The sequence below is a fragment of the Rosa chinensis genome, chromosome 4 (genome assembly GCF_002994745.2).
Source record: "Rosa chinensis cultivar Old Blush chromosome 4, RchiOBHm-V2, whole genome shotgun sequence".
NCBI lineage: Eukaryota > Viridiplantae > Streptophyta > Magnoliopsida > Rosales > Rosaceae > Rosa > Rosa chinensis.
This window is the reverse complement of record NC_037091.1, coordinates 39816635-39888335: the sequence shown is the minus strand read 5'-3', so window position 1 is coordinate 39888335 and position 71701 is coordinate 39816635. Positions and strand designations below refer to the sequence as shown.

At 37.9% G+C, this 71701-nt stretch overlaps 5 protein-coding genes and 1 long non-coding RNA gene across 15 annotated transcripts in view; 2 read left to right on the top strand and 4 right to left on the bottom strand.

Annotated features, from left to right (window-relative positions):
* Positions 1 to 6505: 6505 nt before the first annotated feature.
* LOC112196073 (high mobility group B protein 15) lies at positions 6506 to 11987 on the bottom strand. Of its 3 annotated transcripts, none has more exons than XM_024336361.2 (7): positions 11856 to 11987; positions 10581 to 10815; positions 9042 to 9120; positions 8331 to 8493; positions 8128 to 8247; positions 7082 to 7494; positions 6506 to 6984 (listed from the first exon to the last, which is right to left on the bottom strand). In XM_024336361.2, exons 2-7 carry the CDS (start codon positions 10751 to 10753, stop codon positions 6745 to 6747), a joined length of 1188 nt encoding a protein of 395 aa, XP_024192129.1. In that variant the 5' UTR covers positions 10754 to 10815; positions 11856 to 11987; the 3' UTR covers positions 6506 to 6744. The 3 variants fall into 3 exon arrangements, with proteins under 3 accessions (XP_024192129.1, XP_024192130.1, XP_024192131.1); XM_024336362.2 differs by lacking the exon at positions 11856 to 11987 and adding an exon at positions 11070 to 11723; XM_024336363.2 differs by lacking the exon at positions 11856 to 11987 and adding an exon at positions 11114 to 11723.
* A 22915-nt stretch (positions 11988 to 34902) lies between these two features.
* Positions 34903 to 42766, top strand: LOC112199984 (putative B3 domain-containing protein At2g27410). Of its 6 annotated transcripts, none has more exons than XR_005808980.1 (5): positions 34903 to 35325; positions 35664 to 35852; positions 38114 to 38282; positions 38513 to 38569; positions 38991 to 39397. XR_005808980.1 is itself a non-coding variant. In XM_040517325.1 (5 exons), the coding sequence occupies exon 5, from the start codon at positions 41615 to 41617 to the stop codon at positions 42650 to 42652; it is 1038 nt and encodes a 345-aa protein (XP_040373259.1). In that variant the 5' UTR covers positions 34903 to 35325; positions 35664 to 35852; positions 38114 to 38282; positions 38462 to 38569; positions 41284 to 41614; the 3' UTR covers positions 42653 to 42766. The 6 variants fall into 6 exon arrangements, 2 of the variants coding, with proteins under 2 accessions (XP_040373259.1, XP_040373260.1); XR_005808979.1 differs by having other exon boundaries at positions 38462 to 38569; XM_040517325.1 differs by lacking the exon at positions 38991 to 39397 and adding an exon at positions 41284 to 42766 and having other exon boundaries at positions 38462 to 38569.
* LOC112199983 (ubiquitin-conjugating enzyme E2-17 kDa-like) lies at positions 38721 to 40475 on the bottom strand. The gene is made up of 3 exons (XM_024340982.2): positions 40335 to 40475; positions 39914 to 40136; positions 38721 to 39151 (listed from the first exon to the last, which is right to left on the bottom strand). The coding sequence occupies exons 1-3, from the start codon at positions 40343 to 40345 to the stop codon at positions 38921 to 38923; spliced, it is 465 nt and encodes a 154-aa protein (XP_024196750.1). The 5' UTR covers positions 40346 to 40475; the 3' UTR covers positions 38721 to 38920.
* Positions 42767 to 42859: 93 nt separating the features above from the next.
* On the bottom strand, positions 42860 to 44372 carry LOC112199981 (ethylene-responsive transcription factor ERF062). The gene has a single exon (XM_024340980.2). It carries the CDS (start codon positions 44344 to 44346, stop codon positions 43138 to 43140), a length of 1209 nt encoding a protein of 402 aa, XP_024196748.1. The 5' UTR covers positions 44347 to 44372; the 3' UTR covers positions 42860 to 43137.
* Positions 44373 to 56945: 12573 nt separating this feature from the next.
* LOC112196219 lies at positions 56946 to 57965 on the top strand. 2 transcript variants are annotated; one of them, XR_002935045.2, is made up of 4 exons: positions 56946 to 57028; positions 57211 to 57286; positions 57437 to 57503; positions 57877 to 57965. It is a non-coding gene; the product is annotated as an uncharacterized LOC112196219 (long non-coding RNA). The 2 variants fall into 2 exon arrangements; XR_005809495.1 differs by having other exon boundaries at positions 56949 to 57060.
* Positions 57966 to 71259: 13294 nt separating this feature from the next.
* The window catches only part of LOC112196120 (small EDRK-rich factor 2-like), a 10108-nt gene continuing 9666 nt past the window's right edge, over positions 71260 to 71701 (bottom strand). For both annotated transcript variants that reach the window (XM_024336428.2, XM_024336427.2), the window contains exon 3: positions 71260 to 71605. In XM_024336428.2, the coding sequence (XP_024192196.1) occupies positions 71509 to 71605 (97 nt within the window). In that variant the 3' untranslated portion in view covers positions 71260 to 71508. The remainder of the gene's footprint in view (positions 71606 to 71701) is intronic.

Genomic DNA, 71701 nt, shown 5'->3' with positions numbered 1-71701 from the left:
TTGTAAGGGCTACACTGAGGACTCACTGACAAAATGGAAACTTCTTTTTTATGGCCAATTGAGAAAAGAGGAGCTTCCATTTGGTCGATGGAGTCCTTAGTTTAGCCCTCATCATTGCGGTAAAAGTAAAGAAGAGATATTCGAAGGGATGCTAAAGGTCACCCTTTCGATTGCATCGTCGTAGTTCAAGCACTTCATCATAACCACCAAAGTCTCTACTTCATCATCACAAACTCACCATAATCCAGCTAATAGATAGCTGAAGATTAATATATGCGCTAATGAACACAATAAGGAAAGAACCACGTCTGCATATATTCCTGAATGTTCTTAATAATTATACTTGCTCTCCACGTTCTGTATCTTTCTGTATCTATTGCTTAAGTATCAAGCATGTTAAGATTTAGTTTGTATAGGACTCAAACTCTCTGTATAAATACTGTAATATATGATCAAAGCAAGTGTGCTATTGATTCTATTCACTCTGTTTCTTATATGGTATCACAGCTATAAGCGTCAAACGACCTTATAATATTTTTCCCCCTCCTCTCTCTCTCTCCCTCATGGCTACCTCCAGTTCCACAGATTCATCTTCCTCCAATTCTGTTCCCACCGTGACTAATCTCTTATCCATCAAGCTTGACCGTACTAACTACCCTCTCTGGCTTGCTCAGATTGTTCCCATCCTGAAGAGTCGTGGTCTGATGGGCATTGCTGACGGCACTCTTCCATGTCCTCCTGCTCATCTCAAGGATGATAAAGGGAAAGCAATTGATGCTGTGAACCCCGAGTATGAAGCATGGATTCTCAAAGATCAAATGATTCTCAGTTGGATCAATGGCTCCCTCACTCCTTCTGTCCTCGCAACTGTCGCCCGCTCTACTTCTTCTCGTTCTACTTGGCTGGCCTTGGAAAAACGCTATGCCTCGCAATCTCAAAACCGTATCCTCCAGTTACGTAGTGAATTGCTTCGCACTACTCGAGGTGACTTGTCTATTTCTGATTTTCTCGACAAAATCAATGCCATTGCTGATAACTTGGCCCTTGCTGGTAATCCTATTCCTGACAATGATCTTGTCTCTATTATCATGCATAATGTTGGTCCTTTGTATGAAACAACTGTTAGCTCCGCCCAAGCCCGTGATACTCCTATTACTTATGATGCTCTTGAAGCACTTTTACTCAATGCTGAGCGCAGGTTGGCAAATCACACAATTCCTGCTATTGATAATGGTCACACTGCTCTTGTTGCATCTCGATCTAGTGGTAGTATCCGCGGTCGGGGTCGTGGTTTCTTTTCTGGTGGTATTCCTCATTCTGCTAATGGTCGTGGTTATGGTAGTGCTCGCTCCAATAATCTTGGCAGCCATTCTTTCTCTGGTGCCAACAACCGTATTGCTGGCTCTCTTCTTGGTCCTGGACCTTCTCATCAGAATATTGTACCTGGCTCCTCTCCGTCTTTTTCTAGTGCGGGTCGTGTTCCATGTCAGATTTGTGGACGATCTGGCCATAATGCTTTGGATTGCTTTCAGCGTATGAACTTGTCTTATGAGGGTCGCATTCCAACCCAACGTCTTACTGCCATGGCTGCTCAAGCATCTTCTCGCCCAAGTTCTTCTGCTTGGTTGCTTGATACTGGAGCGAATGCTCACATCACCAATAACTTGGGTCGCTTGGCTCATCCTCGAGAATATCATGGCGATGATACTATTGACGGTATTGCTGGTGGTTCAGGTTTGAACATTTCACACATTGGCAATTCTTCCCTTTCTCTTAATTCCAATTCCTTTCTGTTGAAAGACGTTCTTCATTGCCCTAATGCTACTTCTAATCTTCTTTCTGCCAATAAGTTTATGCATGATAATTCTTGTTATTTTGTCCTTTATCCCAATTGTTTTCTTGTGAAGGATCGCGCGACACAGAGGACGCTTTTCCGCGGGTCGACTGATGATGGTCTCTTTCCTTTCTCCTCCGATTCAAATCGTTCCTCTTCGTCACACACATTGTTTGGTCTAGTTGGTGTTCGAGTCAATGCTCAAGTTTGGCACTCCCGGCTTGGTCATCCGTCCTTTCCTATCATGAAGCGTCTATTCTCCCATAAATTATTACCTCTTTCAGGCTCTCCTTCTTTAGAATTTTGTCAGTTTTGTCCATTGGGCAAGAGTCATAAATTGCCTTTTACTTTGTCGAAGTCTGTTTCTCAATTTCCATTAGAACTTATACACTCCGATGTTTGGAGCTCATCTTGTTTCTCAATTTCTGGATTTAAATATTATGTTCTATTTGTGGATGATTTCTCTCGTTATTCTTGGATTTATCCCATGAAATTTAAGCATGAAGTGTTTTCTCATTTTGTTCACTTTCGTACTCATGTTGAAAAATTGTTTTCATGTCCCATTAAGGCTTTCCAAACTGACGGGGGTGGTGAATATACTAGCACTTTGTTCAAAAATTATTTGGCCACCAATGGAATCACTCATCGTTTATCTTGCCCTCATCACCCTGAACAAAATGGTTTAGCCGAACGCAAACATCGTCATCTTGTTGAAACTGCTCTCACTATGCTTTCTAATGCCTCAATGGGATCTAGTTATTGGGTCGAATCTCTCAATGCTGCTTTATATGTGATTAATCGTTTGCCCTCTCGTGTTCTTCATTATGTCTCTCCTTATGAAAAATTGTTTCGTCGAGCTCCTCACTATGATTTTTTACGGGTTTTCGGCTGTGCATGTTATCCGTACTTACGTCCTTATAATGCTCATAAACTTGAACTGAGGTCTAAGCGATGTGTTTTCTTAGGGTATTCTCTTCATCATTTGGGTTATCGATGTCTTGATAGGTCAAGTGGTCGTATTTATTTTTCCCGTCATGTTTTATTTGATGAACATTCTTTTCCTTTTCAAGAGACCATCGATGTTGTGCCTCCGGGGGTGTCTTCGTCGCAGCAACCCCTTGAATTTTTCTCTTGTGATTTGTTGTCACGTCCATCCCACACTCTATCCCCTCAACAACCTCCATCTACCTTGTCCTTCTCTAGCCCTTCTCATATTCCCACCCCATCACCTCCCATGCATACGTCTTTGCCTTCAAAAGAATCTGCTCCTCCATCTTCTCCTTCTCCAACCGTTACTGCCTTGCCAACCACGTCTCCTTCTCCTTTACCTTTGCGTGTTTACTCACGTCGTCCCGTAATTCTTCCCCAGGCGCCTCCTGACGCTATTCCCATTCAACCTGATTCTTCTGCACCATCCTCTACCGTCTCTTCGTCCAGTACTCATGGTCCGGCTTCTTCTAATGCTCACTCCATGTTAACTCGTGGGAAAGATAATATTCGGAAACCGAATCCGAAATATGCCTTAACTGCTGTTGTTGATGCTAATCTTATTGAGCCCACTTCTTATAGTCAAGCAGCTAAACATGCTCGCTGGAGAGAGGCCATGGCTGAGGAGTTCAATGCTCTTCAACGTGCTGGGACTTGGACTTTGGTTCCTCCTCAACCCTCTATGAACATCTTGCCAAATAAATGGGTCTTCCGTATCAAGCGCAAGTCTGATGGTTCCATTGAGCGTTACAAGGCTCGTTTGGTTGCTAATGGGTTTCACCAACAGGAAGGTTTGGATTATTCTGAAACCTTTAGTCCTGTTGTGAAACATACTACTATTCGTATTATATTGGCCATTGCTGTTAGTGCTAACTGGCCTATTCAACAATTGGATGTTCAAAATGCTTTTCTTCATGGCAATTTATTTGAAGATGTGTATATGCGGCAGCCTATTGGGTTTATTGATGCTCAGTTTCCTCATCATGTGTGCAAGCTCCGTCGGTCTCTTTATGGTTTAAAACAGGCCCCTCGTGCCTGGTTCCATTGCTTTTCTGCTTATTTGGAGGATTTGGGTTTTGTGGCTTCTATGGCTGATCACTCTCTTTTCATCTTTCATCAAGGCCCTACTCTTATCTATTTACTCATTTATGTGGATGACATTCTTATTACTGGGAACAATTCTCGTCATATAGCTGATTTGATTGTTGATTTGGGCAAGCTATTTTCTATGAAGAATTTGGGTTCTCTTAGTTATTTTTTGGGGGTTGAGGCTGTTCGTACTTCTACAGGACTTTCTTTGTCTCAGTCTAAATATGCTCTTGATCTTTTGAAGCGTACCAACATGCTTGATGTCAAACCAGTTTCTACACCTGCGTCTCGTCAACGTCTTAGTGCGCATGATGGTAACGTTCTTCCTGATCCTACTGAATACCGTAGTGTTGTGGGTGCCCTTCAGTATCTCACTCTCACCCGTCCTGATCTCTCTTTCGCCGTCAACCAGGTCTGCCAATTTATGCATCGTCCCACTTCTACACATTGGGTTGCAGTCAAGCGCATTTTGCGATATGTTAAGCATACTCCATATCATGGTATCTTCTACAAGCCTTCTTCTCTTCATCTTCTTGCTTATTCCGATGCGGATTATGCGGGTGATCCTGATGATCGTCGCTCTACCGGTGGGTATTGTATGTATCTTGGTTCCAACTTAGTTTGTTGGAGCTCCAAGAAGCAAGGGAATGTTTCACGGTCCAGTACAGAGGCCGAATATCGACAACTTGCTTATACTGCTGCTGCTATCTCTTGGGTTCGTGCCTTATTTCGTGATTTGCATTTGTCTCTTGCTTGTCCTAAGCTCTGGTGTGATAACATCAGTGCCATTTCTCTTGCTTCTAACCCGGTGTTTCATGCTCGCACTCGTCATGTTGAAGTTGATTTTCATTATGTTCGCGAGAAGGTGGTTCGACATGAGCTTCAAGTGGGTTATGTCTGTACTGCTGATCAAACAGCTGATATCTTTACCAAAGGGCTTCTTCCCTCTCGCTTCACATTCTTAGTTTCCAAGCTTCCTGTCCTTCCTAGGCCACTTCGCTTGCGGGGGTGTAATGAACACAATAAGGAAAGAACCACGTCTGCATATATTCCTGAATGTTCTTAATAATTATACTTGCTCTCCACGTTCTGTATCTTTCTGTATCTATTGCTTAAGTATCAAGCATGTTAAGATTTAGTTTGTATAGGACTCAAACTCTCTATATAAATACTGTAATATATGATCAAAGAAAGTGTGCTATTGATTCTATTCACTCTGTTTCTTATATGCGCATGATCAAGATGTAGATGTGTTTGGTATCATCAATAGTTTGTGTTTGTTTTGGTTATGAGCAATGATTTATTGTTGCAACTATGTTCCTTGTTTCATCAGTACATGATCGGTATGTCACAAGCAATACTAACTTCACACCTATTGGGATACCTTATACAGTTATACCTACTGCTACTATGCTTCAACCAACTCCTCACACAGTTGATATCTAACTTTACTAAGAAGTATCAGTAAATACGGATAAAATTGTTCTGGACTCATCTCCGGTGACGACCTCCCTTTCTAATAGCACATCTACTGATCTACTATTTATCAAAGGAATCCCAGTTATTCCTTATATGCTTGATGCTTCTTTGCAATCTCATATGCACTGTCAAGTTTCCACTATATGTTTCACTGACAAGTCAGTGTAAGTCTCTGACTACAAAAGTTACTTCCTTTATGCTCGACCTTAAAGACCTCCAACTATTCTTGCAAATAATTGTTTCTTAGGAACAAGAGCAGGATCTTCACCTGGTATGAACCATGTAAATCGATAGCTTGGCCTCGGGGAATAAGAGACCAAGAGACCTTCTGAACCGGATCTTCATCTGGAGTCCATATCCTGACTTTGGCAGTGGCACAACAAAACTCATTGATGCATAGATCATTGGTGATGAATATGGTCATCTTGTGGAAAACGAGTGCTCCAAAAATATGGGATGGATGAGTGGTATATGCCAAATTGCTCATAATAATACCACAACGCTAACAATTGTCTCCTAGAGGCTACATGATTATCACAGCCATGCTTATAATCCCCTGTTTCAACTCTAACCAAAACTGGCAGAATAATCAAAAGTTTTCACTAAAACACATTGAGGACACTACTACCATAATTACTTTGTTGCACCAGTCGTGAACCGAACAAAAACAAAACTTTCTACAGATTCCGCGTTGAATCCATCTTAATTAAGATAATATGCTGCATATGTGTATGCAAAAAACAGTTCCAATAGCTTGATGTCTCAAAATGCTGGATGCAGATACATTGCTCTAAAACAGAACAAAGCACACCCAGAAGGAAGAAGAAAACAAACACAAATTGACAAAATAAACCTGCACATACGAAACAAGTAGGGTGAGGTCGGACAGAGAGAGTTGTCTAACTCAACACAATGGAAAGAAATGGCTGTTAATCACCAACTAAACTATTGTTCCATAAAAAGAAAAAAGAATCATCAACTAAACTGACAAGGAATAGTTGAAGTATGCAATTCTCTTCAGAGAGCGTGCTAGTTTTACAACTAAAAAGGAAGCTAATTTGAAGAAGAAGAAGAAAACAACTAGATGTAGAGGCTAGAACAATACTCAAGAAACACTAAAAGCAACGAAAAGTCGGTCCTACTTTGTCATAAAAGAAAACATTTAGCCTTCTTCATTAGCTAATGGTCTTATCCGTATCTGTAAGATTACTACCTCAGGCTTCTTTTCACCACCGGATATCCTCTCCAATGTGGTGAGATGAAACCCTCATCAGCATACAACTTCAGAACAATACTTGGCTCCTATAGATGCCTCTACATTCACATCATTCTTTGCTGTAATATCACCTTGGCGATCACTTCTCTGATTTGCTAGAACTACTCTCGCTACTTTCATCTGCAGTTTCGGGAGAGTCGCCAGGCTCGGTTTCTTCAATCTTGGTTTCTGATTCTGCCAGACTTGCGTCTGCTTCAGGAGACCGCTGCTGTAGTGGGACTGCATCACTGATGACTTGAGCAGCCTTCAACCTCTCCCGGTATTCCTCCATTTCTACTCGGTATCTCTCTTTATCTTTCACAGCTTTCTCCTGATACACCTACAAATTACAAAAGCAATTGCCCACTCAAGTTATTTGGGCATAAGAAAAATTTGTGAAGAATTCAAATATATGTGATACTGTGCATGGTCCTTACTCCTTTATCAGACTCCTTCAATTTATTCCACAATTCACCAATCATTCTACTTATCTCTCTATCCTTCCCCGGATGAAGTGGCTTCAGCCTTGCATGCTGTTCAGCAAAGAAAAAGTTATACCCACTTCTGTTCGGTTTTGGGTGAGCAGGGTCCCTCCTTTTTATCTCAGATTTCTTCCTTCGTCGACGACGATGGGGAACAGGTACAGCTGAGGTACTGTCGTTTCTGTTGACCACCATGCTATAATTCTGTGGGCCTTGTGGAACCTCCTGTACTGGATTCTGTGGAACTTGGTACAGTACACCACTTAACTTCTCCGTGCCTTTGGTGACGGTAACAAGATATCCGCTTTCGAATTTCCCATCTATAAACCCTAACACAGTGTCATCTTCTGACGGTGCTGGTGTCCCGGCTGCAACAAGAGATGTTACACATAAGAACTATATGATACATATGCTTTACTCAAGACTTATGTTGATAAACATTTCCTAGACATCCATGACCAAGAGCGTGCAAGTTAACTAATATTGGTCTCTTATTAAAATTAAAAGTGTCAGAAGAATCACATTTTGTTTTGCTTTCAGTGAATCTCAGCAATCAAAAAAGTTTAATGACTATTATAAATCTAACAGATATTTCAGAAACATGTTCCTCAGCCAACAAAGAAACAGTTTTTGAAGCATTAATAAGCACATACAATTTCCTAACAAGTTCTTAAGTATGTCGAGAACATCATAAGTAAATTATATCACAAGTTCATTTCTACTATTTAAATCAGTGCAATTTAATCAGATACCGACTCTTGATATCAATTATATCCAATTATGCATAATGATTTACTGACGGCTAAGTGAGGAGCCCATTTTTATCTATGAAAGACTAAACAATTGGACGGGCAGGGTAGAATGAAGGAAAAATATAGAAGCGCCAAATCAACCATTTTTGAATTGCCCCACTGCAACACCACTTTTCTGAAACCAAAAGGGAAAAAAAAAGAAAAAAAGACTGATATATTCCTCCAAGCTGAAAGAAGAAATGAAGATACCTCCAGGAATCTCTGGAATTTTCTGTGGTTGCTGAAGCAGAAGTGTCTGAGCGTCAGTTGATTTTCGTTTAGTTCCTCCCCGAGCTGGACCGGGTGTCATGTTAGGGTTCTGTGAAATATCTGCGGAAAAAATGGTTGTATTATAAAAATGAATAGTCACGCAGGAAATATGTAAATGAGGCACAAATGTTCTCTGGGCACACCAGAAGAGAGAGGATTCCATGCTTGAGCTTTGAAATAGTATATTTGTTCATAGTGGAGAAGCAACGAATTATAATATTTCCGCAGCACAAAAGAAGCATTTGTAGCTGTGGAGGGGAAGTTGAATACAGCGGTAACTTCCTTCCATCTTCTATCTCTAACAATCTGCACACTCCATTCGATTAGAAAATTATTAGCCAGAGAGTACTCATTGTTGGTAAATGGCAAAAGAAATACTTGATCCATTCCTACTCCTACCCAACTTATTATGAAACATACACAGCCACTAACACAGAACAGCCAGTTACCAGAAAACAAGAATATGAGGTACAAAAATAACATGAAACTTTAGATGGTCAACAGGGAAGTTAAGAACTTGGCAACGACTAAGCACACAATTTTAGATTGTTTGCGTGCATATGTAAATTCAGGCTTCCTCTGTATCCATTACAAGGAATAGACTATTCAACAGATAGATACATTAGGTACAAAGTCACAAACAGATGTCGAGGTAAATATATCTATGCATACATGTATCTGTGCAAACCATTTATAGGGAAAATATTAAAGAGCTCATGAATGAAATGGACACCATTTAACTATACTAAAAGTGTGTCGGTAAAGTAACATTTACAAATTCGACTACCACATAAGACAACCTCAAGCCTTCCATGTAATTTATGAAAGAATAATCAGATACAGGTTTTTCCTACCTTTGCCATACCACCACGGGAAGTTACCTCCACAAACAATCGATGCAAGTCTAACTCCCTTCCTCCTATTATAGGGATCCTACAGTTAAAACAGGAGTGTGTCAACAGAAAGACAGAAATACAAGAAATTATTGACATACAGGAGAACAGAGACAAGTACATAACCAAATAATCTACTTCTACCATTTAATATATGGTTGCACCTGTACATATACTAGCCACTTCCGGACTAAAAATGTTAGAACATGCAAGAGAGTGGTTGGATTCAATTTTTACTTGATAAGATACTACAAATCGGCATGACAGAGGCACAAGTAACAGTACGATTGACATGCCAACACCCTACCAGTCCAATTCAAGTCAGCCTTGCCTAAAACTACAAAATCTTGAAGACATCGACTATCATGGGGGAACACATTATTTGACATTACTGGTCTACTCCCTTATTCATAAGACCACAAGGAAGCATTCCGTTCAAAATTATTAATTCCAGAACTTTGAACATGCTAATAAGCGGTCACAAAGGCTTTGTGATGCCAAAACTGATTATTTGATGCTTGTGACAGATAAAAATCTGAGGCAACATGTTCTGACCATCGTATTGCAAATGTATTCTACAGTAATCCTATCCTTGCGCTCTGTGCTGATGCACATATCCTAAGGTGAGAGTGAGATCCATCAAGCATCAAGTAACATAAGGATTTATCGGATCCATAAATCCATAATTAATGCACCAGGAAGAGAAACCATCAATGAGAAACTCCAAGCTCTTCACACAGAGTCAAATGAAGATTTGGATCTCATCCCCTTTGATTAAATACTCTTAATAGTCCTATATTGTGGCCACATAAAGTTCACCTTTCTATTTTGACCCAAATCCTATCCTAGAATACCAACCTGGAAAGGAAGAAAATAGATTGTGCAGATGCGACACTACAGGTTAAATTGCAAATAACATAACGGTTGAGGAACTCGAGGAAATTATGAAAGGAAAATGATCACTTAATAACGGTCCAAAATAAATATGCACATAAATTTCCTCACATACAGGAGTACCGAGATCTACGATAAATTTCCATATTGGTGAGCAATTAGGAAAACTTCTCTTGAATTTCCAAGTTTGCAGAATACATGCATAATTCACTAGAAATAATTGCCTTATAGCAGTTCAATTCAGTAAAATTTTGGTCTTTTATGTTATGTCTTACAAGATTCAACAGATGAAAAGCTTCGTATCTTAAATGAAAACCCACTAAAACTAGAAGACTCAACAAAACCCAGTCATTTAAATCAACAGGGATTGGAAAAATGAGAACTGATCAAACACATCACGAAACTGGAAACTAATGGAGAACCAGCAACACATCATAAATGATATATACAGAGCCCAAAATAATGTAAATGGCATCAACCTTAAATAGAAAAAAGACATCGATAATCCCAGTTTCTTAATACCAAGATCAAAATTCTTTAACATTACAGATTAGGATATTATCTGTAACAAAAGAGGTAAGCAGAGGATCCAAAGATAAAGCTTACATAAACTTGGTTCCCATTGAAGTATGGAGCTTTTCCAAAGTAGACATGAACAGCTTAGGATTCACTGCAACCTCCTCATATTTAGCTAGAGGTGCTGGGTATGGAATTAAGTTAGAGGTTGTGTCTTTCATGGGAAATGGGCTCTTACTGGCACAAGAAGTTGATGCCGCCATTGAGTCTCCTCTGTCCTTCTCTATTCAACCATTAACCACACCACTGTTTCACTTGCTCTTCACTGCAAAATAACCATAAATACAATAAGGGTAGTCAGAAATCAATGGCAGTGAGCCAATGAAACTAACTGCATGCAAACTACAGAAAATAAATCTGGAAAACACACCATGAATATTGCCAAAAAAAAACACGAGTATCATGCACAGTGTCTCTCAAAAGATGAGAAACCCAAAAGCACAGAAGGCAAACTTTAAAGGATAAGTAAAAAGGACAAATCTTTATTGAAAAGAAAGGGAACCCAGAAAATAAAATCACCATGCAGATTGCTGCAGAGACACTGGAATGACAAAGAAGACCACCTTGACAGAAAAGCCTGAGCCTTTTATGAAATGACTCCCAGAGGAGAAATTCAAAGCCAAGGCTAACCAAAAGGTACAGCATAGCTGTAATAGCCTTAAATTCCTTCAGAGAATCGAGGATGTAACAGCAAGAACCCATCTCAGGCCTTTGAAACACACAGAGGCTAAAAGCAGAAGGCCTTTCCAGGCCTATAGCAATAAAGACTCGGATGAAAACTGACAACCCTATTGAGGTAGCCTACACTGCCTTGCCTGACATTCCAAAGATACCTAATAACTACTGCACAATTGTATCTATCAAATGAAAATGGGCATCTTCTTTCTCTATCAGCAAAGCCCGAGGCTTTTTTTCATCTTCCCCTTACTGTAATATCTGACACTCTTTTCAAGATTTTGGAAGATGCCCGATAGTCAGATACCAAAACCAATGTTGGGTTTTTGGAGGTGAGAGGTGTGCCCATCAATCAAAACCTCACATTGGCCAAAGAAAGCTCTCAAATTTTGAAATCAAAATCTGTCATCCTCCTTCCACTTTCATGAAAAATAGGGTATAAAACTAAAGAATTACCCTCAGCACTATTCATTATTTTTATTTGTCTTTTCTGAGGATTAATAAGAAAGAAATAGAATAGTATATATGTTTGAGGAATATAGAATGCAAACAACCCAGATGAAGAAATGGGGAGGTATAATATACCAGTCTTTCACATAAAATAACCAACAAAATTATATAAAAACTTACCAAACGGTTTGGGAGATAGAGACTTTGAGCATGCAAAATGAAATGATTATGGGAGAAAGCTAGCTTTAGATTAATCCTATTATAACCAAAGGGAGGTCACAAGTTTAATCTTTTTTCTAGGTGGGTATTTTCTTTTATTTGGGTGGTGACAATTTGACAAAGATGACTAAACCCTGATAAAAAACATAAGCAACCTCTCAAGTGGCAACTTTATCCTCTACCTGCTTGTGATACGTGCCAAGATTTTCAGGGATATTTTTGGGTATATGTTGCAGTATATTATTCGAAATATTATGAGTGCCCCAATCAAATATGGATGTTTTAAAATAATAATTATGAAATTGGCCAATTGGGTGAAAGGTGTCATGAGATTAGCAAAACGTGTGGTATTGACTTTCCTATTAAAACGGCACAATCTCAATGTAGACCGAAAAAAGATAAGAGAGACAAAAATAAGGGGTGGGGGTGAGACATGGGTGCCGTAACAACAGCTTCATTGTCATATGGTATTTATTGAGGCATTTCTCTTTCCTTATACTTCTTTTCATTTATCTTTTCTGTTAAATTATATACTCCTTATATAGGATTTTTTATTCCCATTTCATTTTTTTTATGCCCAATTTCATTATCAATTTAAGAAAAAAGAAAACAAAATTATCGACACCAAACCTTCTTATTGTCATATATTAAGGAGTATTTAGTATGTGGTTAATATAGGGTGATTTTTTAAGGTGACCAAAATGGTAGGGCAATTGAATATGATACTATTTCTAGTAAATAGTATTTGGACTTTTTCAATTTGTTTAAAATGGAAAATACTTATGGTTACTTTTGGTCTATAATAGTTCTCGTAACTTTTTGCGAGTCTTCTTTTAACATGGAAAGACTTATCCCGAAACCTTGGATTGAGATAGAAAGCCTCTTAGGTTTGATTCTAGGGTGAGCAACCTTTTGATGTAAAAAGAGAAAGTTTATTCATCAATTAATCTTTTGATGAACTACTCATATCTCTAACATAGAACCAACAGCTGCAAACAGCATGAATTGATAAAACCTAAACTCTAACCACAGTAATGTGAGTAATGTCCCTTTCCTCGGGCTATTCATAGACCACTAATCTTGAGAGTCACAATACATTCTCGTAGCCAAAATCAAGAAGAACTTCACTTGCTTCCACACAGTATTCAAAATAGCTAAACCATGTTCAAGGGCAACTCACAGCACATTGACGACAAGAAAACACTGAAAATAAAACAGATAATCTACTGTACAACATAATAATGGCACAATATCGAAACTCTAACTCGAAAGATCGAGTAGATACTAATTTGAACTAAACATAAGCCAACACTGAAACCCCAACAAAACTAAAATAAGTACCTAACCAGCCACGACTCGCCACCTCACCTCTAAGAATTCAACTTCGTCCTCTTGACAAGTCTATCGAATATAGTTGGCAGTGTTATAAAAGGATGGTCTTTGAACCAAAAACCAAGAATTCTTGAACCAAAATCTTAAAATAAATAAATACAATAAAATAAATCACCCTTTTATTTTAAGTAAAGATGTAATTTTATTAATGATTTATACAATTACAATCGTACTGAAGAGTATCCAAAACAGTCTCTAGAGCATGAAAAACCATTCCATAAGAATATCATAATCAAAGGCAACATGTTAGTGTATGACTTACATGTTTAGCAGTTATACAAGTACGATGAACTCCTATAGATTGCAACTCACCTAGCAAATCTTTAATTTCCTCCACAATGACTCCCATAGTAGAATAGTCTTGATCCTTAGCTGTTACAACCTTAATAGCCTCTAAACAATCATTTATTAAAACAACCTTTGACACACCAAGTGCCTAGATAAGTTCCAACCCTGATTTAATAGCAAGCAACTCAGTATGGTATCTAGAAGACACATTAAACACCCTATAATCAGCAATAATTTGCCGTTCTCATTATGTAGAACACCTCCAATTCCTCCATGCTGCAATGAAGAAACATAAGCACCATCAACATTCATATACAACATACCAAGCATGGGATTGCACTAGTTTTCGTGCTCTTATTGGTTTCCGGTATCATACTTTTATTAGCTTGAAGAAACTCTTCATACCAACCCATAGTAAAAGCAACAATTGTAGAAGCATTTTTAGCCTTATCATTTCACAATTTATCATTCCTATTCTTCCAAAGGCCCCATAACAACATCAATAACATAACAAAAATTTCAAAGAAGAATTTGGATGCTTGTTCAAGTAACCATTTGTTAAAAATAAGAGTAATGTGAACCTGAATATAAAAAGGAGGAGCTACAAGACACCAACATAACACATGTCCGACACTCAACCAATGAGGGCATAAAAGACCTCCCATATCACTGGTATAACCCTTCTTACTCAAACTCTCCCTTATTGGTAACACATTATGACATGCTCTCTAAATACAAATAAAAACCTTTCCAGAAATCTCAGCTTTCCAAAGTGCCTTCCAAAAAAAACTATAAGGATCATCAAGAGAGGAAGAAGCAAAAAGTTAAAACTTTTTGTAATAATTGGTTTCCGTCTTAACCAATAACCAGAGTCAACACAAACTCAGTAGGATGAGAGGGCCTCCGAAACTTGATGAGCCACCCGAGCAGGCGAAACTTAGGTTTCACGATGGCGGCAGGGAGCGTCGTGCTCTCCAGACTAGATAGAGGCAGGTGGACGGCGGCATGGGCTTGGAGAGGCTGTGGTCTTCTTTGCAACGACGCTGGAATCTCGGACAAGCTTTTTGAAGGCTCCGGTTGAGTCAAGGCTCAGCTGAGAGTGGTTTTATGAATGTGGATTGCCCGATTGGGTCGAAGCCATGATGTAGGTATCGACACCAGCAAGTTTCTGGGCGACTAGGATCTGTGTTGGTGTGGTGGTGTCAGCTAACCAAGATTGAACTCAAGTTGGGACTACTGATGAGTTCGGTGGCGTCGTGCTATGCGGCTATACCACGCTTCGTGGAGGCGGCAGGAGGGCAGGCGATGACTAGGCCGGTCATTGAGACTAGTAAGCTGGAGATCAGTGTACGTCGAGAGGAAGAAGACAGTTCGGAAAAAACGGATTGAAGCTTGACTGTTGGCTTGACTGGGCCGGCTTCTGGGTCGAAGACTGGGCCTAGGGCAGGAAATAGGCCAAATTGAAGGCAAGGAATGGGCCAATGTGGCTGAAATCTGAAGATTAGGGCTATATGCTGCAGATTCTCAAGACGAACTCAAGGAGCAACCTGATGCCGAGGTTGTTGGCTATTGAGGAGGCTACAGATGGTGCTGGTTCCAACCCTACGGGGAAGGTACTCGCACTTTCTTAAGTCTCCCAAGCTTCTAGACATTCTGGACTCAAGCCTTTTCAAGTAGGGGTATTTTCTATAAGCTTTTCTAAGACGTTTCTAGTTGATATTTGTACCACAATTACGTGACTGGCAGATTAAACTAGATGAATATTTATTCCTTAGAGAGCGAGACTATTCTTGCTTAGCTCAATTAGGCTTGCCATTCAGCGAGCGTCCCTTTAGATCTTAATGAGTTTAGAGTGGTTTAGATAGGTTATCCGGTTTGTCCCGATTTTTCTTATATAAGTTCTGTTAGACTATGGCCTGTTTCTTATGGCTTTGATATCTAATAACATCAAATCCTTTTCAAAAAAAAAAGAGAGGAAGAAGCAAAGGAATCCCCCATCCCATATCCCTAGCTACATAATAGGCAAATTTGGTAGAAAACATATACATTTCTTGTCAAGTTTCTAACTCAAACGATCCTTCCTATTTCTAATGCTGAGAGGAATACTCAAAATAACATCCACAACATCCTGAGAATATAAACGTTGCATGACATCAACCCTCCAACTCCTTGTATGCACATCAATCAAAGAGGTGACTTGCTCAATGTCACAAGCAACTGGTTTATAAAGCCGATAATGAGAAATGTTGGGAATCCTTTGATCACTTCAAACAATGATAGAGGAACCAGTGCCAACCTACCAAAACAACCCAACCTGAAGCACAGTTCTAGCTTTCAGAATGCTTTTCCATGCAAAGGAAAGGGAATCCCCTATATCTTCATACAAAAAAGAACAGTCTACAAAATATCAAGTCTTAAACAACTTAGGCAACAATGAATGAGGATTAGTGATAAGCCTCCACCCATGTTTTGCAAGCATAGAAAAATTATGAGCATACAAATTCTTGAAAACTAGACGTTCCTCACTTTTAGACAGGCACATCCTATCCTATGACCGCTAATGAATTTTGCGATTATAATTTGAACCTGCCTAAAAAATTAAGCACAAGGTTGATAAAGATCATTACATAGATCTTTAGGAAGCATATAGCAACTCATAACATAAGTTGGGATAACTTGAGCCACATCCTTAATTAGAATCACCTTACCAGCAGAGCTCAGGTTAATTTTGGTGTGCTAACTGATCAACTTCTTAGTTAACTTTTCCTTTAATTAAGAGAAGATTACCATTTTTTATTTTCCAACATGAAGGAAAAGCCCTAGATATCTGCCATGATCCTCAACAAACTACACCCCAAAAATTGAAGATAAATTAGCTTTGATATGAAGATTAATCCTCTGACTTGAAGCACACTCATAAACATTCAGAATAGTCGTGAAAGTAGTGCACTCTAACACATATGCTTCTCCAAATAGAAAACTGTCATAATTAAATAATAATTGATTAATAGTGGGAGCCCGAGGACACATACTCAACCCTTTCAGTGAATCCTGTGGAACTGCATGATAATAAGAGAAGAGAAATCTTCAACACACAGAATAAATAAGTATGGAGAGAGAGGGCCCCCTTGCCTAATGTCTCTAGATAGGTAATGTAACCTATACGTGAACCATGCAACAAAATATAATAACGCACTGTTCTAATAGAGTAAAGGACTATATCAATCCACTTTTGTGCAAAGCTCATCTTCGATAACATAGCAATCAAAAAAGTCCAATCTAATTTATTATAAGCCTTACTGATATCTAACTTGAAGGAGAAGAAACCCTCATTCTGGAGTCAAAGCTTATGCATGCAATGAGCAACTTCATAGGCAACGAGAGTGTTATTAGATACTAAATGTCCAGAAACAAAAGCACTTTACAAAGGGGAGATAATATAAGGTAATAAAACTTTCAACATGTTAGCAAGCACCTTTAGAAGCAAATATATACACCACATTACATAGGGTTATACGCTTGAATCAGCTGTAACTTTAGGCTCTTTAATCTTAGGAATAAGAGTCAAATGAGTAAAATTGCTCTCCGAATCCAAAAGTTCTGTGTTTAAAAAGGTTCTCACAGCTGACCACACGTCATATTGCATAATAGCCCAATGCATTTGGAAAAAAGCAAGAGACATGTCATCAAGTCCAGGTGATTTGATGGATGCATCTAAAATAAAGTCATCTTAATTTCATCATCTGAGTATGCAGCTAATAAAAAAGAATTCATATCATTATCATACAAAGATTAATTTGTTTAAGAACTACCTCCAGAGCTGCAAGATCAAAACCCTCTAAATGAAAAATATTTTCATAATAATCAACGAACACTGAGGCCACGTGTGTAGAATCAGTTTGCCACTGTCTTCTCAAATCAGTGATGCCTACCACCTTATTATGACTACTCTTGTAAGCTTTTCTATGAAAAAGGCTGAATTACGATCCCCTTCATCCAAATATAACAGTTCATTATATTGAGAGGAGAGCTTTCTATTGTTCAAAATGAACAGGGCCAAAGGTAATTTTCATCAACATATCCATCTTAGATTGCAATAGGTGCATCTTTTTCCTCTAGCGAAAAGTCCCTCCATCCCGTTCCATCAGAAACCTACCTATATTACCACTTTTCAGTCTAACCTGCTTCATAGGATCACTTACAGAGGGATAGACCATCCTTTCTTAATAATAGCAGCACAATCACCATGTTGCATCCACATGTTCTCAAACCTGAAGTGTTTGAGCCTTAGCACTCTAACAACTGGCGCAACAGCTACTTCCACAACAATTGGATTATGATCAAACCAATTTGGAAGGAACATGACATTCCTAGAATAAGGGTACAGGGCACACTAGTCTTACATGCAGCAACCACGGTCCAAACGTTCCTAAGTGAACCAAATTGACCAAGTGAACAGTTAACCAACAAAACCCATATTCTCCAAATTACAGTCGACCAAAGCCTTCGTGAACTGCTCCATCTATGCCGCACTTCGTTGTGGACCGTTGGACTTATCAAAGCGCATAAAACCTCATTGAAAACGTTGGAAATTAACCAAGGCAAAACCACATGTGCAGTAAAGGTCTGTCGCAAATCTCAAGTCTTTACCATGTCTCCTTGCGCAACAAAGCCGTAAATTATGGCGAACCGCCACACTCCGACGATACCAGGAAATCCTAACTTGTTGTCACAACCCACAAGTTCATAAATATGATGCTTGCATCAAAGGAATTACAATGCTGCCAATTTATAGGCAATTCTCATTTCAATGAAGAAAAAAAAATTATTTCATTTTTATTCAGTTATTCATATCATGGTAGCACCAAATTAGAGACCAAAGTTTATTTAAAAGCATTTTTAGCATACTCTTTATAATTTTTTCAGCTATTTTAATAATTTCACCAGCCTCTTGACTTTCAAATATAGAAAGTGAGATGAGAATATCTATTCTTTTTGTTAATTTATAACATTCTTTTTTGGTTGTTTTGTATAATTGTTTTTCTTATTACATTACAGGGGAATACCGTTGGTTTACCCCAATCCTAATCCAATTATTTCCAAACCACCCCACCCACCCACCAACACACACACACACCCCACCACCACCTAGGCTAACCCCAAGGGTTTTGTTTTAATTAATATTAATACACTTAAATTATTTATTTTCTTTTTATAATTTAAAAAATGATAAAAATTCAAAATTAGCTAAAATAAAGAGAATTACTGTAAACGTATTTAAATATGGCTAGATAAAAATTTATATTGACTAAGAAAATAGCTAGCTAATGATGCTTACGCCTTTAATTTCTAAAAGTATCATTTAATGTAATGTTGTTTACAACCTTCCACCCGAGTCAAAATTTACTGCACCATTATTGTACAAGAAAATTAGATATAAACCCAATTTACTGCACCATTATTATCAATTTACACCCAATCCACGTAGGCAATCTTCCTTGTAGAGTATTGATGTATAATTTTTTCTTGTTTTGCTATATGCCTGATTAACCCTTGGCAACCTTTCTTACAAGTGTTAATGTATAATTATAACATTTTGAAAGTATGTGATTTATGGCTTAATTCATGCATGATTTGATTTCAAATTTTCATTGAGGAAAACTTTTATATATAGCAACATGATTTCGAACTATACATGTATTTTTTTAGTTCCTGTAGGCCATAAGAAATAAGTTCAAATTTGTTGTCGTGAACTTGTGTATCACCTATGCATTGGTGACAATATTCTCTTCCAAAAGTATGCATGGTATCTACTAATAAGATATGCTATTCATGAGACTTAGTTTTTCAAATCCTTTCTTTTCTCAAATCTTTTGTTCTAGGTTTGAACTTTTCCTTTTGTATATTGTCATATTAATTTGATCATTGTTCATTCTCAATTGTTACCTAATCGATAGATATAGGCATATAGGGATAAGTTAGAGATTTTCAACCTAAGAGGCCAACTCGCAATGATAGAATACCTAAGAAAGAGGTTGATATGAAAATTCCTAGAAGTGAGGTTAGCTAAACATACGCGTCTAATCTTTAGGTTGTAATTAAAATAAAAATCTATTAGATAGATTAAAAACTTAAACCTCTATCTTTAAGTTAGGTTGCAAGTAAATTGATGAAAAACACAAAATCTACTTTTAAAATAGAAAGTTTAAATTACCAAAAAGTAAATTTCATATTCATTTAAATCTATAAAGCCTTTGAATTCAAAAAAAAATGCAAAGAAAGGCTCCATATTCTTTCCATTCCTTTTCCTACATATTGGTGGCAAATGGTTCCGGAGTGGCTCTTACCAATCCTAGTTGATGAAGTCTAGTACTTGAGATTTAGTTGGAGTGTGGTACTCTTCCCAACCGGTTTGTGGTGGGTTTAATGAGGCCACTATATACTCCTTGATGTAATCTGTTTTTTTATTAATGAATTCTTTTGATCAAAAAAAAATCCTAGCAATGATGATGAGTAGAAGGAAAACTACTATAATAATGGGACAAATAAAAAATATAAAATTAAGGTGTTTAAAGAGAACGTTAATTTTGCTAGTTGACTAATGTTTATTAGCTTTAACTAGTGGCAATATGTGTAATTTAGAAAAAAAGAAAGAGAATATTTTATCCTAGTTGGCAATAATTGGGTGTAGATTGACAAAAAATAGTAGGTGGGTTTTTTTCCATTAGATTTTATAGAAATTGGGTCTATAATGAATTTCCCCTTATTATACATATGCTATAAATAGGCGACCACCCTTGCTATCTTGAAATGAATTCATCTTCTAGAAAATATGAGTAGTACAACTGGAAATTAAAAATTAGTCATCACTAAGGGCACGTTTACGTACTTGGAAGGAAAGGGAATGATAACAGGGTAAAAACATTCCTGCGTTTACTAACACATAAAGCAATCGGAATGATTCCGGGTAAAATAATTCCTGCGTTTACTAACACATGAAAGAATCGGAATGGATGTAGGTCCCACCTCCTTATCAAGAATCGATTCCTGAATACTCAGGAATTCGATTACGAAGGGGGGAGATGGGTTCAGGAATCATTCCTCCGGAATCAATACTGATTCCTTTCTTCTCCCATTCCACTTGTCTCCGATTCATGATTATTTTCCATTCCAAGTAAGTAAACGTGTCATAAGAGAAGTGTTTATATTTCTAGAGATTGTAAGGACGTTACCATAATCTTCCGCTACTACATCATTTTGAAATCCAAAGTGACCCTGCGGGGCGCACTTTAGAAGAAATTTCACAAAAAATTTGGCTGATTTTCCCCTAGAAGTGGACTACCCAAAACATCAAACCTGAAAACAAAAGAAACACTTCTAATACTCCTCAATATTCCAAGTCATCCTCAACTTCTAGAGCATACATGCTTCCCACAATTCACAACCAACTCCATAATCAGATAAAATGAATATGTAACATTGGAACTTCTCAAATTTATAAATACACAAATGGTTGGTAATCAGAGAAATCTAGATGAAATACTGAAATAAGATACGAGTAGGTTAAACTGGTAACCTACAACAAAAAGGGAAGTGGTGGACACTATGTCTCAACGCCTATGCATGCTTGACCTTAACTAATCTGCGGACTAGGCACGAAAAATCGAAAAGCCCAGGGAAGAGCATTTGAAAACCGTTAGAGTGAGTGGATGAAAAATAAATAATTTCGATAAATTAAAGAAAAAAAAGGATTTAATGCCTTCCCAATTTTAATTTCAAGATAGAGATAACTAGAGGGAAATGCTGAGTAGTCATCTCATGCCACTTGGAGCGTACTACCGACCAAGTGACGCATCGAAGGGTTTGCCTACCGGAATATGAGGAGGTGATGGCTACAAAGTACTGTTGACTAACCATCTCATGTCATCTGGATGGTATTGCCAACCAGATGACGCATCGGAGGGTATTACCGACCGGAATACTATGAGGCGATAGTTAGAGGGTACTGCTGACTAACTATCTCATGCCATCTGGAGGGTACTTCCGACCAGATGACACATCGGAGGGTACTGCCAACAGAAATATATATTTTTGGGGTACTGTCAACCAGGTAATGCATGCATGTTTACCTCCTCAATTATATAACTCTAAACTCATAAATTCATAATATTTAAATCTCTATTTTCTAAAAGAAATTCTTGATAACTCAATAATTCTCATATTATTTTCTTAACACACACGCACACTACCACCTGGGCTAACCCCAAGGGTTTTGTTTTATTTATTATTAATACACTTAAATTATTTATTTTCTTTCTATAAATTAAAAAATAATATAAATTCAAAATTAGATAAAATAAAGAGAATTGCTACAAACGTGTTTAAATATGGCTAGATAAAAAGTTATATTGACTAAAAAAAATAGCTAGCTAATGATGTTTACGCCTTTAATTTCTAAAAGTATCATTTAATGTAATGATGTTTACAACCTTCTACCCGAATCAAAATTTATTGCACCATTATTATACATATGTTGTAAATAGGCGACCACCCTTGCTATCTTGGAATGAATTCATCTTCTAGAAACTATGAGTAGTACAACCGGAATCTTAAAAAGTAGTCATCACTACGAGAAGTGTTTATATTTTTGGAGATTGTAAGGACGTTACCATAATCTTCTACTACTACATCATCATGAAATCCAAAGTAACCCTGCGAGGCCCATTTTAGAAGAAATTTCACAAAAAAATTGGTGGAGCTTCTCCTAAAAGTGGACTACCCAAAACATCAAACTTGTAAACAAAAGAAACACTTCTAATAATCCTCAATATTCCAAGCCATTCTCAACTTTTGGAGCCTACATGCTCCCTACAATTCACAACCAACTCCATGATCAAATAAAATGAATATATAACATTGGACCTTCTCAAATTTACAAATACATAAATGGTTGGTAATCAGAAAAATCTTGATGAAATACTGAAATAAGATACGAGTATGTTAAACGGGTAACCTACAACGAAGAGGGAAGTGGTGGACACTATGTCTCAACGCCTACACACGCTTGCCCTAAACTAATATGTAGACTAGGCACGAAAAACTGAAATGCTTAGGGAAGTTGAAAACCGTTAGAGTGAGTGGACGAAATATAAATAATTTCAATGAATTAAAAAAAAAAAATTAATGCCTTCCCAATTTTAATTTCAAAATACGAGATGACCAGAGGGAACTGCTGACTAGGCATCTCATGCCACTTGGAATGTACTACCGACCAAGTAATGCATCAAAGGGTACTTCCTATCGAAATATGAGGAGTCGATGGCTACAGGGTATTGTCAACTAACCATCTCATGTCATCTGGATGGTATTGCAGACCAGATGATGCATCGGAGGGTACTACCGACTAGAATACTATGAGGTGATAGTTAGAGGGTACTGCCGACTAACTATCTCATGTCATCTGGAGAGTACTGCCGATCAGATGATGCATTGGAGTGATTTGCCGACCGAACTATATATTCTTGTGAGTATTGTCGACTAGAATATTGTCTGGATGGTACTACCGAGTACTGACCAGACTATTACCTGGAGGGTGCTGCCAACCAGGTAATGCATGCATGTTTACCTCCTCAATTATATAACAGTGAACTCATAAATTCATAATGTTTAATTAAATCTCTATTTTCTGAAAGAAATTCTCGATAACTCTTTTTTTTTACATTTAAATCAGAGGATCAAAGGATTTCTCTCTTACCCCCATGGTGACTCGAACCCAAGACCTGAATCCTAGGTAGTGGGTGCTCTAACCACTGAGCTAACTCCACATCGTCACCATGATAACGCAATAATTCTCATAATATTTTCTTAACTCGTCCACTTTCCGAAAGTAATTTCTCAACAAATCAATAATCTATAAAATGATTAAAACTTCCCTAATTTACTTATACACAACATGATTCATAATAACTCGATTTATGAATAAATCTTTCGGAAAGGAAAATCAATAACAATTTCCTAAGTCATCAATAAATCGTTAAAATCATAATTCATGAAACTTCAATAAATTAACTATACTCAATCAGTAGGCTATCGAAAGCATAATTCAAGAAATATCGTTAAGTTATATATAAATTGTAAAATCAATACGATAAATTAATATTCAGAAAATAATACTGCATGCATAATAATTTAAGAACAAATGTCCACTAACTCAATTGCGGCTATGCCGGCTGTTCAATGAATTCCTTCTCAAGCTCAATCTACACATTGTCTTGAACAAAATGATATTATGAATTACTATTTTTGAGAATCAAGAATAAATTGACAATAATAAAATCGAAACCCTAAAAATGATAATTCGTTGAAAGCTCGAAATCATATCGGAATGAGCTCAAATTTCATAGGTTATGTTGACTCAATAACTATAACAACTTATCGAAAAATGGAGTTTATCCAACGGTCGGATCTTCCTGAATCAAAACCTAAATTTATGAAACTTCAGAAATTTGTAGAGTCTAGAGTTCATTGTATGACTACCAAACTATATCCATATGGTCGTAATGATAAGCTCTCTGTAATAGGCCAAAACAGAATACATAAAATGGCAGTCACGCAGCCATAAGAGGCTACGCATGGGCCCCACGCACAGCCACCTCTGACCCCGAAATGGGTCATGATATTACATCACCATGATCCTCTCATCATCCCCAACAACTTTCTTAACTAACACAAAATCAGAAACATATTTAGCCTAGATTTACCTTTGAAATTTTAGAACCCGAAATCTTCAAGGAGTCGATTCTCCCACCTCTAAATGAATTGGGCAACAAGGTGGATACTGGGATGATCAATGCATCAAGGGCTTCAAAACCTAAGTGGTGGTGTCGCCAGAGATGATTGGAAAATGGTGATCGAACCGGGTTGCTGCAACACAGCACCGAGGTGAAATTTGCTTAAATTCTCTTTCCTCACAGTGGTGTAGCTCGAACCACGTCTATGGGTTTGTAGAGGAGGAAGAGGCAGTCTGAACAGCAACGGCAACATGGCCTGGGGTGGCCAGACAGCAAAGAAATTGCCGAATTTCTATTTCAGGTCTGGTCAATATTCGGGTTGTGCTAGGGAGATTTTGGAATTAGGATTCTATGACCAAAATGGAAACGTTCCGAAAATGAAAATTTTCCCCTTACATCTTGTTAGTGAAAAAGCCACCCTCAAGTATAAAGGGTACAAGTAATAGTATAGGGATTTAAGAAAGGTTCTCGAACCCACTAGGATTGGATTTATTTCACTAGCTAAGGTGTGAACCTAAGGAGAGCTAGAATATGCAAATGTACAATCACGAACCTAGAGTCACAAGGAAATCTAGAGTATGTGCAAGATGGAGTAGTGATTTGATTTTGGTTTTTTAATGTAGTTTTGAATTGAAAATAACTAGATGCACAAATGTAAACTAAATTACTCTAAACTAAACTAGTGATCAAATAGATGAAAGTTAGGACTTAGATTGTTTACCACTAACCTCCTTTGCAAGTATTGATGCATTTCAATATAAATGATGCTTTCGGGTATGACAAAAGACATGCTCCTTTTGTGATAACAAGCAACCCCTCTCTGGTGTAGTACTTAACTACTTAATTCATGCAGTTGAATCCAGTTAGGTAGCTAGTGCATTACCCTAAGTGCATAAAGTTTGGAGATGAAGAAATCATGCAAACCAACCAAGCTTATCTCTAAGTGATTGTAATTCACAACCCCTACATGCACACCTAGTGTGCTTTCATGCTTTAACACTCAAAGGTTACCAAGCTCTAAACATTATACCATGATATGGCAAACACACATACTCAAAGTGGTAAAGTTTAAGCATATGCATTCAACTCTTGAACTAACATGTAGGCATATTAAAGAAAATTGCATCACATCATATTATAACATCAATTCATACAAGATTGGCTAGGGCTTTCAACCCTAGCCACAACAAAGTAACTACTCCTCATAATCATACAAGTTAGCATCAAATCTATAATATACATCAAGGTAAATTAAAGAGTTAAAGAAAGGAATGAACTAGTTGAAGCTTGACAAATCAATGGCTAGCTCATCCCTTGTTTTCCTCCTTCAATGCTCCTTGAATCATCTTTGATGGTGGAATAAATGGATAATGAAATTCTTGTTGATGATGAATGAAATGGTGATGAAGATATGATGCTTCTTTAGCTAACTTTTATAAGTAGTGATAGAGTAGTGGTGGTGGTGGTGATAGAGTTTGTGGTGGTGGAAGATGATACTTGTGGTGGTAGTTCAGGAGGTTCAGGAGTATGGATATTATGAGTTTGGATTTTGGGAGGTAAAGATGAAGGTTTTGTTGTGGAGATAGAGAGAGAAAAAAAAAAGATATAATGGGGTGGAATGGGTGATGCTTAAGGCCGCGTTTGGTTCGCGAAAAGGAAAGGAAAGGAAATCAATTACTTGCTCTTTCCATAGGCATCGGAAATTGCAATTCCCAGCAATTTTTCTTTCTAGTGTTTAGAAAGACTAGGAATGTAGTCAGAATACACATTTTAGTTTCCATTGCAGAGATAGTGCAAAAATCATACAAACAACAAATACAGTTGGTTATATTAGTAAATAATGATTTTGAGTAAGGACAATTTAGTCATATAATTTTGCAAGTGGGTCGGGCCGTGGGGGGGGGGGGGGGGGAACTAGTTTCCTCCTATTTTTCCTTTCCTTTGGGAATCATTTTTCCTTCACAGGAAAACACAAGAAAGGAAACACTTTCCTTTCCCAATACCCAGATTCCATGAAACAAACACAGCCTAAGAGTGTAATGAAGGGATGCTTATATACAGAAGAGAGAGATGTGTAAAATGATGAATGAAAGCAAAAGAGAGCAGCACAAGCATTGTTAGAAGCATGGAGGTGAAGTATGAGAGTGATAATAAATCCTAAAAACAAGGGAAAAAGGGTATGGAAGAGATGGAGTAAAAAAAAAGGAAAGTAATGATAAGCTATGAGAGTGTAGAGTAGAAAATATGACTTAGGAGAAGAGAGGAGTAGCTGCTCTCTTTATTGTGCATGGGAAACATGAAAATGAAGAGTGTTAGGGTGGTTTTCGGTCACCAAAATCAATGTGGCAACAAAAGGAGAGAAGGTGCATAGGGATGCCTATTATCCAAAGGATAATATGATGGACTAATCTTGCCATAATCTTGTAGGATTCTTCTAGGGCTCTCCTTGATAATTTCAGCATCATTGACCTTCCAAAAATGCAGAAGAAATCCACCCAAAGAAGGTTCTCGGTCAAACTGCCATGTTTTGACTAGAATACATTTTCTTTCTCTGAAACTTCCTTCAATACATTGAATCTCTACCGAGAATTCGGAATTAGCCTTTGACTTCTTCATACCGAATGTTCCTTGATAAGTGTAGATCATCCTGATAAAATTTCACAGCTTAGTTCAACGTAGTTTGGCCAGAAATGCTGCTGGAATCAGTACAGGTCCAGTTTTGCAGTTTTCGTCTTTTAGTCAGAAAATTGGATCAATCTTTTGAAGGTCTTACACTCCGAATAGCTCATGGACTCCTCATAAGAAATGATGCTTAGGATGTCAAGAATGGATCTGGAAAGTTTAAACTCATTTGGAGTTTGTTTGATCAGGCTGCCGTCCCTCCTTCCTTGTCTAGCTCGCTTTCTCCTAGCTGGAGTAGGAAAATGTGCTAAGGTTGACTTTTTAGTGCATTTCCATGCTTCTCCATCATTTCCCAGCATGATAAGAAAAACATAATAAATATATATAAATAAACACAAAGGTTAAGCAAAAGTACAAGATTAAGGGAATAATGGAATTAGATTAGTTAACATTAAATTGAACTTTAGAACAAGTAATTTTTATGTTTTAGGGCACAAATATGTATATGAATTATGATCCAACACATCTCGCTATTTATAGTAAGTTCTCAGAATAGTAACTTTCTGTTTTTCAGATTGTAACTTCTTCATACGAACTCCGATTTTAGTGTGCTGCATGTCCATGAACTCAGTTTAACGCGCTCTACAACCTTTCAAAAGGAAATTTCCTCAAAAAATGACCCAAAAATTAACTATTGGTCCCCTAAATGATCGAAACGAAGGTAAAAAGTAAGATTCTTAATTATTTTTCGTCCAAATGACCAGTAAATAAGCAAGTTTAGGTATGAGGCATAACTATTACTTGGAATTTCATTATTGATGACTTCACCTAGGTTTCAACTATAGACCTACACCATAAAACCTTTCATTGGTAATTCAAATTGAGGTAACATTCTCTTAAAAGCTAAACCAATTATCAAGGTACAAACGATCGAGGCACATACATGCCAAATATGGATACTTGTGCAACAATTAGAGTATTAGACCACTCAAGTAAAACTTTTGAACTAGAGTGGCTTCACCTGGGTTTCAACTGGAGACCTACACCACGAGACCCACGAAACCTTTGATTGGTAATTCAAACGGAGGTAGTATTCTCTAAAAAACTTGACCAATTGTCAAAAATCGAATATCGAAGCACAACATACTTACTGTGAATAACTAAACCACTCACTTTTGAACTAAAGAAAACAATAGTAAAGCCCATGGGTCAATAAAGTTTGGGCTAATAAAGCCCGCCCACGGTCCACCTTTTATTTGGCCAGTGATATGTGAAATAAAATTAATTTTTATTAAAAATAATTTGATTGAGTTGAAAATCGAACCCAAATTTTTGAATTTTAATATTTTCAAATATACCAAATTAAATAAAAAAAATTAATAATATGTATTGCTTGATAAAGAAAATCAAATCTAAAGTTACTATTTGTTTGTTCAAATGAAATGATGTTAATACATTTAACATACTTATCTAATATGCTTCAAATAATTAATTTATTTCAAAAATGATATTTCTTTTATATTTTTTCTGGGCAGGGCTGAGCTGGCCCTATACTTTACTAGAATGGGCAAGGGCTGGGTTGACCCAGGGATTCAAAAGTGAAGCCCAAACCCTATCCTATGTAGGGTTGGGCTAAGCTCGCCCATTAGCTTGCGCAGGGCCATCCCATAGCCTAAAAAATAGGGCTGGGCTTGGGCATGCCCATCGGCCTACTATTGATTTTACAGGCCTAGTAACTGAGAATTTAATTGTCAGAAAGACAAACACAAGTTATGAAATATAGAAACACAAGGAGAGCTTCTAATGAGGACTAGTTGAGGATTTTTTTGTGTGACTCACTTTTCGATCATATTTTTACAAATCAATCGTGAGATGTTTAGATATTCATGTGTAGATTATTTATGCAATTTTTCAACCAAATTAAAAATGGTTAAGACATTCATAATCGTGATTTATCAATTATGAACATAAAACATATTTGGTTTATCTATTGATTAGATCTAGTTCGATACCTTCATAATTAGCAATTTGGAAGAAAATTTTTAGAAGTGCTCTACTCATGCATACATAAACATCTAACTATTGATTTCCTGTAATATAATTAAAAAGTAGGTCTCCAAAACTGTTGATTAGAAAGTCTTCATTAAAGTGGTCCTCATTAGAATGGCTCACTAAGAAATACGTACAACATTATAACTTTGAATAGACCACAATCGGTTATTCCAATGCATTACAATCTTTTGCATAATTAAAGGGGTCCGGATCATGGGACACCATATTTTACACATCTTATGAACCATTAGATTTAAAAACTTTTAATGGTCCGGATTTGTTGTTTGAATGATGTCAACAGAACACCAAGTGATGTGGAATATGACATGACATTACATATTTATAAGAAAAAATTATAATTAGATTAAACATTTCTTTAATAAAAGAAAAAACAAAAGAGAAATTTTAAATACACATCCCTAATCACTTAATACACATCCCTATTATTTTATTTTTCAAATTAGATTTTGTAGGTAGGTTGAATGACCAAAACAGACATCCATACATTAGAAAGAAAGAAAGAAATGGTCATATTTTCCTTATATAGAATAATTTATGCATAAATAGTTAGATAAACACAACAAATTTCTATACATGTCCTCCTAATTTAGTACAACAATAAAGTTAGGAACTATCTAATTTAATTTTTTCTTAAAAAAATTGTAATTAAATGAGGTTAGAAGCCATACAATTTAGAATTGCAAAATCAATGGTATTAAATGTTTTTAAAACGGATCGTTTTACTCCCTTTTTTAGTTAATTTCTTTTTCTTTCTTTTTTCTAAGAGATATGATTAATCCATTTATTTTCTAATATAAAACATTACGGGTGAAAAAACTTTGTAATTGTTAATTTGTTTGGCCCTTCTAATGACAACTTTGTAGTTCTACCATTGGAGAGAAACTAGTGATATAGCTTTGGTTAAATGTTCAACTCATAATTTTATACTTGATCAATATGGTGTTTGGTGGATGAGAACTCAAATAATATAAAACATATTTATATGCATCTATTTAAAGGGAACAATAATAATTCTTTATGGATTTCTGAATAAGTAACACAAGTAATCAATATGCTCATTTAAAAACATCAATATACTAGAATAGACTAATCATAGGATATTTCATGATTTTTGAGATTAAGGATATTTTAGGTACTTTGGGTTGTGTATTTAGTAGAATATTAGAATGAGAAATTAAATGGGTAGTGTATTAAGTATGGAGTGTGTATTAAGTAATTAGGAGTGTGCATTTAAAACTCCTCAAAACAAAATCTATTGCTTATATAAGAGTAGTACAGAACACGATGAAAAGAAAGAAAAAAGAAGAGTAGAAGAACAAATGTCAAATGCTAAAATCTTCATCTCCTACAGAAGACCCGAAGTCACGAGTCAATTGGTGTTGGTTCTTCATGGTTTCAATTACTGGGAATTGCAAATAGAATCTCTCAAGAGATGTGCTAAACTGAAACATCTTGTATTGAAAAATTAAGTAAGAATGCATGTCTTTAATTCTCATTTTGATTTTCAGTTACTGGGAGTTCCTAATATCCTAATATCTATGTAGCTGTTAGAAGGATTCTACTGAATATAATGGTATTGAATTTCTTATTTATTTGCAGTCCTTTGTTTTCATTCATAGTACACGCTTTTATACATCTTTTGGAATATTTTTCAACCAAAATGCTTGAAGGAGCTTGGGAATTTGTTTCCTGTGCCATTTTCCTAAACTGAATTTTTTGAATTGTTTAATGAATTTGTAGAACATTACCAGTACAACCATGGATTCTTCTCTCCATGTATCGTCTTGGTAATAATTAAAGAAATATTGGAACCCTAGCCGACCTCCAGTTCCCTGCCTTTTCCTCCAAAATTTTCTGACAGCCTCCATCCTTGATTGGCTTTAATTACCAGCACTCAATATTTTATCGAAACAAATATCAAAGCTCCAGGCCATGAAAATATCGCATTTGATGATAGTGTTTGGAGAAGATGGTATTCTTTTTAGTGTTTGGTGTCTGGTTTTTTGCAATTTTTTTCCTTTCTTTTTAATCATCTTCTACTGTTCTTGTATGAGCAATAGATTGATTTTGTTTTTTCCTTTAATAAAGAAAAGTTCAATTTAATTATAATATTTGATCGAAAATATATATGTCATGTCATTTTACACATCACTTGGTATTGTGTTCACATCATTCAAACAATAAATTCGGACCATTGAAAGTTTTTAAATCTAATGGCTCATAAGATGTGTAAAAAATTGTGTAAATACGGTGTCCCATAATTTGAACCCTTAATAAAGTTTTCTTCTTTAAAAAAAAACATGATAACTCTGAATTAAATTGTCTAAGTTACCTATTGGAAAGACAAGAGCAAAAAACAAACATAGCTACAAAAATGGGAAAGTCAGGAAAGTGTTTTTATCATAGGTGAGGTCTAAACTTTCTCGGACCCCTGTACTTCCAAAACCACATCATTAAGTTGCTTTCGTCCATATTCAATTATTCCTCTGTTAAATGCAGGGGTAAATAAGATATCTCACTCAAATTAACCACTAAAATGATTGTTATAACCTCATCTGACATGGACAAACACATTTCCTTACTTTCTATCTTACTTTCCCTCCAAACTCTTCCCCCTAATACTATTCATGTGAAGCTTTTCATCAAATTTTATCTCTAATTATTGTCTCCTGATAAATAATAACAATATCCAACATTCTGACATTATGTTTTTTTGAATAATTTTTATTGTTTTTTTTAAATTAGCTCAGAATTCAATTAGTTTCTAATAGGTAAAATTAAGAAACAAAAAAAAAAAGTGATTATACAACAAAGTATTCTAGAAACGAAGCATAAAAAATTAATTACAATTCTAATTTTAGTGGTCAATTTAAGTGAAATGTCTGATTTACCCCTATATGTAACGAAAGAATAACATAATATAGACGAAAACACCTTTTAATGATGTGGTTTTAGAAATCAAGGTATCATTCTGTCCGGTCCGAGAAACTTCAGAACCCATTTATGATAAAAAAAAAAAAAGAGTTTTTCTATTGGAACCTCCAAATTTACTCACTTGACCTCTATGCTTTTTACACCTTTTATCAAATTTTCAAATACTAAATTTACTCACTAAACCTCACTAAATTTCCTCAAATAACCTCACTCATATAATTTGCAAATAAATTATTATCTTTAAAATAAAAAATTTAGTCATTTCAATGATTTAATCACTCTATAAATATTAACTAAATCTACATTTCTTAATCAAACTTGAGTTTCAAAATTTAATGTCTAATCAATAAGAAAATGCCATGAACTATTATGTTTTTTTTTAAAATTTTTTTTTCTATTTTAGCTGTGCAAAAAAAAAAAAACATTCGTTTTTTAATGTTTATTTTTTTTTATGTATTTTTTGTACCACATGATTAATAATTTAAATATTTTTAGGTTTTTTTTTTGGTTTTGTTTTTGCAAATATAATGGATTGACTTAGATTTAGGTCATAAATCATAAGAGGATTTATTTTGTTTTCCCTCACCAATATGCTTTCAACATATATATCATACATTTTTATGTCACATGATCTTAACCATATTTTAAATTCTTATTAAATATATATGAATGCTTTAATGAGTATGTAGTGAAATTGGAAAATAAAAATAGATAAGGAAAATAATAAGGAATACAATCTAATATTATTGAATTAGAAAGTCTATATAAAATAAATATAATATTTTTTGGTATAATTATTGTCCTTAATAGTCATTTTATAGTAGGTTATATATGTTATTTAATAATTCATAATAGAGTGAGGTCCAGTAAGCAGATTTGGAGGTCCCAATAGAAACTCTAAAAAAAAAAAGGGTCCTTGCCCAAAAGCACCAAAATGAGCCAAACTTTTCCCACTTACCCTAGCAACAGTTTTTCATTCCCACTAACCCAATTTTAAGAAAAATGACTATTTTGCCCATAACTTAATTAAAGAATTACAAGCCTCTGCCACTCTTTCATTTCTCTCTCTGTCTCTCCCCTGGATCTCCACCTCCGGTCTCTCTCTCTCTCTCTCTCTCTCTCTCTCTCTCTCTCTCTCTCTCTCTCTCTCTCTCTCTCTCTCTCTCTCTCTCTCTCTCTCTCTCTCTATCTCCCTCCCTCTCCCTCCGGTATCCACCTCCGGCATGACGAACTCCGACAATTCGCGACGAAGAGCAGACTGCTCTTCACACCCAAGCAATTGCTCAGGACACCCAAGCAATTGCTCAGGACACCCAAGCTCTATCTTCTCGCTGAATCTGTCGAACACCGTGTTGCAAATCGAACACCTCGCCCTCGCGGTCAAGATCGAGCTTCTGCACTGGCCAATTCTCATTCGGCCCTGATCTCATCTTTGCCTTCCGCTGTTGCAACCATATTCGCTGCACGAGCTTTTCCGGCCCAGCTCCAATTCACTCACCTTCGCCGGAGTCGATCTGAGATCGAGATGCAGACTTGTATTGGCGAGAACATAACACACTGAAACCGAAGTTTTAGGCATCTGCCACCGCCGGCGGTTACGATCAGCTACGGCGCGCGATGGACCGGGAATCATCGACCCTGCCTGACCCAAATTCGGCCGAGGATTCCCTGTCGGATAGCTTGTCTGATAGCATCGTCAATGTGGAGGTGCCTAGAGAGGAGGAGGAGGACGGCGACGTCGTTTCGACCAGCGCTGCCGCGGCGGAGGAGGAGGATCTGTCCTGGAGCTTGGTGGTGCTGACGTGTGAGTCCTCCGCCGAGAGCGGCGTTTGTGACGTGCACCTCATCGGAACGGCACATGTTTCGGTGGTAATGAGAGATTCTAATCTGATTTGGTTACGGAATTCGGAATTTTTTTTATGGAATGTGTTTGATTTGTGTATTGAAGCTATGGTGTTTGGTTATAGGAATCATGCAGAGAGGTTGAAGCAGTAATAAGTTTTTTGAAACCAGAGGTGCTTATTGAGTTGGTTTCATTGTTTGAATTGTTTATTTGATATCAATTACATGAAGTTTCAGTAGAATTTTTGGTCTTTGTGATGAATGCAGGTTGTTTTCAACAAAAAAAGTCATTTTTTTTAGAAGAACAAAAAAATAATTGAGCGTACAGCATAGAAATCGACTATTAATATCCATTAATATTCATATTAGGGGGGCCAATAGACGTCTATTGCCCCAATAGACGTCTGTTAAAGCGTCTATTGGGGCAATAGACGTTTTGAATTGATGTAATCTTCTCGTTCTTTTTGTTTAATCAAAGTTTTATTTGTCTAAATCTAGGGAGATTAGTTTCTATTTCGGCGATTGAAAAGTTCTATTGGAGGGCAATAGACGTTTATTGGGGGGCAATACATGGCTGATAGATGTCTATTGGGGGGCAAAAGACGTCTATTAGGGGGCAATAGACGTCTATTGGGGGGCAATAGATGTCTATTACCTCTCTATTGGGGGGCAATAGATGTCTATTGGGGGCAATAAACATTTTCGGTGAGGTTTTCAGAAAAATCCAGAATCCGGCGGCCGGTGACCGGAATCCGGCGGTCGGTGACCGGAATCCGGTGATCGGTGACCGGCTCCGGCGAAGTCTCCTATGGTTTCTCTCTCTTCCATTTTCTCTCTCTCTCTCTAAGTAACAAAAGGGGTGAAGGGTAAAATGGTATTAAAAAAAAATTAAAAAAAAAAAAATCTTAATTGGGTATTAGGGAAGACTTCCTTAGAGTGTATTGGGTAAAAGAGAATTAAAAAAACTTAATGAGGTTAGTGGGAAAAAAATCCCTAGAAATAGGGTAAATGGACAAAAACCCAAAAAAAAAATCCTTTGAACCGCACTGCAAGAAGGGCCACACACAGTCCTATTCCAAGTTCCAACCTTTTGTTGCCAACACGATGGAAATCCTACTCTCGCTTAGAAACGCGCGAGGAGTTGACCAAGAACATAGTCTGTTCACAAAAATGTCTATGGCTCTGCGTCGTTACCTCTTCGGTGGAGCGAATCACATCACTGCCCATCATACTCACCACCTTCTGAAACCCAAAATCGGATATTGGGCGCCATTTAATCACAATGCTTTGGTCCCCCCACTTGTTCTTCATCAACGTTTCCACTCCTCCATGGATCTTCCGCCTCTTCTTCTTCTTCTTCTTCTGCGGCAAACCCAAATTCAGTTTCACTATTATTATGTGGTGGCACTTGCATTTACAATGGTGCCCGGATGGATGATTGGATTATCAGACTCGCCCAGTTTGCAGTAGACCAGTACAATCACAAAGAGGTTTCCTTTCTTCTTTTTTCTACAAAAAGTTGATATCTTCATGCCAATTTACTGGGTTTGTTCAAAACCCAGTTAAAGAAAATGGTGGTTGTTACTCGTGTACAAATTTTTCCATGCGTCCCAGTGTGTTTCCTGTCTTATGGGTTTTCATTTCTCAGGATCATTTCAGTTGCCAGTTTTCTTTGGGTGTTGTTTGTAAATTGTAGTGTAGGTTTGTTAGTTTTGTCATTTTCGTTCTCTTAATTGGGCTTTAATGTCATTATAGATTCTGTCTCTGTTTCTGGGATTGCAAACAGTTTTGTTTATGGGGCCTTTCTTCTTTTGTGTCATGTGTGTAGAGTAAGCATCTGTGAGGGTGGTGGGGGCAAGCCGCACTATGGTTTCTAGCATGTTGTACCATATTACACTGGAGGCCATGAATGCTATAGGCCTAAGATTTACCATGCAATTATTTGGATTGCAATATTAAAGAATTTCATGGTGCTGCTTGTGTGGAAGCCCCTTGTCTACTCTTGGGGTTAAGTCTGGTAAGTGGATTAGTCCAAAACTGTTTCTTCTCAATTTTGATCTTATGTAATTTTGGTTTTAGTTGCTACATTTCTTTATCAATTTTGTGGCTTTTTCTTTCACTTGATTGAGGACTGTTGTGCTTTTCTCAACATCTTAGATTTTTAGATGCAGTGCATTTGTATGTTTGCCAAAAAATTGGGGGAAAAGGAAATGAAGTTCTTAACTAATCGTCATAGATGTTTTAAGTTTGTATTACCCTTTGCTTGACTTGGTATATGATATTCTGCAATTTTTGTTTTCTTCCAAGTTTATGAAAATTACTTGACTTGGTGTTAACAGTAGAAACTAACTTGCATACATAATCTTTGTTTTCTCTATTCTCCTCAATTCCGAAAATGGAGGGAAATTCGCCCCAAACAACTTTATTTGGACAATACAATAGGGTAAATGCAACTGTTCATTTCTTCATTCTTCACACCTATATGTTCCAGATGTAGGTTGATCTTTTAACAGCATACATTCTGGAAATACTTCTTTGTTTCTGTCTGAAGTAAAGAGGCAAGAGATGAAAAGAAATCAATCCCAGATCTTTTGCTTTGTCAGACAACCAAAGGAACCAGCTAGCTGTAGAGGCAAGTATTGCATGTGTGGAACATGCAGCATATCAGCCCCTCTTTGTCTATCAATTACATAGACCAGGTGGTCTAGTTGCCCTGAGCAAGAAGTTGACCTGATGACAGGCATCACACAGGCCTAGACCGTATAACAAGGAATTAGTTTCACTGTGAGCATAAGAACTGGCATATCTGCCAATAGTCTTGTCTGGTCTTTGCTAATTCCCAAGTTGCACCTATTCTGATGCCCAAGTTGACGAGGGGAACTTAGATATATAGAACAATGATGGCAGAAGGGTTTGTGCAGTGTCACCATCCTATAAGAGCATTTATAAAATTCTGCATCTTCAGTTCATGTGCAGAAGCGAATTTTACCATCCTTTAGTTAGCATGCTGGCTGTTGAAGGTGTTTTATTTGATCTAGGATTTCAACACCCTCAATTCTTAACTTTTGATTTACGAATGCATATATGGGGAAGCATGCAACTACTGTGGCCTTTTGAATTTCACTCATTAATCCAAGAAACAAAACGATTAAGTGTCACAGACATCATACTTGAGGGCTTGAGGCCAGTATGGCTGCACTCTTGTGTCCATATAGCTAAACTAGTTATTACTTGCAAGCCATTTTGTTTTGTTTTCCTTTATTGAAAGTATCCACCTCAAAGTTGGTTGCGGTATAAGTCATAGTACCTGCACAATCACTTGAAGAAGTCGACCTACACAGTCTGTAAGACTGCCATATCTTTAAGAGATTTACCAAGTAATGTCAGGCTCTACAATTTTATAGAACAATTTAATGCGTAAACTATTAACAACACTGACTCTAGAACTTCCTATGATTTGCCACAGCTTTGTGCTACCCCTAGTGAGTTTTTTAAGTACAGTTTTGTCCTACGTAAGCTCTGCTTTTGTTTGGTGGTTCTCAGGGTAGTCTTCATTAGTGTCTTATTAATAGCGCACTGTTAATTTTCCTCCTCATGTGTCACTTTGTCTTGAGGTGAAGAATTATATAGGTCATTCTAGTGGCAACAACCACAATAGAGATATAGATCCATATGTAAAGATCTGTAGTAAGGCTTCTGTAGGTATGTACTGCGAATAAAGAACACTAGAAAGGAAGGATTGTTGACTTGGGCAACAAAAGCTGTTGACCAAAAAACAAAACAATGAGTTTGTTTTTTGTACTGCTGCGTTTTTGAGCCAGCCATTGAAAGAGCTGAACTACTATAGTTAAAGCTGATACAATCTAATAATCCATGATGACCGTTCACTGTGCATTTTTCTGAAAAGATGAGACTGAATAAGAAAAGAGCAGTTATAGTACATTTGATGGATGTAGCATTATCTCAAGCTAGATTGCTAATGAGACATTATCCTGAAATTACTCAGATTGAAACTCCATGAGAACCGGTAATGAAACTAAGTAATCTAACACTACCCTTTGAGCTTTGTTTGTATGCTTTAGGGATCACATAAAAAAAAGTTAAGGCTATCTGTGCCATACGATTACAAAATTGAGTTGGTTCAGCAATAGAACTATTTGATGCTTATTCCTAAGTTTTACTAATGTTGGTTTATAAAAGTGAGTGTGTGTGTGTGGGTGGGTGGTTTACGTGAATTGCGATTTGACTACTCTTTTCATAACTTATTTTTTTATGCAGGTGATTTGAAGTTGCATGAAGCTGCTATGTATTACAAGAATCAAGCAAAACAAGATCGCTTCCTCACTTGAATTTATGAAGCCTACATTTTTTGTGCATTTGTGTCTTCATTGGCTATCTAACCTTCAAATATCTTTGATACACCTGGCGCATTGCACTCATATACAAGGTGAGCTAGCGAGACAAGCTTGTATTAGTTTCTAACGTAACAGCCTTCCTCCTAACATTCAAATACACACAAATGAATAGTGAAGTCTGGATGAGTTATTTTGTTACTGTAATTATGACCTGTGATGTGATGAGTTAGATTGTGAAGCCTGCCTACTGGTTATTTTTCTTGTACATTAGGATAGAGAGCTGTCCACTTTCACACCCCCCTCTCACCTATTGTGTCAGCAGCCACCATTCTGAAGGGATTGGAAGCTCAAACTCTAATATGGAGAGCCTTGGAGCGAGGTAACTCTATTGAAACATGTCATGAATGGAATGCTTTTTGTCATATATTTCATGTTGCTTTTGGTCTAGTATGTTGCTTAAATCTAGAAGTCTAGCAAATAAGACCCATACCTTCTATTCGAGTTCAGAATCAGTTAAGAGGAAACATATGAAACCTTTCTTCTTTCTATTTTTTAAGTACCAAACATTCATTTATGGGTGCTGTAATCTAAGTTTTGACCAGTGCCGTGCTCCAAGGCACCATGTCTGTGATATAGATGTCATTAAAAGGAAAGGGAAGCCATTCAAAATTCCAACCACCATTCCATATTTTCCTGCAATGCATGCTTTGGGATTAAGACACTCAAATGTTCATTCACTAGCATATTTCCTAGTCCATTCTTTCGCCAATTTGTTGAATTCCTGTCTGTTTGTTTTGAAGACTTCGGTGCTTGGATTGAGAGGGTCCACTGGATTTGGATCATTAAGAATTGAGCATATGGAGAGCAATAGGCTCTCAATGGTCTGGACTGGGTTCCATTGATCTTCTTCTAAAATGTCAATGTAAATATTGCCATCTTCATCGATGTTTGGATGATAAACCTGCATAAGACCAACGTAGACAGCATAACATCCATAAAATTAGTTGTTAGAGAAGGATAGAGGTTGCAAGAATCTATTATGGGAGTTGAAAATAAGCTTTTGAATGTAAGTTGGGCAAGTATAGTAGTTGATGCAGAATGACAAAATACTATTGGAAGCATATTGTGGCTAGAGATAGAAAGGTTTGTATGCTCCTATGAAAATGAGAAAGGAAAAGATGTAGTATGAAGGTTTCCTTTGATGCAACCTGTTTTTGAAAGTTAGTGAGTAGTGTTCTGCTAATTCCACTTTATTATTATTATTATTATTATTATTATTATTATTATTATTATTATTATTATTATTATTATTATTATTTATTCATTTTTCTTTTTAATTTTCCAAATAGCATACACCAGTGAGAGTAAATACTTAATTTTAGTTTATGATGAGTTGGACTGAGAGAAGGTGAACACCAACTAACGAGTTGCACCTGATCAACTTTAAACTGGATCTGGTTTTCATTTCAGCTCAAGCTTAAATAACAGTAGAGTAATATTAATATGTGAACATTAGTATATTTAATTACATATCAAATTTAATCTGTTGTTGACTGACTTGACTAAGCATGTATTCTGTCTCATTGATATTTGGTGATGTTTGTTTTTCAATTCCTCTTTTCTCATTCTATTTTTTTTTTTTTTTGGGTCAATTTTCTATTTCTTTTAGAAACGAGCTCCATATGTTTTATCACGATATCAAGGAAGATGTGTAAATAGGTACCTTGGTTAGGAATTTGATGATGGGAGGCTTGGTTGGATAGTCGTCAGGTAACTCGATGGAAAGAAAGAAGACGCCTTCTTCATAAGGAGAATCTGGAGGCCCCATGATAACACCTTGCCATTTGAAAGGGTCTTCAAGCTTTACTGGTCCATAGCTGCAGTGAGTTGGGAAATCTGCTTTTATGAATCTCTCCCTTTGGTATATCCAGTGGCTTGCAAGTTCTCTGTCTTTCATGAGAGAAGTAATTTAGTATGGATCAATCATAGGATCTCGTCTATATAGCGATGAGACCGTGCTTAGGGGATTGTGCGTAATTCGAACGCAACTCCCCTGTAGAGCTTGTTCATCAAACAGTGGATTATTCATCCTAAAGTCATCATTTCATTGAAAGAAATTTAATGCAATAAGTGAATGTTCGTACCGATCTGCCATGTTATGTGTGTGCCTGAAAGATGCAGCAGAAGCCTGAACAGAGCGGACAATGCTTTGAAACCACAAGAATTAGATTCTATGGAGGAAAAAGCAAACCAGAGGGAATGAACAAATATTGGAAGTGAAAATATTCAAGGTCTTCGAGCAAGTCTAGGACCTCCTTAACTTGTAGACCGAGCTATATGTCCTTTTTATGTATTGGTTTTCTTTCAGCTTTCCATGTAAAGGATTAGTAGGTTCCTATACGTTGCTTGACTTCATCTGCGTTAATCTTACGAATGTCTTGTTTCATGGAAGTTATCCGAGGGAACTTTCATATGCAATTTCGTTGGAAAAGAAGACTTTGTTGACCAATGAAGGTTTTGCAATGACTCGTAAAATAATGGTCATTGCCTGATTGGTAATCTTACGTACTGAAAAGTACTGAAGAGTGGACGTGTTCAAAGGCTACTTTTTTTGGTGGGATAAATTACGGGGGTTTCACTTGGACCTCAACATATTTCCACAATCTAAACTCCACCTCTCCCATACGGAAATGAAAGAAAAGCGGTTGATGTTGTTGAGGTGATGATGCGGTGTGGCCGGTCCGATCAGAAGACCATGGAGTATGGCCACAGGAAAAACATTTGAACGTGGGTGAATCACCAGTAGACATTCTCGAATGAATTGGGGCAAAAGAATAAATCAATGAGAACTTTAGTGCGAAATTTATAAATTGCTCAACTCTAGTTCCAAACTTATAATGGTTCGTCTATTGTATATTAATGCAGCAACGATGCATCTAGACTAGTTTAATTCAGAGTAAAATAACTTCATGCATTGGTAGACTAGTTAATTTGGGGCTCTACTCTATTTATGTATTTACTAGTCTATCTTTATATTGAATTAAATTTACCTTGATATACTGGTACACTTCTGTATTATAAAACTTCTCACAGATTTTATGCAGGGTGGGCTTTGAATTGTACGACACAATTTAACAAAGCCAGATGGAATCAATTTTGGAAAGCAGTGTTAAGCCCAAAAGTTCTTATTAGTAATCCAAATCATTATAGGTTTAGCAATCGTTTGCTTTTACTTGATCAACGAGGAAAAGGCTTTGGTTTCCTATGGGTTTCCTTCATTACTCTCATCTCTTATAAAAGAACATAATGTGACTCCCCATAAAATTTGACGAGTACCTCGATTTCAAGCGGCATTGTTGGATCATCTCAGGTGTTGAGTAGTACTGGGTTTTTTTGACCATTAATTGAAAAGAGTTAAAGATCGATGGGGATCAGCCTTGAAGATTTGAAAAGGAGAGAGTATAGCGAGTCTTTTGATGAACTTTTAGCAAAAGCTAAAGAATTTGCAACAGACCGAGAGGAAGCACTTGAAATTTTGAGAAATTGGATTTTGTATGATTTGAGTTGTAGAAAATCCACAAGAGAAGAAAAAAAATCGACTAATATTGATCCGAAGGAGAAGGCTGAAAATCGACGTGACAGATGCAAAATAGTGATCAAGAAGATGAAAGCTAGCTCTACGAAGCCATGCAATGATATAAGAAAAGATCTGGTCCCTTGCAATGACGAAGATGAAGAAGCTTCCCATCCTTCTTCTTCAAGGAATAATGATCAGCAGATGAAAAGGAAGCATAGTCCTTATGCATGCTGCTCCAAAATTAGTGAAGATCAAGATAAATGTTTCAATAAACTCAAAGAAGCTTCTTCTCCTCATTCTTCTACAAGGAAGAAAAGGAAGAGCCAAAGTATTGAAGATCAACATGCATGTTACTATACGGTCTATAACTATGCAGGTAAAGCTGGCAATTTGATGAACTTGATGGAGACGCAGAAGAAGGTGAAGAAGCCACGAGCTTTACCATTTGATGGTCCACCACCAGAGTTGCCTATGGATTTAAGAAACAAGATCGAATCCCTGCATGGCTCCGAGCCCAAACTAGTAATACAGAAGGAGATTACAAATACTGATGTGAACCGTCATCATGATCGTCTGAATATGCCGAGGAACCAAGTACTGACCATGGACGTTCTCAATGAACAGGAGCGAAAAAAGGTTTTTGAACATGGTTTGGAAGTGAGAGTGATACAACCATGTCTAGAAGAGAGAAACTTACAGTTAAGGAAGTGGAATTCGCACAACGGCGGCTATTCCTATGTCTTAAACAGTGGTTGGAAAGATGTTGTTAGTAAGTGTGAGGATCGTATTAGGCCTGGTAATACAATTCAGGTTTGGTCATTCCGAGTTGATGATCGCGGAGAGGTCTGTTTTGCCCTTGTGTGCCATGGGCCAACAAAACTGTAACAAGATGAAATTAGCATTTTCCTAGTAGATCACGAAAGTCAAACTCAAAATCTCTCATCAACAAAAGGAAACTTACGCCACTATATCAAATTGCGATCATTATTGTTATTGAATGAAATTTCGATCATTATTGTTATTGAGTCATTGGCATTGCCGCATCATTTAATACATTTCTTGCCATACCCATCAGTTGCCAGAAAAAGAGGTCCACTTTGCATTTCACTATTCAAAAAGATGTATCAGTTATTATTGAAACAAAATATGTACATTCTAATTTAAATTTCAAAACTGAAAACTTATGCAGACCTTCAAAGTGCAAAATAGGCAGTTGAGAAACTAAATTAATAGGTTCATATATATGTGAGCAAAAAAGAAAAATGCACACCTCCATAAGGAAAATCTTTTGAGCAACAAAACCCAACTCGAAGAAAGTAGAAGAAAGAAATGAGTCATCTTTTGAGAAATAAGCACAACATGGTTATGGATTAATCAGAGACCAGAAGAGCATCCCATATCTTGTCCATGTCCAAAGATGGCATTCTACTTAGCTGAACAGCATCCATATCTGATGATGATATTACATCCTGGCTTTTCTTGCTTTCAAATATCACCTGATCAGATCCAAGCTGCCACTCTTTTCTTGTAATTTGGTTTTGGCTGATCAAATTACTATTGATGATGGAATTTGAGTTCTTCTGATGACGATCATCGGCTGATGAGTGCTTCTTCTTTTTTGGTGATGGAGGTGATGTTGAAGACGATGACTCCATAATATTCGTCTTCTTATTTGCCTGTTGTGATATTGCTAGTTGTAACTTGGCTTCAAGCAGGGCAGCTGTAGTGCTTGTACTCCCATTCAAAGCATTGGCCTTGAGTTGATGTTTTGAATCTGGAAAATTCAAATGAGCATATTCGCCTCGGAGCATATAGGCAGCAGTGTCATAAGCACTTGCAGCCTCCTCAGCTGTGTCGAAAGTCCCCAACCAAACCCTTGTTCTGTTTCTCGGTAATCTAATCTCAGCCACCCATTTTCCCCAATGCCTTTGCCTCACTCCTCTAAATAGCTTTTCTTGTGACGATGGGATTGGTGCTGATGGCTGCTTCTGTTGTTGATTCTGAAATCTTGATCTTCCACTGTACTTCATTGGCTGTGTTTTCGTCGCACTTAGCCAGTAATCATTGAAACCTTTAGATGGATTGTTTGCTAGAGTTTGACTGATTTTGAGCCATTGATCAAAGCCTGGTTGACAGTGCTCAAGGTGAGGTAGAGGAAATGAGGGGCTTAAAGAGGAGAACATGGACTCATCACACTTTTTGGTTGATGATGGATCTAAAAGGGTTGTTGGTTCCTGCGAAAGTAGAGTTAAATTTGGGAAATTTGATGGCTTTGATGACAAGGAAGCTGGAGAAGTAGGTGGTTGATCAGAAACATGAGCTTTGTTAAGCACAGGAAATGTTTCAAGGAAATTCACAGGGACAACTGGATTTGTTTTGTTTATCAAAGTGGAGTTACCAGAAACTTCATCTGCTGAAGAAGAAGTGCTAGACTCTGGTGACAGTGATGATTTTAATCCACTGACTTCCCAACTGGCCGGATCACCGAGAAAATTCGATCCGGTACTACTTGCCATTCCTGGAAAATATGGCAACTGCTTTGGGATGAAGGTTTCCATCTTGGGAAACTTATCATCCATACTGAAAACTATGCTTCAAAACTGAACAAGCAGAGAATGACATATAAACTGTAATGCAAATGAACGCAATGCGGTATATATATTGACACTAAAGCAATGAAAGCTTCAGCTCCTCATGTGACTAGTATTAGAATATTAGACAGAACCTACTTTATGTCCAGAAAGCAAAGTTATTATCCGAGTCAGATCTGCTTGGCAAAAAGAATAAGCTCTTCCACACAAATTCGTGCTTCCCAATATTCCTGAATGTCCATTGCAACTAATCAGAGCCTGACAGCTAGGGCCTCTTACTGGCTCACCTTCCACATGTAGGGTACATGATGATCAGTGTATAACTGTATATGCATGCGGTGAATCTTCCTCCCCTAGTGATGGTGACTCCATGAAATGTTCAAAGTCTTGCTTTCAGTATCAGGGCACTATATGATCGATGTGGTTCATTTTTTATGTCTTTGATCATGTGGTTTTCTCCAACACCCACATGCCTTAATCCCTAGGTCTTTTTACTTTGCGATTGAGTTTAATATAAAGATTAGACCTTTTAATCTATAGAAGAAACTTCAATTTGTGATCTTCGTTGATGCCAAAAATTGCATCTAGGATTTGTGAAAATTGGACTGTTATTCTGAGAACAAACATTTATTTCGAGTAGCCAAACAAGTGTTCATATACCTAATCCCGAAAAATTTACGAGAGATCAAAGTGACATCAGTGTTGGGATAGTGTTACTCATACAAGTTATGAATTTTATTGGGTTGTCAAAGTTAATGTCAAGCCAGAAAGATGTCGCAACACAATATATACATTTATGGTCACTTCTTAATTACACCGAAATCTTTGAGGTAAAATCCCATTTCTATTTCTTATACAAGTACTAGTTAAGTCGAGAATAATAATGCACGATCTTGTCATGGCTCAACTTGTAGCAGGCTAGTCTGTTTAGTTTGGCTAGGAACTAAGCTATAAACTTTCTTTAATTAAGATCTTACTTTAAGAATTGCAAATAAGCAGTTTTAGAAGTATATATGTGCTAATAGGTCTTTAAAAAAATAGTCTAAATAATCAAATTATGCCAACTGATCAGGTGGTTATGATTGGTCCTAATTCAATTGCAGGGATTGGTGGAAAGCCAGTACTAGTGTTGGTACCAGTCTACAGCCTTCCTTATCAATATTATCATCTACATAATCATTATAGTTTTTTTTTCATTAGAGTTGAACAGGCCTAGATTAATGTATTCATATAATTATGTTAATTAGTTAACTAAAACAGAGTATGAATGAGGAAATGACGACTCTTTTATGGATCTAGGATTAAACAAATTGTCAAAGCTGCTGGGGACACCAACACAGGTATACCTTATTTGGCTTTTACTTGGGGCATCAAGCAAGCCAATGTGTCTTTTGAGGAGGGTTTGAAGACACTCAACTCAATTAAGCACCTCATCACTTCAAAGCAAAAGCAATTAGAGGAAAAGGCAAAAGCACATTGCCAGTTTGCCACTGCTTCTACCTCTATCTCCACCTCAAACACAGTCCAACCTAAGCCTGATTAGATCATGAAGTGAAATGATTATAATTCTCATTTGTGTGGTGTAGTTTGCATCAATTCTAAGCTACCTATCTGGGTCAACTCCACGTGGATGGGAACAATTCCAAAGTAGGGAAATACAATACTGATGAGAAAAGAAAGAATCTCAAAGAACCCTTTAATTTCACTTTAGTTTTTTGGGAAGAAGCTTACATCAGATTATTCTCGGGCCAAGTTCTTTGTCAATGTTATCTTACAAAACAAGCACATGCCTATGACTAAGGCTAATATGTTAAATTTTAATTCCTGATAAATTTTTTTTTCAATTGATGATATATAATCGATCTTTATTCTCTTCCTGTGTTTTGGGCCTCAAAACAATGAAGCAGGACAGATGATGAAGAAAAAGAAATGCCTTCATCCCAAACATGCACACATCAGCCTTGTTCTACAGCTAATTGTGGTTTAAATTAGAGGACCGATGATCAACGAGTGGCTGACAAGTCATGCATGCATGGGGGACTGAGTTTGTATAATAACATACGGTGACAGGCATTGCTTAATTTTCTTAATTACAATAACAGCTTCTAATATCAGATTCACAGCCTTGGAGATAAGGGCCTTGCAGCCTAACAAAGGAACATAGAGATTGTGCCTGGTTGGCCAGCTTCTTGCTGGTTATATGTGGTTCTTTTCATGTCATGCGTGAGATTGGGGATTAGTCTCACATTGGACAAAAGACACATCAAAAGTTACCAAGTTAAGAATTTGTCATTATTCAGTATAACAAACATTTCATCAAATATTTTCCCCATTCCATAAAATAAGGATGACAAGTCATGCATGGGATTAAGTGCACCTATCTAGCCTGATCGATCATTTTGTTCTTATGACAAGTCTTGCTCATTATTCTTATAGTAACAGCTAGTCCCCATAAATTATGAGGATTACTGTCACGTACGTTGGAATCAAAAGGTTCGGAGTCATGAACTACAAGGGTGAAGGAGAGTTATGAAAGGGATCGCGCATGAGTATATGTGCCTCAATCTTCTCTTAACTTTTTTTGAGGCATTTCATTGCACACCATCTTAAATATTATATGCATGGTGAGTACGTGATCCACAATTTATAGAACCGAAACTTAATTAATTTATTAGGGACAACCTTACACAACCAATGGGTTCATTGGATTGCTTAAACTCTATTTAACCTAGGTGCTAAGTTAGCATTGGATCAAAATTAGTAGTGAACATACACTAGTCTGCTTCCCAACACTTCTAGTTCTTTGTAGTATCATTGTCTATTATGGTTTCAGAGGTAGCTACCCGAGCATGTGCTAATAGCATCGCCAACTTAAAGAATTAGTTTTCGTATAATCAATAGCTAGCTACAAACGTTCCTATGATAAAATTAGGACTAATTTCAGTTTACCCGTAAAATTTGGGGTCGACATCATGTTAGTCTCTCCAGTTTCAATTTAATCAGTAACACTCATACTTTTCAATTTCATCAACCGTGTCCAATGTCTCATTCTTCGTTCAATTTGGACGCTAACTCTGATACTTTAGAGGCTAAAATGGTCATTTCATAAAAAATAAAAAAATAAAAAAATAAAAAAATAAAAAAATAAAAAAATAAAAAAATAAAAAAAGAAGAAGAAAGAAAACACAAAACCTCCCCCTCTGTTCCTCTCTCTCTCTCTCTCTGTCTCTCTCTCTCTCTCAACTCTTCTTCTTCATCTTCTTCTTCTTTTTCTGATCTTCTCATAGCAGTAACATAGAAACCAAAGACCCATCTTTGATTTCTCCTCAATTTTCACATTCCTCACCCCAAAATTTTGGAATCACCAATTTCACAATGTCTACCGGAATCGTGACTCGGTTCAAGGAAGCCGGCTAATCGACCATGGCGATGTACTAGCTATGGTCCAAATTCATCTACCTGACCGCCCTTAGCCTCCCTTCAAGCCTCTTCGACGCCTCGACGCCTCGATCACATGCCTTGCTGAGGCCAGTAGGAACCTTGCCGGCGTTGTTGCGGAGGTCTGTGGAGAAGGAAGCGGTGTTGATTCGGTCGTGGACGGAGGAGAAGGATCGGGGGATGGAGGGAATGGGCTTGGAAGGGGAGAGGCAGGAGAGAGTGGGCTAGAGGATGAAGAAGGTGGAGCCGATGAGAATGCCGACGAGGATAAAGAGGAAGCTCGATTGCTTGTGTAGCTGTTTCATGCTTCTGCACTCTGTCTCGTCTTCTTGTTTGTCGCAAAGATGGAGATGGATTAGGGTTGGTGGTGGATGATGGTGAATGAGTGAAGGGGGTGGAATTTAATGTGTTGATTTAGGCATGTGGTTATCTGAAGCTATAGAAGAGGAAGAAGAAGGAGGGGGACCGGGGGGGGGGGGGGGGGGGGGGGGGGGTTGAATATGTCAGCCTTGAAGAGTGAACAAGGGGTCGACGAAGACGACGTCTTTTTCCAGGAGGAGATTGGACGATCGGGGGTGACTGTGGAGGTGGTGATGGTGGTGGAAGAGGTCTTCCTGTGTTTTCTGAGGATTCATTAGATGTGTGATGATGTGTGATTTCTCTTTTGTTTTCTCCGGTTCAAATTCGGAAGATAGAGCGCGCCATGCTTTTTTTGGATTAATAGAACTGAAAACATGAATGGAGGAATACTGAAGGATGAGGAAGAGGAGTTGGGCTGCGAAGAGAAGGATAGAGATGGTGGAGCGAAGGCCAAACGACGTCGGATTATCCCCTAAAGTGGGTTTTTTTGTTCTGATATTTTTTTTTGTCTTGAAATGACCATGTTAGCCCTTATAGTGGGCCCCCAACATCATATATAATAGGGCTGGCTGCGGCACGGTTGCCGACATTTTTGGGGTCAGTCGAATATAGACCGAAGATCTTCGGTTTCGTCAGAATTGAAACCAGTACCGTGCTGAAAGTTAGGTTACACGGTTGGTATTTTAGCACACCAATCGTCAGAGGTTCGTGATGGTGGAGGTGAGTCACGGTGGTGACCGGAAGTGGGTGTCGGAGGAGAGAGAAAACATATCTAGTTCCTCTGTCCTCCATTAGACCAAAATAATTTGGAGATAAGAGAGGGAGGCAGAGAAGAGGAGCTGGGATATGAGAGAGAGGGAGAGCAGTGGGTGGAGGAGCAGAGAGAGGGGGAGGCGGAGAAGAGGGTGGGGGGGGGGGGGGGGCAGTGGGTGGAGAAGATGACTAGATGAGAGAGAGTGAGACAGAGGAGAAGAGGAGTTGGATTCCACCATGAGGTTTGAGAGATTTGCAACTTGTACTCCTTGACAAGGTTACTTCATGAGTCCTTGTAGTTAATTAGAGAAAGAATCTAAGATAGAATGGTAGAAGAATACAAGTCAGAAACGAAGAAAGAGAGAGAGTCATTTCTGGAAGAAGAAGAAGAAGAAGAAGGAAGATCGAAAAAGAGAGTGAGGGAGAGAGGAAGTCGTTTCTGGAAGGAATAAAAGGGAACTTTTTTTTTTATTTCAATTAAGTATCATATATGTTTGACGTTTGTGCATCACCTATCACGTGTGAGCTTGTGGCTTGGTGGTAGGAGGCTTGAATTTGCAACAAACTTCTGAAGAGTTCGATGCTTGGCACGCGCAAAAGGATGGGAATTTTTTGGAATTAAACCATGTCGGTCGGTTCGGTAATACCGAACTTATGAAACATGTTGTGCCACTGCCGAGCCGACAATCTCACTTCGGTACGGCACTACCGGTACCGATTCACCAGCTACCGTCTTTGTCGGCGCCGACTCCACCGGTTCGCCTGGTTTCCGGTCGGTTGCGGCAGTTTCGGCAATTTGAGCCACCCTTAATATATAACATCCAATTTAGACAGAACTCAAGTAATTGGACACGGTTGATGAAATTGAAAAGTATAAGGGTGTTACTGATTAAATTGAAACTGCAAGGACTAACAAGATGTCGACCCCAAACTTCAAGAGGGTAAACTGAAATTAGTCCATAAAATTATATTACTAGGAATATATATACAGCTGGGGTACATTGCATAAACAACAGATCTAGTCACTTCTAATTATTATTAATTAAATGTTGCTGAATAATCCAAAATGTGGTCCGGTCTGGTCTGGCGTGTGTGTGTTTGCGTGCATTTAAGTAATATTAGGAAGGAGACACAGAATTTTGTCCCTCATCAACAGTTTAGAACCTTCACTAACAACTACCCTGGCCTCAAAGTCTTATATTATCAAGTATATATCTGTATTATGCCATTATGGATGAGCATTACTTAATTATTTAATTAGTTGATTGAGCATAAGCTGCTGATCCAGTCTCAACCAAACAATTAAGTATGAACAGGTTCATGATTTCTGTTCAACTGCTCCAAGAATTTTGACTATTATATAGATAACTTCCCTTTTACTTTATTCTACTTATCAGCTACTTTTTTAGGGTTTCGATCAACCTTTTCATCAAGCAAGTTCATCCCTCCACGACAACCCGTTCATTGTACGTTCCCTTGCTATTAATCCTGTTGTAACAGCACATAGAAAAACACCAGATAACCTAATAATTCCAACATCACCATGCATGTTTAGGTAAGATGATACAAAAATAAAAAGGCTAGAGTGTAAAAGATGAATACTACTGCAATATCAAAGTGGAATCATTTTTGTTCGAATGATTCCCCTCTTCTGATTTAGGTCACTTGGTACTCTTTCCATCTTTTCTCACTCGCTACAAAACAGCTAGCATATTGTCTAGGAAGAGTGCATCTATCCTGCAACTGCCATATATTCGGACTTGCGTATAGACGTATAGTGTACGTAATACATGCATGAATATTATTCAACGCATTTTTACATTATTAGCTCATTCTTTCATATATATATTTATAACCATTTGTGAGCCGTAATGACATGATATCAAAATAAGCTTTATCATTCAAATTTCTCAATCAATACCTAATTATCTTAACGTTCCATAAGACTTTTTGATTCTCCAATAAAGAATATGAAGAATGACGGTTTCAACTTTTGTCTATTTCATTGATCAAGTCAATATCAAATGTAACTGCATGATTGTTTAAGTTGAAGGGTAGACATTCCGAAGATCAAATCAAAAAATTCTAAAAATTAATAAAGATAATTAGAGTTTCCAAACGATAATGTAAGAATATTGTTATCACTATAGCTATATGTTCCAACCATGAACTGAATAAATACTTCGGCAATTCATACTTAAAAGAGTTACACTGTCATTTTCTGAAGTAACCTAACATTTTAATAAGAGAAAGAAATTTTACGAGCCTAATGTCACGCCCCAGATTTTTAACACAAATAAAAATCGATATATAATCTCATAATTATACATGCGTGAACGTTCAATCAGCCATCAATACAAAATACATGGAAACATCTTCCCTTTAAACCAATTACATATTGATGCCCTGAACCCACAATTCCAATATTGACCTGCTCCATAGAGTCATATATTACATAAGCTTACGAATTAAATTGTCATTACGAAATAAAACGTAAATGCTCCTCAGAGCTTAATACATAGCGGAAGTCATAATAATGGCAAAGCCAACAAAATTTGCTTCCTACCCGTTCTGCTGCCAACAAGCTACCTCAGCTTCAGCCATGATTTCCCTGACCTGCAGAATTAACCCCTACACTATTGAATAGTGCACCGGGTTGCCGCACAACAAACCCGGTAAGCTTATGAAAGCTCGTATGAGTAACTCATGAACATCAATCAACAACTCACACAAATCAACTTAAGGAAACAATGCAACTATGATTCCTTCTAACATTCCATATCCTTTCCACCGAAGGGGCAACTTAAGTCACCGCTGTGACAATGTTCTATTTGCTAACTTAACCATCAAGAAGCAATTCAAGTCTCATCTAGACAATAAAAGAAGAATACTCTCGGAACTCTCCTTTAAACTACATACTTATGAGTCTCCAACAACCTCGATCATTACCCCCATAAGCTATAATGGCAGACAGACTAGAGCTCTAACTGAACGTAGCCACTCGTCTGGCCAAAGGCGTGATTCCCCAATTCCTTGCCTCGGTCACCATCTGCCATCTGTCACCATCTGTGACATATGATTTCAGACACCATCTGGTCTTAAAATCAAACATTAAGGTCACCATCTGCAACCTGTCACCGTCTGTGACATATGATTTTCAGACCCTGTCTGGTTTTAGAATCAAACGCTAAGGTCACCATATGCAACCTGTCACCATCTGTGACATATGATTCTTAGATCCCGTCTAGTCTTAAAATCAAACGTTAATCAGTAAGTCGCACCCGACCTAAAAACATTACAAAAATCTAACTTCGGCTTTCCCCATCCCTGCTCACCATCTGTGGCTCTTGGTACAAAGACCAATACATTTAAAATAAGTCGCGTCTAACTCAAAAATGTAATATCAAACTCAATACTTTTCAAACAATAGAAAACATTTTTTCCACAATATTGTTTCCTGAAAAATCGCCTTCAACAATAATATGAACACAATCATGCATATTATTCATCACACATCACTCACAAGAATATATATATTTCACGTAAATATATATATATACGTAGTCATTCACTCAGGAATGCCTACTAATATCAACTATAGTTTGCAGTTAAACAATTAACGCCAAAATAATAATGGTAACTGCGTTCGTAAATGAACATTGTGAGATTACTCACCTCAAAATTCCCCCTGCGTCTTCAATACAGAACAAAACAGCCTAACCACCAACTAACCATCCAAGAATACTTCGTCAAGTACCTAAGAAAAGTACAACCTTGATTCAGTCAATGAAACACAAGGAATAACGTTCGAAACCCTAAATCGAACCAAAATTTCCAAAGTGACACCAATTGAGGCGAAACCACATCCGAGACCACCCAATGTCTCTGGAATACTTATACGATCGATATGTCAAAATCACAAGTCTATCGGACGCTCAAATCCTCACGGATCGAATCATCAAACGGTCTGAAACAGTAAAAATCACAATATATTCATACGATCTCTAAAAATTTCGTATTATATATCGAAACGCTCGTATCGACGAGTAGATGATCTATAAAACCAGAAACTATCCATTACATGCCGGAAGGCCGCCAAAACTCCGCCACAGTCGGTGGTGCAACTACCACAACCACCACCGGCCAAAACTCAAAACTAGCTTAATCTAACCGTCCAAAATGTCAAGAACATCAAATAGATCAACTTTAATACTTGGGGTTCAAGCCAACTTGGCTTAGAGTGTTGCCTATCGCCGCCACACACCGCCGTGAACTGTTCACCTTAAGTTGATTCGATTATGATGTGAATAGATCCAAACAAACACCACAGATCAATCAAGGAGACTCGTACGAATTCAACCAAGAAAACTTGAAGCCATGATGCCGCCGGAGCAAGGATTTCCGATCGGGTCCTAATACCTCAAACTTTGCCGCCTTGCAGCGCCGCTGTGGAGGAGAATCGCCTGTAGAGGCCACCACAGGGAGGAGCTGAATAAGGAGGCGAGTCGGTCTGAAAAGTTTCACCGGTAGAGGTCGCCGGAGCTGCGAGTTCCGGCCGAGTCGGAAAACCGGATCCGGGTCGGGTCAGTCACAGGTGAGGAGAGAGAACGGAAAGTTTCTGAGTTTCTGATTTTGGAAATTTCTTAAAATAAAAATGGAAATTTCTGAAAACGGAAACCCCAATATATATAACTTTCCAAATTTTCAAACGCTCATAACTTTCTCATACGAACTTCGATTTCCGTGTTCCACATATCCACAAACTCGTATCAATGCGCTCTACAACTTTCATGAAGGAAGTTTTTAGAGAATCCTAACGTATCAAAAGTCAACCTTGAAACCCCCCACCCCCAAAAAAATCCACACTTCCACTTCGTCCACGAGTCACGAAACCGTCCAATAACCATAAATTAGATTCCGGAAAATAAATACGAATTTCCGGGGCATCACACCTAACCATCCCGGGTTAATAGTAAAGGTATTCCAGTAATTAGAAAATTAATTTTACTCATCAAGAATTATATAATTTTTTTTTTCCTAAAAATTAAAAGAAAATTACAACCTGGAACCTCTAAGACAACCTACACCTAAAGAATCAAAGAGGAAAGCATGACTAGCTGCCAACTGAAGAGAATTAGCCCACGCCTGAGCATGAGAGTTATGTCCAAACTTGGCTAGAGCATCTGCTAAGAAGTTGGCTTCTCGATCAACATGACGAATAGAGCGGATCAGAAGATATTGTGCTAGGTACTGGATATCATGGATGATAGATTTAACACGCCAGGGAGTTTGAATTTTGTTGTCCAAGGCATCAATGAGGATTTTGGAATCGCCTTCAATGTCCAAAGACTGAAAACTGTGGATCAAAGCTGCATGTAATCGGTAACCCAGCTCTAAGGGAGAGGCCCTTCAAGATTAAAATTTCCACTGAAGGAAGAGAAGTAGAAACCGCTAAAACGGGAAGACCCTTAGCATTTATAATGACAAAGCCTCCTGCTGCACTGGAAGATGAGATAATAGAAACATCAAAATTGAGTTTAAGACAATCTTGACGGAGAGGGGACCATTTAATTAAATGAGAAGAAGACTTCTTCTTGACCGACTTGGGTTTTAATTGGAGATAGCTCTGGAAACAAGAAGCAGCAGTGTAAAGAATTTTTGTTGGAGAGAAAATCTTTTCTTTTTTAGTAAAAGCATTATAAAGATTCATTAATATAAGGGTAACCATATTAACCATTACATATCCTTCCGCTACCATATACAGATAGACAAGAAGTTGTAGTGAAGAAACACTACGGTGATATATAGGATATGACCATTCATTCGAAAGTGAGCCTATTCAACTATGATCAAGACACCTAGTAATAGGCTAGTAATAAAAAACTAACTAAAGTATGGGTATAATAAACTGTTGGTTATCCTGGATCCAAGAGCCACATCTAGAATGCATCTTCACTGCCCCAAGCCCGACCAAGAGCTCGGCTTGGAATTGAGCCCAAAAAAGACCCAATTGCCCACTAGCCCATTTGGATCCCAACAAAACCGTCTCAAAGATGAGTAGGGCTCCCAAACCTGATAGTATGGTGAAGTGGGCCCCACTTAAGCCCAAACTCATGAAGGCCCAGATTGATCTGGTCACCCATCTCTAGACACTCTGAAGTGGCCTTTGTCGGACCACCAGAGACCCCTGTCTCCAACATGGCCACCAAAAACACCAGCAACAAAATCTGGTGCTCATCCCATAACTGTCGCTCTTCGCCGCCATCATCAGCATCACTGTTGCGCCGTCATCAGTCTCAAAAGATTTTGTTCTCAGCCACGGCGGCGCCAAAGCATCAATCCCAGCAAAAACTACACAACTTCTCCGCCGCGATCATCAACCACTATTGTGTCATCGCGTATTGGTAGCACAGAGCCACAATTCATCATAATAGTCTCTGATTCGAGCCAATCAAACTCCAGTGGCCCAAAATCCACACCATTACTACCTTCGAGACCGGGTTCGGGGCATCGCATGCCTGGTTGCAAACTCAAATCTGGTCACCGCCAAGATTCGGAAGAGACATCAAAAACCCACCACGACCAGAGAAGCTGAGATGGAGAGGAACAAGCCCAAGAGGGCGATCCAACCATTGCTGAATTCAAAACACCATCGAGAAGGAGGGGACATAGGCGTCCCGAGATTGGTTTGTCAGAGCCGCTGTATTCATTGCAGCTCGGAAGCAGCGCTAGGATCATCGCAAGAGAGAACGTCGTTAAGGAGAGGCTAGGGTTTGCCATTTTTCTAAATAAAAGCTATTGATTTTTCCTTAATTATAATATTTCTGAAGATAAGATCATTTCTAGCTTTCCAGATAAAATAGGCTGTATTAAAGGAAATAGAATCAGTAGAGGAAATGGAAGAGAGGAATTCAAGCCAATCAATAAAAGAACGCTGCCAGTGTTGAGTTTGTAGATGAGGGAAAAGAGAAAGCCAAATTTTGTGAGTTTCAGGACAGTAAAAGGAAAAATGGTCTAGAGTTTCAGTTGTCTTGTTGCAGAGAGGGCAAAGTCGAACAAAATTTTGTCTAGTAAAGATTTGATCTCTAATGAGTAAACGCTTCCTGCGCAACTGCCAAGCAAACACTTTAACTTTAGGAGTAAAGACTGCTTCCACATTTTCTGTATTAATTTGGATTTAGCGTGAGCTGCAATATTTTGATTCAGCAGGGCAGAGGCAGATTTAATGATAAACCTACCATTACCAGTAGGATCCCAATTCCCAAACAAACTCACCAGGAAAAGGGTAGAAGGGAACTGGTTATATAGTTGACAATAGATGTATACATGCATGAATACAATAATGTTTACTACAATATTATGCATAAAATCAATACGTACGCAGCCAGCAAAACCGGTAAGAAGATGTACTAAAAAATGTTATCCTGTAACCTGTTGGTGAAAATTATGTTCTACTATTTAAATTTTTTATGCCAAAAGCAAGTTCTAGAATTTGCTCATCATCTGGTCGATCATGAGCAACATCATGAGTTCATGACTACCACCAACAAAAGAGTAAGGCTCAGTTTGGCATTGATTCCTGAACTGCTTCTGCTTTTGGGTCTACCCTAGAGTGTTTGGTAAAATTTTCAAAAGCAGCTTTAGGTCCAAATAGCTTCTCCTCACAGCTGATTTTGAGAAGCTACCAATTGGTTGCTTTTGGAGCTGCTTTGGGGAAAAACACGGAGCAATAGTAGAAACTTAATGAAATTTGTTAAACTACCAATTTTGTCCTCCTTTCCGGAAAATTACATTGAAACAAATAGGGTTCAACTTTGATCTTCATCCCCTCTTTGCCGTCAAAACTACATTGCAACATCTGTTGCTCATCGAACTTCTCCTCCTTCTCTCTTTGCAAATTGTTGTGCTTGAAATTCCGGGGCAAGACAAGCCTCGCAAACTCCACAGGGTCCCAAACCACGAAGCTTCTTCCAGTAGAACCCCACGATATGATCAAATCCAGCGACGGGTCGTCCACCAAATCAAATGTCTTTGCACAAAAACGGCGGCACCGGAGTCTCCTGCAGACACTGAAGCAGCTGCGGCACTCCCACATAATCGCTACTCCCACCACTGAAAGGTTCAATCTTGCTCTCCTCACCATACTCTCAGGTTCAATCTTTTTTTTCGATTTCATATTCGTGCTCATGTAATTGGTATTGTTTTGTGAGTTGGGTTTGTGCTTTTAAGCATTATTGAAGTTTGTTCCTTCCTTAATTTGGGATATGAAGTATAAAGGTTTAAACCTCTTTAGTTATGCAGTCACTCCAATTATATGTAGAGTTTGGCAGAGAGTGAACACTGCAAACTCTTGAAAGGTCACCCATTTCAGTTTCAGGTAAGCTCCTTCCTTTTCATCACTTCGACTTCCAAACTGGTTTTCTCTGTCCAATTCTATTTCATTTATTTTTTATGCATTTTGGGTTACGAAGAGCTTTCCTCTGTATAAAGATTGTTTTATTGAAACTGTTTGTATGTGTTGTTGCAGGTTGAACTCGCCTAGCACATTTATAATGGATTTGGAAGTTTTGGGGCATGAGTTGCAGTTCATTCAGGTTTTGATCGTTTGCTTGTTTTTGGGTTATAAGTATTTACGTTAGGAAAGATTTTAGAATCAGAAGTGATGAAGAGCACTTAATGTAGATTCTTCTAATATTTGCAAAGTAGAGAGATATGTATGATTCAGTATATGGTGGTGGTAGATTAATGGACCTAAAATTCTTATTAATTTGATCTGTTTACCAATCTACCTGTACATGTTTATTGCATTACCATGGCTAATAATAAACTACAGCATACCTACTAGGCTAAGTAGGCATCCTGTATCGGTTGCATGAGTTAGCCATTATCAACTTTAGTTTTTCTTTAATCCTATATATTGTAATAGTTTCTTCCCTGATTGTAGCAAGTTTGTACCATCTTCTGCAGGATCCTAATTCAAAGCATCTAGGAACTACGGTTTGGGATGCATCACTGGTATTCGCCAAGTTTCTGGCAATGACTGTAACCCTCTAGAGACTCTTGTAAAGCTCCCATGATTTTAGCTTTCACATGTTGCTACGTTCTTCTGGTGTATGATTCGTGTAGGTTTATGGTTTGAGTTGAAACTTTATGGGTCCATTTGAGTCCAATATTTGGATGACAAATGAAGAGCAAGATGTACTCATCCTTGAAATAGATCTATTATGCATTGATGACTTTGAATGTGATTACCAGAACATAAAAGCTATAAAGTCTTTACAAGTTAGGTCATAAAAGTCTCAGAATTATTGTTCTCATTAGACAATCTACAATTCTTTCTACAAGGTTGATGTACTTAATAACAAACATATAATAACATAAAACAATGACAAACGTATTTTGTAAGTAAATAATCAGAAATATTTTGCTTCCTAGGAATTATTAAGGTTATTCAGTTCACTAGTTTGGGGGCAAAAGGTAACAGTCATACTTCTTTGAAATTCAGATTGGGGATCCTGTTTGGATTGACAGAGCTATGTATGCGCTGAAGAAGTTGGATGGGATTATGGAGGAGGTGACCGAGGAGGAGTTGATGGATGCCAATGGCGCAAGTGGATTCTACTGGCATGTTTATATGTCCTCACACTGGTGTGGTGCTAGCGGCGTTGATTAAGCTCCAGATTTGGCCTGCCGGTTTGCCAACCCATCGGTTCAAATGGGGCTGATTTTGGGTTGATATGGATGTTTTGAAGAAATACTTGAGTAATTTAGAGGCTCCAAAGCATTAGTTTTGTAGAGGGCATTGTGAGTGTGTTCTGCTCTACTGCTTCATGTACTCTAAATTTTATGAAACTCCATTGGTGAAAGCGTTCAGCCGTTTAGGCATTGTTATTGTTCTCTATGTGCTTTTTACTTTGGTGATTCAATGTAGGATGAGGAACTGTTTTAGCTTGTAGCGCTCAGAATATGGTGGAGAAGGGAGTCATTTATAAGGCAGCATTGCCAAATTTTGTGTATGAGTTCATTATCATATGAATTTCACCACATTTTTCCTTATAACAAGTTTTCTTTAGCTTCCAAGTCTCTACTTGCATTCTGTATACCACAGATTTCTCCCTTTCACATATTTTGCTGTGAATTGCTTGTTCCTTGCTTTGTTCGGTATCTGATAGTAAGGAGGAGAAAACTTCTTATTGCTTCCTTGCTTGCTGGAAGAGTAGTGCAATTGTTAGCCCCTTTGCCAATGGCAGCTAAGGCCTTGGCAATCAGGGAGGCAATTTACCTAGCAGGATCCTTTTCCAATGTAGACATTGTTCAGGGAGGATAATAAACATGAAGGAGATGGTTCGGGAAGACAAGAAATAGAGATTTTAAGAAATACAATTGCACTACTTAATTAACATTTAGTTGCAAATTTCAAGTGAATTTAATGGTTTCCGTTGAACTATGGTCGGGAAATTAATCTAAATATTCTGACTTATTTTGTGTAATAGTAAAACATAATATGCATATTGAAGGGTTTAAAGTAAATCTTTTATTTAGTCCAAGCAAAGATACAAGGATAATACATGAGAAATTTTTTATTTGGTATGGTTATATAATCAAAAAATAAAATTATGTATTTTAGTAGCATACCGTAGCACGCATGACCATTTTGGTAATTATACCCAACTAAAGCACTTTTGTCTTCAACTTACCAAACACCTAGAAATTGCTTTTCGCTCTCACAGCACTTTTAAAAACAGTTTACCAAACACCTCAGCTGCTTCCTCTCACAGCAAGTTCGGAAGTGCTTCCTCTCACAGCAACTTCGAAAGTGCTTCTTCTCACAACACATCAATCCCAAACTAAGCCTAAGCAAACTCAATTTATTAAGAAAATATAATAGCACGATGGACTGCACTTTATCGTTTATAATTTGCAAAGCATGATTATCAATGTCATTAGGGTTATCATTAATTATCATAATATCATTTAATTAGTTTATATATTATGGCTAGCTAGAGTAAACAAAATGTTGCGTCGTAGAGAAAAAAAATGAGGGTAGGAATCAAAGACATTGGTTAGGTGGAGGCAAAGAACGTGTCGAAAAGATCAAGCAGCACGAATTGGACATCACAGTATAGGCCATTTCCATAACAGTTAATTAATTTACATCACACACACACACACACACACACACACACACACACACACACATATATATATATATACAGGCAGGTTCTGCAGCATTTTAGCCGACGACGCGGGGCTTGCATGACGGAGGCCGGAGGCATCCCAAACCACTTCTAGGCAGCGATCAAGGTCAGAGGAGATCGAGGTTGAAGGATTCTGGGCAGCGACCTCACCTGCAACTGCAAGGTTCTGGGCAGCGCTGCAACCTCGTCGCCGGCGACTCCACCCGACTACAGACTGGTCCATCAGACCCCTGGCCTCCGTCCTACAAGCTGCGCTGCGCCGTCACAGCCTGAGCAGAGCTGCAGTGTCGACGTCTTCCCCGCACTTTAGCGACAGTGCGGGCGTCCTCTTCAGAACATTTTTGTATGTGTGTGTGTGTGTGCGCGCGCGCTCATTCTAGAGAGGACCTCCTTACTTTAAGAATTTGAGGATTTTTGTTATTTTACACAAGTATGTGACATAATTCAATAATCTCATCCGTTAATCCTAATCCTATGCAAGAAAGATGTTTACAAAAAATCAACCAAATCCATAATCATTTGGTCATTTAAAATTCTATAAACAAATGTAATCCGTTAGATAAAATTAAAACGAACATTGTGCTAATCAAATTGTTAAATGTTATCCGATTTAACTAATTTTTTGTGGGATTCATATGTATATAGGTAACTAGAGAATGAGTGGTTGTAATTATTAAAATACAGCTTAGAAATAAAAACCTCCTCACTTTTCAAGTTTAAGGAGGTCCACTCGTGATCCTCCCTATATATATATGCCAGATCGAGAGCGGACGTCTCTCCTCCAGCGTCGGGAAGGCGGCGATCACTGTGCTGTAGGTGCCTTATGCACTCTCTGAACATCCTGAACGGCCTCGAGCAAGGGGTGAAGGCGAAGGTGATCGGAAACTCAGCGGTGTGCAGTAAGCTTGCCGGAAATAATGGAAGCCCATTTAGCTCGACGTCGAACCCTTCGTCGACGACTCCAACCGCTTCTGAACTGCTCTACGTCATGGCCTGGTTCCATCCGGCAACAGATGTGCCGCCGTCGTTGCTTGATCGAGGCCTGAGGAGCGACGTCCGTACTTTTTCTGGGTTGCGGACGTCTGCTCTCGAACGGTTTTGTATATATATATATATGAATTCGCTAAGGAACGGATTTCCATATTTTGACCATTTTTCGATCACATATTCACATCTTAACTGTTCAATTTTTAGATCCTAATGTATAGATCACTTATGCAAATTTTCAGCCAATTTGATGATCGTTAAGGTATCGAACTCGATTAAATCAATGAACGAACCGAATTTGTCGAACCTAAACCGTTTTTGTTTATAATGATAAATTGTAGTATTGGATGCCTTAACGATCATCAATTTGGCTGAAATTTTGTAGATGTGATCTATACATTAAGACCTAAAAACTGGACGGTTAAGATCTGAATATGTTATCAAAAAGTGTTCAAAAATATGGAAATCAGTTCCATACCTAAGGAACAGACCTCTGTTCCTGGGATATATATATATATATATATATATATATATATATGTATATGATTAAATACTTGTTACTCCTCATACTTTTCCTTGAAAAACAGTTTGGTCCCTCACCTTTTAAATTAAATTGAATAGTCCTTATTCTCTCTAATTCTCATATAACAGGTCCAAAATGATCCGAAATGACTATTATGCCCCTCATTTTCTATTTTTATTATTATTTTTATTTTTTCTCTATTTTTTTAATTTTTCTCCCTTTTTTTATACTCTCTCTCTCTCTCTCTCTCTCTCTCTCTCTCTCTCTCTCTCTCTCTCTCTCTCTCTCCCTCTCTCCTGGCCTCACGGTCTCTCTCTCTCCCTCGACCTCTCTTCTTCATCTCTTCCTCTGCCATCACCGGAGACCACCACTTCCGGCCACCATCTCACCAAAAACCTAAACTCTCCCTTTCTCTCTTCTCAGCCGCACGTCCTTCTCTCTCTCCCCTGACTTCTCGCTCCCTCTCTCTTCTTCTTCCCTCTACAATCACCAGAGAACACCATCTCCGGCCACCATTTCATCACGCCGCCACCTCCAATCGATCTAGCACCCAAATCCAACCCAAGCCCAAGCCCAAGCCTCACCATCGACATGCACCACCTCTCTCACTCTCTCACTCTCTCACTCTTAACTCCGGTAATCGGAACTAAACTCCTCGCCAGCTGTGCCCTCCTCCGTCTCTCTCTATCAGCCTCATCCGGCGCAAACTCGGCAATCACATCATCCACAATGCTGTCACAAGACAATCCTTTGGCCTTGTCACCATCCCTTTTTTTATTAAACACCGACATTGTGAACATCGACGAAAACCTCTACTTCCCCATCATCGCCGCCACCGCCGTAAGCGATGAATTGGGCTTTTTGGGTCGCTGCTCCTTCTCCTTCTCCTTCTTCTCCACCATATTCCTCCTCTTGGGCCTCAAATCGTCGTCTGATTCATCCGACGATGTCGGAAGCCCGCTTGGCGATGATGGCGTCGTACTTGTCCTCGTCGACCGTGTCGTAGATCGGCTTCTCCATCTTGATCTGGAACCGGTCGTCGGAGTTTTCAGAGCAACGGCCGCCTTGCCGGAGAGCTCGGAGTCGCTCTAGGGAGTTGGACCACGCCGACGCCTCTGCTCCGGCGCCTCCCGGTCACGATCGGTTGCTCGTCGTCTGCCATAGCTCTTCTCTCTCTCTCTCTCTCTCTCTCTCTCTCTCTCTCTCTCTCTTCTGGATCTGAGTGTTTGCGTCGTCGCTTTGTTTCTCTCTCTAGGTTTTCAGAGGCTTCATTTTGATAAAAATGGTCTGGATTCGACTGGTGATGGTGGCGCTGTGAGATGGTGGCCGAAAGTGGTGGTCTTTGGTGATGGCAGAGGAAGAGAAGAAGAGAGGTTGAGGGAGGGAGAGAGAGAGACCGTGTGGCCAGGAGAGAGGGAGAGAGCGTATAAAAAAGGGGAGAAAAATAAAATAAAAAAATAGAGAAAAAAATAAAAATAGAAAATGAGGGGCATAATAGTCATTTCGGATCATTTTGGACTTGTTATATGAGAATTAGAGAGAATAAGGACTATTTAGTTTAATTTAAAAGGCGATGGACCAAACTGTTTTTCAGGGAAAAGTATGAGGAGTAACGAGTATTTAATCCATACACACACACACACACACACACACACACACATATCCTATCCAGAGTGAGGCCTCAATCTGAAATTAACGTGTGAGGTTGGAGTTTAAGGTCACTTTTCGGTCTCATATTCATATCTCGACCATTCAGTTTTTAAGTACTAATGTATAGATCATTTCTGTAAAATTTCAGCCAAATTGATGGTCGTTAAGGCATTGATAACTGCCTTAAAACTAGTACGATTCAGGGTAGACAGATTCAGTTCGTCCATTGGTTTAAGTGAGTTAGATACCTTAAAGATCATCTAATTGGCTAAAAATTTGCAAAGATGATCTGGCTAAAAATTTGCAAAGATGATCTATACATTAGTACCTAAAAATTGAACGGTCAAGATGAGGATATGAGATCAAAAAGTGATCCTAAACTTCAACCTCACAAGTTAATTTCATAGTGAGGCCTCATTCTGGATAGGATGTGTGTGTGTGTGTAACAGTCCTTCTATCTAGTAAGGGATTCATTTTTCTGGTCATTTCAATTGTACATCTCGATATCTCAACCGTTCAGTATTTTTGGTCTCCATGAGTAAATCACTTTGGTAAAGTTGTGACCAAATTGAAAATCGTTACGGTACTCAACTTGATCATTACAATGGACGTACCAAAATCTGTCCAACCTAAACAGTTCTTGTTGATAATGATAAATGACAATTATGGATGCTTTAACGATTTGATTTAGCTGAAAATTTGCAAAACCGATCTACTCATGCAAACCTAAAAACTAAATGATCGAGATACCGACAAGTATTCCAATATTAAAAAAATATATATCATTTATTAGAAGGGCCATGTATATCTTAATTTTTTTTTTATTTAATATTTTTTGTTTAAGGTTAGTATATTACTGTGATAAGACTAGTATATATAGTTCCTTTCTTATTCAAAGAAGGGAATTGTAAACAATTAAAAAATAATAATGAGAGCTCAGCTGCACTTCACAAACCCTAACCGTTATAGGTTAGGACTTCAAAGCCGATCCTCTAAGATGGTAGCAATCTCATCCTCTACAATTGAATTGGCCAATGCAAGGCAAAGCACACAAGAAGACTTTGGCCTTCACATAGAATTCTCGGGATGGTTTCCCTGCCATATGGATCTTCAAGCCTTCTCTAGTAGCGTCTCCACTATTTGATGATATTAGAGCAACTCCAACATATTCCCTATTTTTCTTGTCCAACTCTAATAGATTCCCTATTTTACAGCAATCTCTAAAATCTCTTTAATTCTTCCTCAAAATTTTAGAGATTACTGTAAATTTAGGAAATTTGATTTTCTCTTTCCTCACTATCCCTAACATGGGGATAGTTATAGGGAATCTGTTAGAGGAAAAGATGCTCATTTTTCTCTAAAATAGAGAAAAATTAAAGAACAAAATACTGTTTACTCCCTATACTTATATGGTCTCGACGTTTCAGTCCCTGACGTTTCAATTTCACCTAAAAAGTCCCTGAACTTTCCAATTTCACCAAAAAAGTCCCTGCCGTTAATTTTCCGTTAAAAAGTCCGTTATCTTGCTGACGTGGCACTATTTCAACAGTAAAATGACTATTTTACCCTTACTGACCCCAAAAAAAAAAACTCTCTTCTCTTTTTCTCTATTTTTTTAATTTGTTCTTTTTTATTCCTACTTTTTTAAACTTTTTTTCTATATTTTTTAATTTGATCTCTGTTTTTTTTCCTACTCTTTTTTTTTTTTACTCTCTTTTCTTTTTAATTTGTTCTCTTTTTTTTTTAACTCTCTTTTTTTTTTTTTTTTTAAACTCTCTTTTCTCTTTTTTTTTTAATTTGTTCTCACTTTTTTTTTAACCCTCTTTTCTCTTTTTTTTTATTGGTTCTCTCTTTTCTTTTATATATATTTCTTTCTCTTTTCTATTTACCTCTTCTTCCTCTTCCTCCTCTCTGCTCTTCGGCCTTCTTTTCCTCCTCCCTGATCGCAGCTCCAGTTTTCGGCCCACGCCTGGAAACTGGAATAGTCGGGTTCTCTTCCCTTCAGATTCCGGCCCCTTCGTGGTGTCGGAGCTATATCAGAAGTCTCGACGTTAATAACGTTTCTTTGGTGTTGGTTTGCTGAGATGATGAGCTAATAGAGATTTCGAAGAGGATAAGATATTTGAGTTTTCCTTTAGAGAGAAATGTTTGAACAGTTTTGGCACCGAAGAAAGGGAGGTGGAAGGTGAATTGATTTGATTTGGGTGTGCTCCGATTTGGTTTGGAACCGCTGTATGGAGAGGGGTGATTAGGAGAGGTGGTGATGCTTGCTGGCATCACGGGGATGATGGATGGATGGTGGAATGGCCAGCACTTGCTTGAAGTGGCGGGCACGCCAACGGTGATTAGGAGAGGTGGTGATGCTCGCCGAAAACTGGAGCTGCGATCAGGGAGGAGGAAAAGAAGGCAGAAGAGCAGAGAGGAGGAAGAGGAAGAAGAGGTCAACAGAAAAGAGAAAGAAATAATAATAATAATAATAAAACAAAAGAGAGAACAAATAAAAAAAGAGGAAAAAAGTTTGAAAAAAAAAAAGAGAAAAAGAGAAAAAAGAGTAGGGAAAAAAAGAGAACAAATTAAAAAAAGAGAGAAAAGAGGGTTAAAAAAAAGAGAGAACGAATAAAAAAAAAGAGAAAAGAGAGTTAAAAAATAGAGTAGGAAAAAAAAACAAAGAATAAATTAAAAAAATAGAGAAAAAAGAGTTAAAAAAGAAAAAAGAGAAAAGATAGTAAATTTTTGTTTTTGTTTTTTTTTTTGGGTAAGAAAGGGTAAAATAGTCATTTTACTATTGAAATAGTGTCACGTCAGCAAGATAACAGACTTTTTAACGGAAAATTGACGACAGAGACTTTTTTGGTGAAATTGGAAAGTTCAGGGACTTTTTAGGTGAAATTGAAACGTCAGGGATTGAAACGTCGAGACCCTATAAGTATAGGGAGTAAACAGTATTTTGTCCTAAATTAAAATATGGAGAAGTTTTTGGAGTTGCTCTTAGATCCCTCTAGTGAGCATCAAGGGTGGGCACAAAGACCCGGTGATGTTATATGATTGGAGAAGGACAAGTCTGTGTGCAGTTATGCATTTACTAGCCTGGTTCGGACCAGGTTTAGTGACAATTGGCTTAGGTTCTACTTTTATGAAGCTTCTAGGATGGTGTCAAGATGGAGAAGGTTCTCTTTCAATGATCTGGTTTAGACCACTTTTTATGTTTGGAAGCTTGCTGGACTGGTCTTGTTCAAAACTCCTTGGTACTATGATGGCAGTGTTGTGCAGTGGAGGTACATTACTACAACTATGGGGAGATGAGTATCATTAGATTTACATTGGTGATGATGGTTTGTAGGTGGTTTAGGCCACCAGACTATGGTCGATGATTTGCTAGATGTTGCTGCTCATGCTTGGGCTTTCTGGGTGGTTGACTTTGCTAGGGCTAGGGTTTTGTCTATCAAGCCTAATTGTTGTCCCAAATGGAAGTGGGCTACCCAGGGGGTTTTAGGCCTAATGATTATGGTAGTTTTTAGCCTACATTATATGCAGTGTTTTTACATTTAGTTAAAGAATTCTAGAGTATCACAATTGAGTGCATTTGCAATGAGATTCTCATTTTAAGTTATAATTTTGTGTGAGAGGACTTGTCATAATCTTATAGGCTTACTAAATAAGTGAGCATCAATGTTCTAGTGGACGATACTAGTTATTTCTAAATTAGTTGGCCACTGATGTAGGGTGCAAGTGTAAATTATTATATGTCTCGGTTGGGCCTTGGGATTAATGAAATCTATTATTTGATTTAAAAATAAAAAAATTAAAAAAAGAAGGGAATTGCAAAATGAAACTTTTTTCTATTTACTTATGAGAGCTCTTATCTTCTCTCTCTACTGGCGGCGGCAAACCCTAGTTCTAGGGTTTTGCTCGTCAAGATCTTTGGCCTCCGATGATTCCCCTCGTGAAGCCTGTTTGTCGTCCTCCTTGAGGTTGTATGTATCCTATGTTCAACCGTTGGGTTGTGGCACCCGGTTCTTGATGGACTGCCATTCTAAACTATACAGCAGTGCTCATGGGGAGTCTGCTCGAGGGATTCTCACCAGAGGAGGTGCTTCTCCAAAGTGGGTTTGTGGGAGAAAATCCGATTTTGGGATCCTGGATCTAGTTCGTCTCTTTTGCAGGGATGGAGAAGTGGATGCGATAGGGACCGGGTAGGCTTGATGGTGGCAGTCGGTGACGGTGGAGGTTGGGATGACATCCGATCGCAGGGGCTGAAGGAATCTGGTTGGTATAGGGGTCTGATCCGAGTTGCAAGGTTGATTTGGGATAGTGGTCTTCAGAGCGCCGTTTTCTTCCTTCGCACCTATGTTTCCTCTAGTGGTGACTGTTCCTTGCCCTCATGCTCTGGTGTACTGGCAGCAATGGCCGGGTGGTGCCGGCGAAGGGCTAGGGAAACCGATCGACGTGGTCTGGGTGCCCATAGTATTTCTCTGTGGGCCTAGGTCTACATGTTGGACCTTTCAGGGTGTGTGTGGGCTTTCCCTAGGCCTACACACTCTTGGGCTCGTGTTTGGGACCCAGGTGGTTGTTGTTGCTTAATCCAAGCTCTAGTTCAATTTTGGGTTCGAGACTTGGTTTCATGGTTCTTGTTCTTGAGAGTTCGATTGCTAACATCTAAGTTTTTGACACCCTTGGTCGCCTTCGTCCTCTCGGGAGCCTCACCTCACTCTCTTGAGGTGTATCTCCCAAGTTACGGTTACGATCCTGGTTACGGTTACTACTACAGTTTTGCTGCTGAATTGATATATTCAGTGCAGTTTTTGGCTTTTTGGCTTCTAATCATGTCCGAAAGGCATTTAGTCATACCCTGGTTACTTTTCAAAATTAGATGCGCTTGTGCATCTTATTATATTTTATCTCTTTCTTTCGATGTGTTTGCATCACTCCATGTACTCCTTAGTTTCACTTAATAAAGTTTGTTGTCTTCCCCTAAAAAAAAAAAAAAAAAAACTTTTTTCTGTTTGGTTCACTAAGTGCAATTGTTGGGAATTTGGGACATCGATTTAGAAAGACATTGATATTTCAATTTCAAATAAATTCATTTAGTCATAAAATGGTGTATTGATTGATGGAATTGTGCAAGTATTTTAGGAAATAGGAAAGTACAATAAATCTAAAAGTGAAAATTCTAGTCTACTCGTGAAGTCACCAATTGCCATAGAGAACTCAAGCCCAACCACCAACAACATCATAACAAGACCAAGGATGCAAAGGGAAGCCAACCCGCTATTAGTAGGGTGCAAAAGAACCACCCTTATAGAGTGACAAAACCAGAAACACACCATAAGGAAGTAGAGCAAGAAACCCGCCACCATGATCTTCTTAATGACAATGGGGAGGATTAGGGAATGGGATCACAATACCATCCCAAATTCATTCTTTGCCTAATTCCCTCCTCAATCTCCAATAAAAAATTATCGGGAATTTCTCATACCCATTAGAAATTAGGCCTCCAAAGCCGCCACAATCTCCAATAAGAAAACGATTAATCAATTTTTTCTTTATTCTCATAGTAAAAATTAAAATAAAAGCAACGTAAATTCCTACTGAAGATTCATTGGGGGCCCGCCCCGATATGGATCATGAAGTCACCGGTTGCCACCACAGGGCAACCCTAGCCCAGCCACCAATAACTTCTTAACAAGACCAAAGATGCCAAGGGAAGCCAACCCACCACAATACCATGAGCACCCGCCACAATGTTACTGAAGGTGAGGATGAACTCATGTCTTGAACCATAAGCGTAGCAATGGTAGTGCAATACAGCGGACGATTTAACAAAATAATCTTAAACCCAGAATGTGTGTGAGAGTTCTTCAGCAGATTCTTGGGATTGCCTAGACTCATTCCCTTATGTAATTAGTTGAGAGTTCTTTAGCAGATTCTTGGGATTGCCTAGACTCATTCCCTTATGACATGTAATCTTGGGATTACCTTGTTTCTTATATGTTGATTACAGGTGCCCATGAACTTGGGGTGAACAGGAACTTGAGGTTCAAACACAATAATAGTTATATCCAGATACTGAATACTGGCAACTAGTTGTGGATTCTGCTTTCATGAATTCCTGGAGCCTAATTTGCCACTGACTAGGGATTGCCAATCCCTTGTCAGTATAATTCACCCATGGATCTCCATATCACAAAGCCACCATTCAATAAAACTCATTGCACTGGACTGGACTATGTTGGGTTAGATTAATAAAAAGATAAAAAAAGGTGTGGCAGAGTTGTTCCTAATCCATGAACCAAACAGAGAAGGGCAGAGTTTCTAATTCACATGATTGCAAGGTTTTTTATGTTAATAGGTATACTATGACATATTATAATTAAAAAAAAAAAAAGAGGAAAAAAAGATTATGAGATTGACCAGCCTCAGGTTCCCAAATCAAATCCATGGGTTTACCATGAATAACAAGATGACACTGCCAATGAATCTGGCCATGTAGCATATAAATCATGTCTAACATGAATCTTCAGATCTCACCAACCTACATGTAATGTGCACAACGGTAACCGCAGATTACTCTAGTACTTTGTGTACCAGTATCAATACAGGAATCACAGATGTCATCTTAAACATGACAAAAAGTCAATTCTATAGTATAAATGGTATGTGTGAAACTAAATGTTAATACTAAGTCTTGAAGAAGAACCCGGGGAAAAAAAAAAAAAAAACTGATACCGGTTAGCCTTCTTTCACACTGTCATTGCAAGCATGTAAAAAGGGCAGCCGTTTTCCACAATTGCTGTTGCTGAAGACCTATTTTGCACTACCAGATCTGTCTCAACAAACTTTACCTCTATCTGTTTGTGACAGTAAAGTTTACTCTCTCACTATCCAGTATGTTGAGCTAATGTCAAGTCATGGCTGAAACAGGAATAATCTTAGTAGCAAAGCATAAGATCCTACTTTACATGTACTAGTGTATGCTCATCTCATGGATGAGTTTAGAAGCATAAATATCTGAGGACCAAACTTTATAAGGCTAATGTTACGTGTCTAAGGTGTGCTCTATCTTGATATGCCTGCATGCCAAGTCAGTACTGCACATACCGAAACACAGCTGAATCATTTGAATGCATGCACAGAGCCAATTGAAGCATCAAAACATCCAGAATTCACATTGTATCTGGCTCAATAGTTCTTAGATTAACTAGGCTGTTGTTACAGGTATGATCCCCCTCTAGTTTCCAAATAGAATCTCCAACTTTCTCTTGCTTCATAAGATTAAGACATACATTCTCACAACATACATGATTAATCTCCGGTTCATGTCAATCACATCCTACTCCACATACTAGTTTTCATAGCACATGATATGCATCAGACTGTCAGCATAACATGGCATGTTTTGGATGTGCAAAATTACAAGGTTGTCTGTGGTCAAATGTGCATCTACAAATGCTCCTACAGCTAACCGATTGAAGGCCTTACTAACCACTATAGAGCTCGTTGCTCTATTCATTAGTCATTCAGAACAGACATACCACATGGACAAACATCTGACACTAAAAGATGATTACTTTCTATCCTTCTTTTGATCATATGTTCAGTCTTCCTACTCTTTCAGAAGAATACTAATCCAACTCAAAACATTTAGAAGATAATATCTGAAGCTACATAAAGAAAATAAAAAGAACGAGAGAAATTAAAATGGTTAGCCTATGGTCAATCAACCATTGAGCTAAGGACAAGGGTCTATGCTCCAACAATACATGAATCACCATAACGCAATAACTGTATCAGACGTTGAGCAGACACATCAAAAATAAGCCAAAAACCATCTCCATAATGGCGTGGTCAATGAAGGACTAATCAGAATGAGCTTGTTGAGCTTACATATCAAGCTGAGATCACTATATCAGCCATTGATCTATCTAAACTTCAAAATCTTCATCTTAAGTTCTAGAGACACCTCAATAAACATCTAATTTCATATAGGCATCCTCAATCTTTATAACATCAGGTAAATTTGATTATTTTGAATCGAAGTACACAAACCCACAAAGGCTTTTATGTTATACGAACATCAATAATTAGGAAACAGGTATTATTCAGACATCACTAGTTGAACAAATAATCACACACCATTACCAATAAAAAAAACAAAAAAAAAAACAGAGCATGGAAATCACAAGAACCACAAACCAAGCCAAAAACCAAGCGTCCCAAATGAGGCAACTCTTTTATTTGGTATTATTTGCTTTTACCTCCAGAGGAGGAGTTAGCTCCGGCAGCCCCTGCACCCTTATCAGCCTTCTTGGCCAGCTTTTCTTGGAGTGCTTTGGCATCCCTGCCATCAAAAAAAAAAATTTAAAAACACAAAACAAAGATTTACAAACTGGGTTTTCTTAACACTATAATTAAAACAAAAACCCAAAAAGGAAAA

What these genes read in the sequence shown, in the direction of transcription:
- LOC112199981 (XM_024340980.2), bottom strand. Translation starts at nt 44,346, where the DNA reads ATGGATGATAAGTTTCCCAAGATGGAAACCTTCATCCCAAAGCAGTTG.
- LOC112199984 (XM_040517326.1), top strand. Translation starts at nt 41,615, where the DNA reads ATGGGGATCAGCCTTGAAGATTTGAAAAGGAGAGAGTATAGCGAGTCT.
- LOC112196073 (XM_024336361.2), bottom strand. Translation starts at nt 10,753, where the DNA reads ATGGCGGCATCAACTTCTTGTGCCAGTAAGAGCCCATTTCCCATGAAA. An exon ending in TCAATGGGAACCAAGTTTAT is followed by an intron (nt 9,121 to 10,580) that starts GTAAGCTTTATC and finishes TTTTAACTGTAG; the next exon opens with GATCCCTATAATAGGAGGAA. An exon ending in CCCGTGGTGGTATGGCAAAG is followed by an intron (nt 8,494 to 9,041) that starts GTAGGAAAAACC and finishes TGGAGTGTGCAG; the next exon opens with ATTGTTAGAGATAGAAGATG.
- LOC112199983 (XM_024340982.2), bottom strand. An exon ending in TCATCAAATTCCTAACCAAG is followed by an intron (nt 39,152 to 39,913) that starts GTACCTATTTAC and finishes GGTCTTATGCAG; the next exon opens with GTTTATCATCCAAACATCGA.